The following is a 68,690-nucleotide window of genomic DNA, read 5'->3' on the forward strand; positions in this document are numbered from 1 at the left end:
GTGGGATTGGGTAACTTGGGTAATCCGGTGGTATCCGACTTGTCCGACGTAAGTATGAAAAAGGTAAGAGCTGCGGACGTTGTTTGAAAGTCAACTCTACGGACTAGGCGTGAAAGCTTCTGGAAGATAATGGAAAAGAACTATAAACAGAGATCTGCAAAACACGCTCGAAAGCAAAATAAATATAATAGCTCGTCTGTTTATGGTATGACTAAGCAACCCGGAAACAGAGAATACCTTCCAGAATTCCCTGTAATGTAGATGGAAGGGTCGTAAGCATATTGTTGTGTTTTCAAGCCATTGCGAAATTTAGAGTAAATGCAATGCAGATGAGCTCGCTCGAGAGAGGAGCACAGCCCTTGTCCTCGCCGCACCGATAAGACGAACCAATTCTGATGTACATATATCTTGAAGAGGTTTGGGAAAAGGTACCTGCAATGCAACTTTGGTTGCCTGAACGCTACTGGTTTTCCAATGCTAAATAGTGGCGATTTGATGAAGAGCTCAACCTTATTGGTCGCTTCTTGGATCTATCTGAAACCGGATGTAGATAGCCAGTAGTAAATATAGCGTTTTCAGAAAAAAGAAAACTTAACATACATCGACGAAGATTAATAAGTCATGTCAATACAAGCTTTAGCGATTAAATATATTGGGATGCGATTTTTTATCCTTTTTCGGAGTAGAATATAGTTTCTTTTCAAGGCAGTCCTGAAAGGCAACTTAGCATACATTTTCGGAAAAATTCTTCGTCTTGATTTTGCTCTGCAAAAAACTGATACTTATCCTTCAAGCAACATAGGAATATTTATTTCTACTAGTACTGACACTCTCCGTATACTCGGATATACGGATATCCGTCGCGATGTTCGTGTATACGCATAAAATTCGGATATCTAGTTAGTATCCGAATATCTGTTTATTATTCGTTCATTTTGCCATCCCGATAACCGGTTAATACCCATTCGTTTTGTTATCTTGGATACTTGAAAAAATCAGCACAAAACACTCAGCACTAATTTCTATCTTTTTGAACGTTCAATTCCATTTATCTGCACGCGAACATTCAAACCGATATAAACTCCCTCTAGGTGTGTCCAACTAGAAGACATCACAACAACAACTAAGTTTACTTTCCTTTATGTTTATCTACAAACGCACAACAAATAAAGTGCAAAAAGATTTGAAGATCATGCTCCCTTCATAAACATACCAAAGATATCGTTGTTTGTGTAAAATATACGTTACGAAATCTTTCTGCCTGCCCACATAAGGGAAACACGACAAGTGAGATTTGACTATTTGTAGATTTCGAATGTTATTTTTTTTCTATTTCTTTTCATGGCCGTAGGCGAGCATAGCAAATTGCAAGGATTTGTAATTTTAGTCGTTTCACATTTCGTCATGAAAAACATTATTTGTACGTTACTTTTTCCACCCCGCATGTATGTATTTGCTTTGCTTATCGTACAAGTGTTTGACGGCTAGCAGTGGTTGTCTGCTATTTTCTATGCACAAGTACACTTGTTTGCGGGCGATTTTTTCTTTATTTGTTGAGATTTTTTTTTTTTGCTTCAGTGTACTTTACTTGATCCTTTCCATAATGAAGTGCCATAAAAGGATATGCTTCTTGCCGAAAGTGGCCGTTACAAAGTAAATATGATAGATCCGTTTGTGGTAGTTGCGATTTTGTAACGTATTTTGTTGAAAGGAAAGTACATTGCTTAGAAATATGAGAGCTTAAGGGTGATTTGTCCTATGGAATTGAAGAGTTCTCGAATTTTCGAAAATTAAAAATTATTTTAGATAGTCATGTAAAAGAAAATTAAACTAGAAAAAGAAAAAAATTAAATCAAAAAGCAAATGGTACTCAAAAGTTAAATGAAATTAAAAAAATCAATTTTTATTTTTAAACTGAAATCTAAAAATTAAATGAGAATTGAATTAAATAAAGAAAGGGGTTATATCAAAAAAGAAAATGTGTGTTCTCAAAAATTTAATTAAATAAAAAAATATTCTTAATTTCAAAACGAAATCTAAGAATTAAAAGAAAATCCAATAAAAAAGAAAAAAATAATATCCTAAAAGGAAATAGTATGCACTTAAAAATTAAATTAAATATAACAAAACATATTTTTATTTTTAAGATGAAAAATATTAAATTAAAATATTAAGAAAAAAAATATCAAAAACTAATAAATAAAAGAAAATTTAATAAAAAAGAAAAAAAGGATAACAAAATTAAAATAGAGCAGTAATATCGCTAGCTTAGAGTGCAAAGTTGCTAAGTCCATTTTTTTCAATTGTACAGGAGATACAAAAAACGTTCCTAAGTAATTTTCTTTAGGTATTTTGCAAAACTTTGAATGCAATGTTTCGCGTTATTCATTTACCCTATTTAAAAAAAAAAAAAAAACAAGTAATAAAAAGTCTGCTTTTTTATAAATTTTGTAGATAATTTTGTGACTTAGCAAATTTTCCACTTTTTTCTTAAATTTTTTTTGTTGGACTTAGCAAATTTTCCAATAGTAATAACACAGTGATTTTTTTGCATCAAATGTTAAAGCCGTTTTTGATAGACTTTTTTATGCTGATTACTATAAGTGACCATCAATTCAAGGTACAGGGATGGTATTTTGAGGGATAGTAGTCGAGACTTCTAGTTTTAATTTAAGCCTAATATCACCTTTAGTTACTTTGCTATGGGTTCTAAAATATTGCAAAACACGCGATTTTTTGACACTTTGACCTCGTTTTTTCCAAATCTATAGCTGATGGAGACTTTATACTTACGGATTCGTAGCCAGCATAAAAAAGTCCAAAACAGCTTTAACATTTGATGCAACGAAATTGTTTCCCATTTTTGTCCCCTTGTGTAATAGATTGGCGCTTATTCATATGTTAGTGTTTGGCCGAGCTTCTCCTCCGATTTGTGGCGTGCGCCTTGATGTTGTCACACAAAGGGAAGGGAGTTACAGTTTCATGGCAGAAATACAGTTGCTTTTAAATACTGCAAATCTAATTGGAGAGACCTCAAAAGGATTTTCCAGGATATGTTAAAGACTATTGCATTTACCTACCTACAGTTACTTTTTCACGTAATGGAATTAACTAAAATATTTATGTAAACACTTGTGGCACGTCCCCTACTTTCATATAACGACAAATTTAGAAACCACGAAAATGGACTTAAAATGGGCGTTTCTCGCCCTAATTGTATTATGTTAATGTATGCAAATACTTATATTTATGTTTGCAACTACTATTAACTTATCAAACGATTTCTAATCTTTGACAATACATGTTTGACTTCATTCACCACGATCTTGAAAACTGACCAAATCGGCGTGACCAAGTCCAAGGTAATTTTAATGTTACATAAACATCCGCAAGCATTAAAACGTTTGAAATAAATCTCGTCTCACTTTTTTGTATTTTTCACTTGGTTGCTGAAGTAATGAAGAATTGAAAATTCATAAGGGAAAATTATAGTTTGCTTATTTTTTATTTTAATATCTTAAAAACGTGTAGACTTATTTAAAAATGATAAATTAACGTGAGGTACTAAATAGTTTGACATATCGTCCTGTTTATAACAATTAACGCATTCATAGATATTACAAGCCAAAGTTTCATTTTCCAAATTCATATACTTTGAATCAATTGCGCGGGCTAAAGATAAGTTTTAAATTAATCTTTCTTGGCCAATAAAAATTGGCTCAAACCTAAGACATCATAATATTACTATTACAATACGGCCATATGCCTTTTATTTTCCCCCATACAAAATCGGCCCAGCCTAATATACATACTTACATATGTACATAAATATTCAAAAATAATGTTGTTGCAAAACCCTCAATATAAATCAAATTCGATAGCGTAAAAAAAATATTCATATTTTTTTGGCCTTATCAAATTTTCTGTGACTACTTTGGACTTAGCAATTTTGCACATCACGGAATAAAATGGGTAGAAATAAAACAAGTAGTTAGATCCTTTCAGAAACGGTGCATTTTCAATTTTCCTTGCTTCCTGCATCAAAAACTAAACTTAATCTAAACGAAACTTAATCAAAAAATAAAATTGCATGTACTAAAAATTAAATGAAATTTAACAAGAAATATTTTACTTTTAAAACAATATTTAAAAATTAAAAGAAAAATAAATTAAAGTAAGCAAAAACATCAAAAAAGAAAATACTACTTTTAAATTTAATTAAATTAAAAAGATATATATTTTTATTCCTAAAACGAAATATAAGGTGTAAAATAAAATAAAATTGAAAGGACAAAACATAAAATAAAAAAATAACCAAAAAATTAAATTTAAAAAATCAATCTATTTTTTTTAACAATAAAATCTAAAACCAAAAAGAAAATTTAATTTGAAAAAACTAAAAACTATTTAATTAAAATAGAAATAAAATAAAATACATTTTTGAAAATTTATTGTAATTAACAAAATATCGTAAGAAACTCAAAATAAATAAATAAATAAAATAAGTTTCCTAAAACTTAATTAAATTTAAAAAATATTTATTTTTCTTTTTACGACAATGTAATCTAATAATTAAAAGAAAATTAAATTTAAAAAAGCTAGCCGCCCGATGTTTCGAACCGGGATCGCTCGAAAGATACGCCAATGCTTTGCAACAATCGGCCATTGCGACTGTTGGAGCGACGCGAGCTAAATGATATACAAATGCTTTCCCTCAAAATAACTCTTTACTGCGAGTGCTGAATGAGTTTTTTTGCTAAGACTTTTGTACTACTACTAACAAAAATGTTTGGAACTATCTTGCCATCTGTCTTTACTTATTTTTACTATCTTAGCCAGAATTGTCCTGTTAGTTGACACTCGAGTCAAAGAACATAGAAAACCGGCGACTGACGAGTACATAACCGTGTTTTTTGGAGTGTAATCTAGTACATTTCACCTTCTTAGTTTTCTATGTTATTTCCTCGAGTCTTGTGAGCCTTTTGAAGGCTGTTTGATCGAATATGGGATCCAAACTCAAACCTAAAGAATTTTTCAATAATTTCGTGTGCATCAAATAGGATATTAGGATCGAGATTAATGAAATCGCTGACGAGCTCGCAAAATAAGGAGGTTTCTTGGTTGTCCGGAAGCATTTTGTACTCTCAGTTCGTTTCCTTGCTAGCTCTATATCTTTTACAGAAATCTTCGAATTTTCTGGACATACGCCAAATTTCTAAAAACGAGAGAGAACGCTACGCTCTGGAGATGTGCAGATTTGTATATTTTTTCTCCTTCTTCTTCATTGGCACTGTAAGCGATTTTGGTCAAGTACAATAAACCACGTTCCATCTCAGATGAGGCCTTCCTCTTAATCTGCTACCATCAGCGGGGTTCCCAAGTTTAATACTTTCAGAATTGGATGACTTGCGTCTATTCGCATGAAATGTAAGACCGTATGGCTTATTATTCCAATAACTGTGGCTTGGATTTGTACACTCACTCTGTAACTATAATCACTATCTTTTAAATGCTCATAATTACTATAAAATATTAATCGGTAGCCAAAAAAAATACTATACACTTGAGCTTCGCACAATTTTATTTAAGTAGTCAAGTAGGCGATAGTTTCCAAGCCTACGCAATGCCTACTTGAATTGCAACTCATGCCACATAACGAATTCTTATGAAGAATTTCCTAAATCACTAAACTAATTTTTAATTACGGTTCTGAATGCTTAGAGCAAAATAGAAGCGGAATTTTCTTACAAGCAATCTCTTACATCTTTCCGCCTCCAATTTGAACATTTTTCTGCCTTTGGGCTAGTGGAAGATCATTTCTGCTTTAGAGTAATATCACAATGAGGTCAAGCGTAACAGCAACTAAACATTTTCGCTTTTACTGAAAGTAAAATTCTGATTACATTTGGTAACGCCCCGAATTTTGGAAAAACAAAAGCGAAATAAATTAGATCTACAGCAAATTCTGTGTATCGCGTTGATTTGCTTGCACTGATAGCTTACATACACAAAGAATGGTCAATGTAATTTAGCTACACGGAGAAAAGAGCCGAAAGTGAAATTTAACTGATCATAATATAATATAACTCTAAATAACTATACCAGCAGCAAAATCGCACCATCACAAAACTTAGTTGCAATATATGTATGTATGTATGTATGTACGTATAAACAAAAATAAAAATTTGTTACCCATTTTTTCCAGCGCACTTTCTTAAAATTCTCTCTGTGATGCTGGCCGTAGCGCGGCAACGCCTACACCGACAGTGCAACTCGTTAATCTTTGGTGGCATCAGAAATAGGTACAACTAAATGCATGCCGCACATACATACATACATACATATGTATGTACCTGTTTTGATACGAATCCTAGCTGACAGGACATTAATAAAAATTATATCCGCACAAGTAGCGAAAAAGGACGAATAATCTTAAAGAAAGAAATGTATGATTTTCAAAAGAAATTAATTGTTTATTTATCTGTGATGTAGAAAGAATTGTCTCAATTTACAAGGCCACACCTCCACTAAGATCATTGCCCTTATTGATAGCTTAGAACTAAGGCTAAGGCATGTAATGCTGAGTTATGTAGTAGAAAGTTATATTCATGTCGTTTATTTGTCATAGCATTATTTTGGAGTTTCCGGAACTGATTAAAATAGCTTGTGATAATTTTAAAATTTCTGTGACAAAAAAGGTTACGATTGTAAAAAGGGAAGAACATATTTTTTTATCGATATTAAAAAATGATTCGATACGCAAGCAGAAATGCTGGAAAAAAAAATACTGATGAGCTTAAACTCTGTTAGACATATTTATAGTCGAAATAAAGTCGTTTATAGAGTTGGTTGCAACGTAGCAGGGCGAGAACGGGCCCTTACAGTCTAGAGAAATTGTGAGCGTTTTGAATTTCATTATACTTGAATTATCAATGTAGAAAACCCTACACCATGTCTGCCCATCAATAAAAGCTACTAAAGGCAAATTTTTGCACAAATCAGGAGACCCTTTATCAAGCTTTTAGGGAGCTCGATCTGCTCTGACATTGAAAAATCTCTGACTTTGGGGAAACTGCGTTCAGCGAGCTTTCTTAATATCGCAGCCGCCTTGAACAATATTCTCCTCGAAGCCATTATTAAACCGTGACTTCAAATAGGAGTCTTCTAAAACTCTATCAGAAATCATTTGCCTTCTTGGGAAAGATCTGTAAATATGTTGCTGTTGTAGCACCACTACCAATCTGCTTAAGTCATTTAGTCCATTAATCGTCAGATCATTGGGAAAACGGTATTAGCTGAGCGTGTATATGGAAGCATGTGAAAATGTGATTGGTGTCGAATGGGGTGTCTTTACAATCCGGGAATATGTTGGCATATATTTGGTAGTTTAGCCGTATCTAGACCCGAATTGCCCCAGACTTACGCGGATTTCTCGGGGCAAGCGAAGTTTTTTGGCTGAAATTAGTAACTTTTGGACCGCGATTACGGCATTCACGAGACGAGAGAACTGTTAAAAGTGGTAGTTGTTTTTCACCGGATCATAGAGATGGCTTCTGTCATATCTAGCAGTGTTTGTTCAGATGCATGGTATAGCATCCGAAGAGGAATCACTTTCATTACATGTACTCGTAAATTATTATATTACCAACGGAGAGCTTTGTAGACGGGCGACTTCTGAAGGTACTCTTTTGCTATCTGTAATGCTTTGTTTCGAAAAACTCTGAAAATTCGTCCACTGTGTTCCACTAAGTAGTCACCGTTGACTAAACAGGTGCGGCGTAATTTAGAAGGATCCGGTCAGTTGTCAAAAACTTTATTTTTTCTCTGCCACAAGTGCTGCCTGCTTGAGATTTCAAGAGCCTTCTTGCAGCTCTATGCATACTTTATTGTCATTTGCGGTAGTGTGCACAGAAAGAGAACAAACTATCGAAGTTAACCCCTGAATCTCTTGTGTTCTAACCAGTCGGTATTGATTTGCCGCCGACATAAGCGCGTAATTGTAACTGGACCTCTTTCTTTCAGGTGGTGACAAGGCTAGCCGTTGATTTTGCAGAGAAGAGCGCAAGGCAAGAAGTTACGAAGATATAGCCATTTACTTTCAAAGGTAATTCATCAATTCCACTGCCAGACGTCAATATTGAGCAGTGGTCATCGTTTTTTATCAATGAAATACCTTCTGGTAGCTGAGATAATACGCCGTCATGTGGACAGGAGATATCATGTGGAAGAGAAAATACGATATTAGAGGATATTATTATCGTAGGGGGACCTAACTCCGCTATGGATGTTCTTACGCGGTGGGTAGTTGCTGTTAAATCCAAGACTTACTGGAGTGTTTATAGCTTAGGGCCGGTTGTTCAATGTCTGGTTATTACTGCTGGCCGGTTGCATATAACATGTGATCGATAAAGCAGTTGTTGTATTTAACCGGAGCTTCTACCTCCGATTTGTGCTAATCAGAGATTGAACAGCCGGCCCTTAGAGCGTTGTGGTGCTGCCTCAACTGTCTTGACTAGCAGGAAATTTCAGGTTAAGATCGCAGACCCAGAGGTCCGGGCCAATGAATTGCTCACCTTGTGTGTACACGGGTTCACAGATAGTTCAAGGAAGTAGAAAAGAATACGTTGCTGGGTTTACAAGGTACTAATAACTTTAAAATAATGTCACTGGTGAGTTTATAGCTCTCACTTTAGACATCAAAGCGGCCACCTGGGCTTTATCCAAAACAATGATGACTTCAAAACGTCAAAGTGTGTGTTTGACACTGTTCAACTCTTGGCCGCAAGAAACGAGGTGAGCTGTGCTAGGTACCAGGGCACTGTGGGATCGATAGTAAGAGAGTCGCTGACGAACTGTCGTGGGTAGGCTTAACGTTTTTCTTATAGCGCTGGAACCAATCGGTGTTATACGCTTAGTGAGGGGGTAAACTCATGCATAGTAAGCATTGGTGAGCAGTAAAAGGCCTTAGACAGGCAGGCTCTTTGGCTAGACTTTCGCCAGAAAGGACGTTCCTTTTCTTAGATAGACCTAATACCAGCTTGCTCACAGCGTACCTAAGCGATCAATACCATTTGGTTTCTCGCATAGTTTACTATACTTCGGCACTGGAAAATTCTTTCCCCCACACTCATCAACACAAGACTAAATATCCAGAAGTGTGGTCGACTTGAGTACTCTTTAAACACATTTCTCCAAAAGTCTTTTTTTTTATTTTATTCAATAATCCTCAAGAAATACAAATATATAACTCGAAAATCTAACACTTTTCAAATATGCCACCCTAAAACAGCCCTTTGAGGCAACAAATCGAATAATGCCACAATTTCGTGCAAATGAAAAAATCAAACAAATGTAGGACAAAAGCCGGCTTTGTTAATATTTCCGCTATTGATATTTTTTTTTACACTACTCAGCGCTTCCTTGAGAAAAGGAAAAAGTTAAATAAATACGCATAAGAATTGAATGTGTTTTGAGAAAATCTTTACTGAATAGCAGTTTTCCCCAATAAACAAACGAGACAATAGAAGTGTAGCATTTATGCCGATTCACCTACTTTTTGGTGAGAATCGAAAATAATAGCAGGAAAAACACAGAAGCCAAGCAGCAAGCAGCAAAGGAGTGCAAGTGGCATTGTGTGAAAAACGTTCGTAAAGGACATTTTCTTTGCAGTTATTGTTGCCAGAACAAAAGCAAGGAATTCGCTACACTCCACTCGGGTATAAATCTTATGAAAGAAAAATTTTGCAAGATTGTGCATGTTCGAATTTTCCAAACCCTCCGCACACATGCAAGTGTTCTAAGTGTTCCTTAATGTCTTTGCAGCTGATGGCAGCATTTTTTACGATGTGTCGCAAACGTGTTTCAACATGTTTTCACCGTTTGCGTGGCTAGCATACGGAATTGTTTGGTACATAATTTGTATGGGAATTGCAGAATGAACACTTGTGCATTTTCTTTTTCAATAATTACCAAATCAAAGCAGTCAATTGCGTTTTGTTTGTGCAACGTGCAGATCATACAAAATGCGGCATGCACGTGTTCCTTTGAATGAAATTCTGTTTGCACAACAGCGTTCTATTCTCGTTTGCTGGAAGAAAGGATACCACTTTTTTTAGTTCGAAAATTTTTAGTTACTGTTGTTGTCATTGCTTGGGTTGGTACGTGATGTTTGTGGCAAAGTAATGTATTAACTTATACATCGATGATAAAAGTTTCTTCATTTTTGACTTCAATGTACAGTCAGAGAGTCTATGCCCACACTTGGCTATCTATTCAGAAAATATCTTTTTTCAAATACTTAAAATCGAACGAAATGTAAATAATATTTAAAATGCCGCAGGATATGCCTGCCACGCATGCGCTGCCTGTGTGGCTTAAACAACGTGCCATGCCTGCCAATTAACGCTTAATTCAAAAATAGTCGCTGCATTGGCAATTAACTGCGTTGCCCGCTCATTTCGAAGTGTATTGATAGGCAAGTCGAGTTGTCTGCGAAGCGCCTACATGCGCCTACATGTCTAGCAAATTAAAATGTTTTCATTTAGAAAAAGACGTTGAACGAGCTATAAAACTATGCAGATAATTAAGTGTTAAGTTAATTAAGGCTTATCCAACTTAAAGACAAATATTTCGATTTGATAAACGAAAAATGTAATAATCGTAGATTTTGAACGAAAGACTTAAGCTGCGAACTTAGCTGTAGGGTTAGGTTAGGCTAGGATGGCTAGTCACTACGTGGCTTCGCAGACACTTTTGAGGTTAATAACGTTTCCTGTGAGCTAACTCAATATCTACTTGTTTTACATTTTCATCTGCGCCTATCAAGACCTCCCGTCCTCTGCGCTTTTCATTCTTTTATCAGGATTACTTCAGTCATGCTATTTTTGCGGCTCCGTGTTTATCTGGAGGATGGTATTCTGTTCATGTCATTAGGCTTCGATACGTGGATCACTCTACAGTGCTGTGTTGGTGTATTCAGGTTTTGGCTCTGCAGCAACAGCCTAGCGTCCCATGTCTTTACCACGCACAGGATTCATACCTTAACCGCTCCACTTCCGCCAATTCAGTCTCTAATTATCAATGCCATGCCCCCATCGTAAGAAAAGACAGTTTCCTCTCTACAGATTTCCATATCACACTAAATATCTAGATTTCATGTATCCATGAGCTGTAGAATAAGGTAAATTAGGCAGATATGAGAAGATGAGAGTAAGATCAAACTCAGATGCTTCTCTGCTGGCTATAGAAAAATGCTGCATGCCCACAATAAAGTTCCGCAACTAGCATACATCAATTCCCGAAACTCCATCAAAAATGAGGAAGAACTGAGCCCTAAAGTGTTTCACCCTTAAGCTGGCATAAGCTATACGGCGAAGGAGCTGATGTTGGAATAATTTCACCGCAGTATCCTCCATACAACAGCTACTGTGCAGGCTTGGAGTTATGTTAAGCCTAACTGCAGGAACTCTAATCCAATACTTTCTATCTTTCCAGTAGTAAACCAAATGTGTGCAATGAATCCGCTACAATCTCTTTGCTCATCAACAACTCCTCGAAGGTACCCTAACTTGGCAGTTCGTCGGCCTAGCAGTTACTTGCAGTATCACGAAGCATTATATTGTGGTGTAATACCGGCTTGTGCCCTACAATTTTCTATAGTCCAATTTTCTAGATCCAAGGACCATAATTTCCGCCTGGCTATCGGAAAATCACTCCGGCAAACTCCGCTTGAAGCAATTTGAGTGGTAGAGAATACAGCCGGACCCAGCAGCAGTATATAATTGTTGGTTAAGTGTGGAATTTTTGAAATTTCGGAGCGCCAGCTACTTAATAAATTATACAAGCTTCCGTTTGCATAGTTTTTGGAGAATGTGGCAGATTAAACTACTGGGTAAGGCTTCCTCAAGTGAGCACCGAATTTACCAATAATAATATTTTTCAATGATATTCAGGCAGCGCCGAGTTTTGTAGTCGAACAGTCATATATGTAATACTTCTATATTGGCAGTAAGCTAACTTCTCAATGTGTAAGCATTCCGAAATCAAAGCGAGACAGTCTAGTTCCGTTTTTGTCAATGTATTGTGTACTTGAGTGCCGTTTTTGTATATTGGCTGTGTACATGTTTATTTATAAACGTATGTGTTCCTTTTCTTTCGTACGTGTTTATTGATATATCTATACTGTAGTGTTTTCGGACGGTACTAGCTCTTACTGCCAATATAGGAGTATTACATATATGCGAACAGTACACTGTGCAATTTTTGTTGCAAAATTCCAAATAGTTTTTTTAATTAACAATTGAAAATTTTTCCAGTGTTTTGGAAATTTTTATTTTTCTTTGAAAGTAAAAAATGCTTTTTATTTGCTTTCCAATCATTTTTTTTTATGTAAATTTGATTTTAAGCAATTTCTGCGCCTCGTGGATGGAAATTTCTAACAACAACTTATGTAATAAACATTTCTGCGTTTATCTATGAAAAAAGTACGTGTATTTCGATATAGTTTGGTCGGAATGAATTTTTATTTGCCAACGTGCGCGCCCGACTCTCGCGGGCATGCGAAATTCGAGTATGAGAAATAAAAGTGGAACGACCACTCATTTCGAAACATTTAAGCTTGGTCCGATAAATAGATAACAATGGCCCCACTTTTTTAAAATTTTAGAATTTTTAACTTAATGAAAAACTAAAAAAATTTTGTTCATCATATCAACGGTAAGGTAAAAATACTACATTGTAGAGGAAGAAATTCTTTACAGTGGGAAGTAATACGCGCCGACTTATCACTCTCGCGTAATCAACTTATTATGAAGAAAACTAAAGCATCAACTATGTTTGACAAATAAAAAATCTCGAATATACATTTATTTAAACATACTTACGTATATAAAATTCATAGCCATTTCATCAAAAAAAAAGAAAAACAAAGTTCGTAGCTTAAGTCTTTTGTATGATGTTACATTTACTTAACGAAAAATGTCCTATAATCGCTTATATCAAATTTCTATGAATTTTCAAGTACCCAAAACCAGCTTCAATTGAATTTTAGTTCTTTCTATGCTGCAAACATCCACAAATTTTAACCAGTTCTTTTAGCTTTTCCCGGAAATATGCACACATCGCGTCGTCGCCGTCACAGTCTGACTCGTGCCATGCTCATTGCTCCAATTGTGCCAACCTTTGACACCCCACCGTTGCATGCATGCATGCATGTTTGCTGTAAATGCAACATTTATGCCACACATACTGCCACTTCTAAGAAAATTATCTGTTGCAACATTTTGACTAACCGTGCTGCCATTCGACTTTTTCCGGTTAAGTGTTAACAAGAAAACGAGTTTTTCGAACAACAGTGGCTAATACAAATACAAATTCAAATACAGCTTTGTTGACTTTTTTAAAAATTTTTTCATTTTTTTTCTTTTGCTCAATACTAAAATGAGCTATGTCACGTATGTATATTTGCTAACTAAAAAAAACATATAGATATACATATGAAAATAAATGAACAAACAAAGCAACAAACCTGAATGATAAATGTAAACTGTAGCAGCAGCATTAGCAGCAAGCTCAGCCGAAAAATAGATCATGAAAAATTCGTAAAGGCCCAAAAACTGGTTCACTCGCAAATGCCAGTACTGAGAAGACTGCGCGAATATGCGCGTTGACTGGCGTGCTGGGGCAGGGATAGGCTGTACGTGCCGCGCACAAGCGCTTTCAACCACACAATTTCATGCGCACAGCATCCGCAAAGCAGTTATCTCGTGCCACAATGCTGCGCATTACAACCGCCCGCTTGCCGACAGCTCAGACAGCCCGCAGTGACAGTCAATGCATGCCACGCCAAAGTTGGAGCCACCAGCCAGCAAGCAAAGTTGAAAGCAGCTTAAAGAAATAGTGTGCCTTACGATAATGTATATACATACATATGTACTTATGTATATATGTACGTATATCGCTATGTACTATGTATACAAGTGCTGGCTTTAAAAGCTAAGCCTTAAATGGTGTGCTGAGCTGGCTCTTTGTTGGCATGGTGCACTCGCGTGGTCGACGAAATGGCTGATTTGGCCGTTACTGTGGCTTTTCTTTCTTCGGTCGCTTGGTGGCTTCCCCAAATGGTTTTGCCTTTATTTGGCTTTGTGTTGTTTTCAAAGTTCTTTCGTTCAGATGCAGCAGCAACTTGCGGCTATGGTTTTTATATTTTCGCGCTGTCTGTATTTGAAGATTGCTTCTTTCTTCCTTTTAGTGCTTCAAAATGTATTCTCTTTGATGTTTCTTTGCCAAAGAAGGTAGTAGAGTTAAGAAATTTAAGCATATTGAATTGGAAGCGTGCCAGCCACCAGCATCCATTGAAGCAACGCAAAGTAGTTAACCCAGAGTGACTTAAAGCGGCATGAAATTATCAAATGCAAAGACGAAGACGAACATGCATACGAAAGTGATCACGAATATGAAAATCAATATGAATATGAATACGAAGACGGATACTAAGACGAACATGAAGACGAGGGCGAGAATGAATGAATACGAACATGGCCACGTTGGCGATTACGAATACGAAAGTGAAAACGAGCACAAAGACGAAGAAAAATACTAAAATGTCAGCAAAAACGAATATGAAAACGAGGACGATTACGAATATGCCCACGGTGATAACGAATAGGAAAATGACTACAAAATCGAATATGAATACAAAGAATATTACGAATGTGGCCACGAGGGCGATCAGCAATGCGAAAATTAATACAAGGACGAAGGAGAACACGGAAGCGATGGTGAATATTTATAAGAAGGCGGCAAAGAGGTGAGCAACATACATCTTCATCTTTAACTTCGTTTTCGTCGTCATCTTCATCTTTATGGTAGTCTTCATCGTCATCGTCATAGGCATCGCCATCTTCATTTTCCACTTCATCTTCTTCTTACAAAAGATATAGCCAAAGAAGACCTGTTTAAAGTATAATGAGTAGATAGACCATATAATCCACCAAGTGACCGCGTGTTGATCTGTTTTAAATATTCGTAATATTTCTCAAACTAACTTTTTTAAGTTTTTAAAAAATTCCGTCCAAGCTTTAACCAAACCTATGTGGATCAAACTTTATATAAAATTTAGGAAAATTCAACAAGATTTTTGACAATTTTTGTAGTGACGGATTTTCGCACTTTTTAGTTCGATACCGTTCGCAATAAAATTTCAAAAAATCAGCGCCAGTTTTTGCAAATTGCAGTTTTTATATTAAAAAAAAAAACGCAAATGCAGTCTCCAAAAAAATTCTTGAAAATCAACGCGATATTTTAGCCGATTGAAACTTGCACTCCATTAAACTAAAATTGTATGGGCTATAAAACTGCATACCCCCAAATAAAAAATCAGATTAAAAAGTTGAAATTTAAATGAAAATTTTTTGAATTTTCCAAAATCTAATATATAAAAATCTCGTGTCACGGTGTTAGTGGTCGAACTCCTCCGAAACGGCTGGACCGATTTTTATGAAATTTTTTGTTTATATTTGGTAGGTATGAGAATCGGATGTAAAGTATATTTCATACCGCTAGGTGCAGGGGGCGTGGCACCTCCCATACAAACCGAATATTTCATACTGCATATCTCTGGAAGTGTTCATGGTAGAGTACTCTAACTTGGTATGGAGATATATCAAACCAATCGCATACTCATGGAGAAAAATTGTGGTTATTGGCAAAGGGGGCGTGGCACCTCCCCTTCAAACCAATTTTTTCATACTGCATATCTCTGGAAGTGTTCATGGTAGAGTACTCTAACTTGGCATGGAGATATATCAAACCAATCGCATACTCATACAGAAAAATTGTGGTTATTGGAAGAGGGGGCGTGGCACCTCCCATACAAACCGATTTTTTATACTGCATATCTCTGGAAGTATTCAAGGTAGAGTACTCTAACTTGGTACAGAGATATATCAAACCAATCGCATACTCATGGAGAAAAATTGTGGTTATTGGAAAAGGGGGCGTGGCACCTCCCATACAAATCGAATTTTTCATACTGCATATCTCTGGAAGTGTTCATGGTAGAGTACTCTAACTTGGTATGGAGATATATCAAACCAATCGCATACTCATGGAGAACAATTGTGGTTATTGGAAAAGGGGCGTGGCACCTCCCATACAAACCGTATTTTTCATACCGCATATCTCTGGAAGTGTTCATGGTAGAGTACTCTAACTTGGTATGCAGATATATCAAACCAATGGCATACTCATGGAGAAAAATAGTGGTTATTGGAAAAGGGGGCGTGGCACCTCCCATAGAAACCGAATTTTTCATACGGCATATCTCTGGAAGTGTTCATGGTAGAGTACTCTAACTTGGTATGGTGATATATCAAACCAATCGCATACCCATGGAGAAAAATTGTAGTTATTGGAATAGGGGGCGTGGCACCTCCCATAGAAACCGAATTTTTCATACCGCATATCTCTGGAAGTGTTCATGGTAGAGTACTCTAACTTGGTATGCAGATATATCAAACCAATCGCATGCTCATGAAAAAAAATTGTGGTTATTGGAAAAGGAGGCGTGGCACTTTCCATAAAACCGAATTTTTCATGCTGCATATCTCTGAAAGTGTTCATGGTAGAGTACTCGAACATGGTATGGAGATATATGAAATCAATCGGATACTCATGGAGGAAAATTCGGACTATTTGAAATGGGGGCGTGGCACTTCCCATACAAACAGAATTTTTCATAATAAGTACCTCTAGAAATGTTCATGGTAGAGTACTGGAACTTTATATGGGCATGGCACCTCCCATACAAGTCGAATTTTTCTTATTGCATATCTCTATAATTGTTCTTGGTAGAGTACTGGAACTTGGTGTGGTGATATATGAAATTAATCGCATAGTCATGTAGAAAATATGGAGCTATTGGAAAAGGGGTCGTGGCACCTACCATACAAGCCGAATTTCATACTGCATATCTCTGGAAGTTTTCGTGGTACAGTACTGGAACACTTCGTGTGGAGATATATGAAATTAATCACATGCTCATTGAGAAAAAACGGCTCTTTAAAAAGGGGGCGTGGAAAATTAATCCGCCAGTTGGCGCTGGAGTTGAGTTAGTACTAAAAATTTTTTTATGATCCGATTTGGCGAACATTCAAAACATGTATTAGAAACGGTAAAGGCAGTCCAATTGCAAAAAAGAGCTGGTAGGTGGTGCTGAGGTCGAGTTACTACTAAAAATCTAAAAAGTGAAAAAAAGGTGCCGTGAATGTCAGACTAAATCGACCCGTTGCACTATTGAGTATATTGAACTCTCGTGTGTTACGATTGACCCAATGGATGTGATTTGCCAATAATATTATGCGTTAGAGCCTCATTCGAAGAAACCAGTGTTGAGTTGTGCAGTGGTAAATCTCAAATCACCACCTGTCTAAATACCTTAAAAGCCAGTTTCATGAAAGCAATTTAATGAAAATTTATTTATTTAGCTGAATTTAATATAGAACCTGACAGAAAAACATAATTCTTCACTTAAATTACTTTCGCGAAACTGGCTTTTAAGGTATTTCGTCTCAGTTTATGTATGTATATTATATTTCTGTTGAACAAGGATACGCATTGATATTGAAATTGCCACTAACTATAAGATAAAGTTCCTAGGGCACATTCACTATAGATCCGGCTCATTGTGCCCACCAGGGATCTTCTCATGGACATAACACTTTCGTTCGGTTATTTAAGGCGGCAAACGACCACCAAACGATAGTCTTAGCCGACGAATGTGCTGTACAAATCGTAAATGTGGATTGTTGGAGAAACTGTTGTACCAAAATGTTTAAATTAAAAATCTAATTTTGGGCGGGACGAAGTTCGCCGGGTCTGCTAGTTTTGTATAAAATTTGAAACCGTAAATACAATGGGCAATAAATACTGCCTAAAAGTTAGGAAAAAATTGTTTTTTTTTTTTGTTTTCCGGCCCCCCGCAATTCCATTCCATGCCATTGAAACTGTGATTTGTATGGTTTCGGTGAAAAAAATGTAGCTCGAAACATTACGAATATTTAAAAAATTAACACTTGGTCACTTTTTTGAGTCACTGTATATCTTGGGTGCTATAAGGTATAGTGGGTCTGCTTGGTTTACTGAGTTTTCAGTTATAAGTAGTTTCCCAAATATAGGCTTGACTTTCGACAAAGAAAAGAGAGTAGGCTTCAGTGGGACCACTCCGGCGTAAACGGCAAGCTGATGTCTGTTTTTTTTTTCATTTCTTCTAAAGCCTTCGCTGGGTTAAAATCACTTTAGCAGCGTCAACAGAATTTTTTCTTTCTGCTACCCAAATTGTTGCTGCCCTCCCCAATGTTGCAACGTGGCGTACGGATTTATTTACTCCTTTTATAGCATGCGCTCACCGATGTACATAAGCCTCAAAGCACTGCGGGACGTGCTGGCGTCTTTCGTCCAATCCAATATTTTACTGCAATGCAGTAAATAGTCGTTGGCGAGTGGCATTGGCGGGCGCTGACTGTAAATGCATGGCTTGCTGCACAAAAATAAAGTTTTTTCTTGTTTTTATAAAACGCTTGCATGTTTTTGTTTTTGGTATGCTTTGGTTCTTTTGTTGCTGTACATAAAAAAAAAAACAAAAAATACTTTGCCAGCATGGCTATGTGGAAAGCCTTTTAAAATACATAGTGATATTGTTCGTCGTCCCCCTTCTACCACATCCACACTAATTCTTGTTAGCTATTCAGCATCGTACAGCAACTCAGCGCTGCGGCAAAGCCTTTTTCAAGCCATTTTAAGCCGAATAACCAGTTTTTTCAGCTCAACCCAAGAAGTCGATTTGGGCATTGTGGACGTGTTTGATTAATTGTTGTTGCGTGTTTTTGTCTGTGCTGTTGTAAAGAACTTTACTTCAGAAAGTACGAAGCAAAGTCATGATGCTGTAAGATTGTTTTCGTGCAGAACAAGGTTTCAGTTTAGTTATGTTTTTATACTTTTTTCCATTATTACATTATGTACATTCCTTTTTTTTTGCTTTAATTATACCTTAGTTCCTTTTTTACGCTTAAACTGACGTTTTCCGGTTTTGTGCTTAAACTTCTGTACAGATTTTCTGGTAATATTTTTGTATTTTCTCGACTTTTCATAAGCCTTCAATTATTGTCTGAATTTGCGCTTTGGGTTAGCATTTTCAATTTATATATGTATGGATGTTCTCGTAAGTATTTATAATTAAAATATAATACATAATACTATTGAGTTAGGTTATGAAAAAGCAAAACGAACCGGAAGTTGAAAAAGATATTGAGTAGCAAGTGTGTAACTTAGTGTTTCGCCAAGCTACTCCCCAATTTTTGCTGTGTACCGTCATATTGAGCCTTATCGTGAGTTTTATTTTCGCCCGAAATCGTTGAATTTTCTCTTACTAAAAAAAATTCAATAAAATATTAAACCTTGCAAGCTGTATAAAAAATTTACCGCGTTTTTAAAAAAACTAAATCAATTTTCCAAAAATTTGTTGTTACCTCATGATAAAATTTGGAAAACTTCAACCAATTTTTTTAATTTTTTTTTTTTTATTTCAAAACATAGCCTCAGGTATAATCATTATACCCTAGAAGCTTAAGAGTGGGATCTGCATTAGTTAGGGAGATAAGTAAATTTGTGCACATACACCTCGCACTGGGGTATGATGTTAAGCGCTTCTTTATAGCGTCCGGTTCAGGTGAAGACGACATTTAATAAAATGAAAATGTAGGAAACTATATTCTATGAACTTGAAACTCGAAAAAAATACTTACCCGTTTTTTTAATTCAGAAATATCAGCTTCCGCTTACAGTGAACCGTAATATACTGAAATCCCTTTTCATGAAAAGCTGAATAACTCAGTCAGTTTCCAACTGATTGTTGAAAATGAACATTCACTTTTGCTCGCTGTTAAACATACTCTTTAAATCATTTCAGGGCTAGTATGATTGCTTCATAGAATAGTGCGTAAAAATATCACGAAAGTTGAAAAAAGGCAAAAAAAAGTTACGAAAAATTAATTTTGCTGGGCGAATGCACACAGATCTCTTAAGTTTTATAGATTAACTGAATACCATTCGAAAGGCCTACTTTTTTTTCTTTCTATAAGCGGTAAGAAACTGAACTGATCGGTAGCTAGTCAATTGGCGCACCATAACCATAACTTTTACCTTAACCGTAACCTTAACCATGACCATACCCATAACCATAAACATAACCAAAACCACTACCACTAACATAACCATAACCATTAACCATAGATACAACCATAAGCATTAACCATAGATACAACCATAACCATAATTATAACCATAACCATAAGAATTACCATAACCATAGCCTCAAACGTAACCATAACCATAATCTCAACCGTAACCATAAACATAACCTTAGCCTTAAACTTAACCTTGACCTTGACCATAACCATAGCTATAGCCAGGAATATAACCGAAAGAATAAAAATTTCCACAACCATAATCATAACCATGACCATGACCATAACCATTATCAAAGCCATAACTATAAATTTAAGCATAACTGTGACCTTTGTCATAGCCACAACGACTACCACAACCAAAACCATAACCGTGACAATGGCCATAACCATAACTATAACCATAACCCCAACCATAATCATAGTCATAACCATAGCCATAACCATAAGCGTAACCATAAAAAAGGTCATAACCATAACTATAACCATAATCGTAGCCATACAGAGGGCCATAACCATAATGATAACAATAACCATAACGACTACCACTACCATTACTATTACCATTACCATTACCATAACTATTACCGTTACCACCCACCATGATTACCATAACAATTGCTCTACCATTGCCATTTCCATTACCATTATCAATAACATTACCATTGCCATTACTATCAACATTACCATTACAATTACCATTACCCTTGCTATTACAGTTACCACTATAATAACCATAACAATTGCTCCACCATTGCCATTTCCATTACCATTTTCATTACCATTACCATTGCTATTACGATTACCCTAACAATTTCCACGACCATTGCCTTTAAATCATCACCATGACGATTGCCAGCGTTAACCACTTTCATGCTTTTTACCTTCTCCATTCCAAACTTCCTACTTTTTCAACATCTCTTCAATTTTGAAACGTTTAAAATTGTGTTCTGCTTACTGAGTACCAATAAAACATATTTACAAGCTTTATATTAATTAAACGTCATTTACGCGGAACACTTATACATACATACTACCATGCCAACTTGTCACTATGACACACATAATATTTATATCAACTCAACACGCAGTAAGCTGGTAACCCTTTGTTTACGAGTATTTACCAGTGACTAATTAATTAATCATTAAATACATATCAAATCAACATCAACATTATCTACCCTCCACTCAAATATCTAAAAGCGGTATCTATACATTTTAATAAACTACCCATGAAATTTGAATTACAATACATACATATATACATATGTACATCAACCGAAGAGAAGTGTTGTACTCGCCCTCGAAATTCCTTAAAGTCAATGGTTTGCGCACACTTTTAAAATGCTAAAACCATTAAATAAATGAAATTTTGATATCCACACCTCGGAAGTGTAAACAAATAAGGGAGGAAGTAAAATAAGGAACAGTGCATACACTGCAGCTAACCAGAAGCAACGAATTTTTGATATGTAGACACCAATCACCAGGGGAGGAAGAAGCATGGAAGTTCGCAAGTGCAGCAACCCCTCCAACGTGTGTTAAACACACTTCCGTTTAAAGGAGCACTTCGCGTTTCAATGCTGAATGGCGCTTTGTTGTCAAAGAGCGCAGGTCAACAAGCCACTAAGGGTAAGTTGCTGACTATCACAACTCAAGGGTGAGTAAGTATGTGGTGCGCACAAGTCGGAAGTGACTGCCAGTGGAGGGTGAAATGCTTTGTATTGCTTGGATGCCCAATTACGGAAGTATATAGTTAGGGAAGTCACTACATTCACCTGTTAACTGATGGCGCTAATATTGTTGACGGAAGGATGATGTATGTATGTATGTACCTTCTCTGTGGAATCGTGCAACAAGTGAAATTGCGGAAGGTCAATTTATGAAGGAATTCGATATGGGATTTCTCATCAAAATTATGAATTAATTAAATTGGATTCGTTTGGCTTTGTTATTAGGTCTATCACTTCTATTTGTTGGAAATAGGTTAATCAAATCAATGGAAATCAGGACTCCCACAGAGGCATCTTTGCCCATTGTGAATGCTCTCTATGAGTGCCAGGAGGAGGAGCATGACACTCCCCGGTGTTATATCAAAGTATCGGTCCGATAGTTTGACATCCGATATTCCTAGTGTTTGAGTCACCTTATATGGAGAGTTGGGGTGGATATAGGATATTGTAAATCGGTTCTTCTTCTTCTTCATCCCGACCATTTTTTACAGTGTGCTCGTCAATGTTCCACAGCCTCGCTGTCCTGTATTTGACGTGTTTCAGTGATCCTAGCTATGCCCGAATTTCCCGAATATTAATTGACTTCACTACTTTGCATGCTAAAGCTTAAGCTTTCAATAAGATTGCTCTATTTCAAAAATATTTTGTAAAACAAATTTAATTAACAAATTAAATTGTGGGTGTCAAACGGCACAAATTCTAAACCGATTTGTTTTGAAATTCTTTTGAAGAAGGTAGCTAACTGTTAAAAATATTTCAATCAATTTAATTGACCAGCTGAATGAGATATTTTATCTGAAGCGAGGTTTAAGAAAGCTTTTATTCGAAAATGATTTTTAATAGGGTTGCCACCTGTTTCGTAGCTCAAAATTAATTTAATCAACAAGTTAAATGAAATTTGTTATATGAGAATCAAATCGATGAGAGGTCTAAGATAGCTTAATTTCAAGGACATTTTTGAAGAAATTTACCACCTGCTTCCAAATTCAAGATAAATTTTGTGACAAGTTAATTGAGCTATTGTTAGATGGATGTCAAAGGAGAGAGGTTTAAGTAAGCTTTGTTTTTGGAATATATTTGAATGGGGTTACCACCTGTTTGGAAATTCAATTTTGAATGAAGTTTAATTAAAAAGTCTCAAAAAATATTTTAATATGCGTGTCAAGCGAGGGAGGCTTATGAAACCCTAATTTCGAAGATAGTTTTTACGAGCTATTCCGGCTATTTTGGAAGTCAAAATAACTATAATTAACAAGCTAAAATAGATACTGTGTATGGGGAAGAGGATTGCCACCTTTCAAAATTAGTTTGATTAATAAATTAAATTATGGGTGTCAAACTAAAGGGATTTTAAAAGGATTTATTACGAAATAATTTTGAAAAGGGTTGCCACCTCTTAAAAATATTTAAATCGATTTAATTAACCAGTTAAAAGAAATATTTTTATCTGGAGTGAGGTATAAGAAAGCTTTATTTCTAAAGAGATTTGTAATAGAGTTACCACCTGTTTGGAGTACAAAATCAATTCAATAAATAAACTTAATGGAATATTTTAAATGGAAAACAAATCAGTGAGAGGTCAAAGAAAGCCTAATTTCCAAAATATTTTTGAAGAAGGTTGCCACCTGTCTCATAGTTCAAGATCAATTTTATTAACACGTTAAATGAGTTCGTTATAAAAATACCCGATATAAATTTTCTTATGACACCCTTTGGCTGCAGCCACTCATCGATAACTATCAATTGCAAAAGTGAGCGCGAAAATTACTAAGTTTATAAAGCAAAACACAGAAACAAAAACATTTTATTGGGTTTTCTTTGCAAACGTGAAAAAGTTGAATAGGAAAAATCAATATGCATACACATACAGGAATCAATAAAGATTGCCAAAAACAAAGCATAAATGTAGAAAATTGCACAAAAAGTCGGCAAATCGATGGGTCGCCAACAACTCTAGCGAATACTCGTACGTGCAACAACTTGCAATAATGACATTTCGCCTTGAACTTGTAACATTGGCTGTTGTTGTTGATAATGTGGCTGCAATGCGGTGAATGTGGTTGCTGTGGCTTGGTTGATGAAACATGTCGATGCTGGCAGGCAACTTCGATACGCGAAAAGTGACTAGTGGCTGGTGACTGGTGACTGGTGTCTGCTAGTGGAGGTGCAGCCAAAGCCAAATCAGCAGCAGCAGCAGCAGGCCAGCCACCAATTCTGGGTTTGCCAAGCAACGCATTGCAATGCAGTGATTGTCGAGAGTTGAATGAGAGTAGTTAATGTGATTACTATTGCTGCTGTATTTGTTGTTGTGTGCTTATGCTTTTTTTCATTGCATAAGTCAAGTGGAAATGATCTGCAAATGCTACGAGAACTTGTGTACATATGTATGTATATTAGACTGCATCAGTCCCCATACAAAAAAAAACGGTACTCATTTTCCATTGTAATTATAAAATCTATTATATTTTAAGACGTCCATCAAAATATTTCGGAAAAATATTAAGATTTAAGCGAGCTGGACCGATTTGACAATACCTCCAAAAATGGAGTGTTTATGAGTCCCCTCAAACAAAACGGTTTAAGCTTAAAAAATTTACATAAGAATATTTAAAAAAAAACTAAAAAAATTTTAACGGAATCGTAATAACAAAATTTTTGATGCTGTTTTTTAACTTTTTTCAAAGATTGTTATAAGAACAACTTGAATAACTGAACCTAAACTCTTCTGATTTAGACTTGTGAGGTATCAATGAAAAGGTATTTGCTCACCCTTTTTTTTGCTAATTAGCTCTTTAAAAGAATGAAAGAGTTTTTTTTATGAATAAAAAACGAATATCATTCAAAGTTGAATTAAGACGTGTTGGTATTTGAAAAAAATATTGGGACACGCATGACTTTTTTTTGCATATAAATAAAAAAAATTGTCTGAAAATACCTTTCTACCGAGATCCCATAAGTCTAAATCAGAATAATTTTGGCCCAGGTATTAAAGGTTTTCGTAAATCAATCTTTGAAAAAGGTTAAAAAACATCATTATTACGATTCCGTTGAAAGGATTTTTAAACATTTTAATGTAGGTTTTTTAATCCTTATCTGTTTTGTCATCTGAGGGAACTTTTTTCAAAAAGTTCTTTAAGATACTATTTTTATTCATAAAAAGCTCCATTTTTTTGGTGAACGTCTTAAAATATAATTGATTTTGTAATCCCGGTGGAAAACCCGCTTTTTTTGATGATGCAGTCTAATGTACATACACGTATAAGTACTTCTGCCTGCATCGATGCACCCATTTTGGTCGAGTCGCGCAAGATGCCTTTGCGAATGCCTAACTAAAACTTGATTTTCTACCAACTACTCGTGTCGCTGGTAGTGCCATAGCAGCTGTTGCTTATAATATGCTACGTGTTGCTTTTGTTGTTATTGCAGATTTTGTTGTCATTCTTGCTATTAATGGCTCAGCAGCCTAGGTTTTGCGGTTACTGTGAAATGTTGTTGCTTAAGAAGATGCGCTGTGTTTGTAGACTGACTGGCTGTCTGATTGTTAATAGCAATATTTCACTGTTGTTGGTGGTTTTGTTGGAGACACAATTTTATTTTCTGCAACATGCAACAGGTGTACAATTTAAATGGTTTTCTTTAGACGAGTTCTCTGATCATGTTTTGATTTTTGCTCATCTTTGTTATTGTTGTTCAAAAATACTGATAGTAAGGGGAATAACTAATTGCCGCAAGCCAGAGTGCATACGCTCTATAAGGTCATTAATGACGATAATATTACTATGCAATAACTTACTAGTTGCAAGGTAATAGTAAAGAAGTTAAGCCTGAACATTTTAAAGACTAAAAATGTTGTAACCAGCGTTCGGTGATAATGGTAATATGAGTACTCATATGATTCTCAGCTGTCTTGTAGGGTAAGGTTTGCCGCATACAGAAGGAGGCTTCTCATTGTCTATGTGGAGCTGACTGTCGAAGAAGATGAAAACTGATTTGATTCCGTATGCCGTTGCGCAATATTTCCGCCCTGGATGACCAAAACTTCCGCTTGATATTCTCGCACTGCAGTGGTCGGGGAGTTGAAAAGTTGTTTGTAAATTATGGTGCATCACTCTCCGTAAAAACAAGAATTTTATACTGTTTGTTTCCAACGTAAATATAAAATGTATCAGATATTTTAAGACTTTCGTCAAAATATTTCGAATCCTATTTGAAATATCTTCAAAAGTCTAATTTTTTTTATAAATGAAATTAGTTTTTAAAAGTATATTTTCTAAAGAACACCTCAGATAAAAGAAGAGTTTAAGCTTAAAAGGATTACATAAAAATGTTAAAAAAGCGTTTCAACGTTATCAAAATAATAAGGTTTTTAGAGTTTTCAAATAAGTTCAGCTCAGGTAAATTTAAATATTTCTCCGAAATATTTTGGCGGATATAAGATATAATTAATTTTATAATTCCTGTGTAGGGTCCCCAAGAAATTTCTTTAAAGTTTTAAAATTTTCATAGTTGTCTTTATTTTTAACTAGGAACAAAATAAAAGGGTGCCCCATGCAAATTAAGATGTTGATATTTTTAAGGGCCACCCTAGTGGGAGTACTAAAACTCTTATGTGCTAGCCATGGTAAGTAGAAAAATTTGAAGAATCCCCTTATCTTTATCCCCGCTATTTCTTCCGGCAGAAATCATTATAAGGCACACTGAGCCTGACTCAAGGTCAAGGAATTTTTAGGGGGTTGTATCTTCCCCCTTTGGTAGTTAGCAGTCAACAAAATTCGTTTGAAGCCAAAGCTCCAAAAATAACCGATAGCGGACGATATCTTTTTTAATACATTTCCTACTGTTTAATATCAGAAATGTAAGAGTTTTTTAGTGGGTGAGTGTGTGAATATGCTATTTATTTCGAAGTGTTTCATTTTTCTTGAGATCCGCAGGCAGCCTTTACACACACACATTTCCTGCCACCTATAAAAATAATTTTCAAAATTTGTACACATGTAGTCTAAATGCTAGCTGCGTAAAGTAAATTATTTTTGTTTTTATACTGAAATCACTAATTTAATTGAAATTTTACACAATTTAATAAAATTTGTTATTTTCGTTTAAATAATTTATTTATTTTTGTTACATTTGAAATCATGGCATTGAACTGCGCACTTCATGCGTGCAAAGGTTAGTATAAGAGCCGTCTGAGATAATTGCATGCGCTGACCCATTTTGAAAGTTCGTTGCTTAAGTCTTTAGTATGAAATTTATTAATTAAATGAAACTTGATTGCAAACTATTTGCTAGACGAAAAATATGTACTACTTTAACTCATCGCACATGTTTTCCCAATATTACACACTAGTGCTCTTCATACCTACATAAAACATTGATTTTAAATATCCCTTTGCTGCACTATGTATGGAAATTCCTCTCTGTTGGCATTACACTTAGTTGCAAATCCCTGAGCGACAATGCGTTACCAGCAAACTCGCCACCAAACACTAAACGCAAACCTAAGTGCCACGCACAAAAATTTCACAAGTCACTAAAATCAAATGCGAAAATTCTAGCAACGCCCGTAGTAATTTTTACGATGACAAACGTGCTGCGTACTCTACCTACAGCGAAAAGTACCTGCCAGCGCAATCCGCCCGGAACACTTGTGCAAATGCAAGAATTTCAAACTAATTGAGTAACCATGCTGTGTATGTGGCAAGTGGGAAATCCGAAACCTACATACATATGTAAATCAGTATTCTAATATTTCCATGAAAAATCCAAGCGCATTGTTTAGCTCAAACAACCCCTGTGTTGATTGCCTAGACAGTACAAAAACACTAGCAACAGCTCAGCTCAACTGAACCTGAATTACCGTTGCGCATAGTTTCCTATTAGCCTAGAACTTGCCGAAATTATAAAGTTTTACATTTCATAAATACCTGCAATTGCACAAGGGTACACATTCACACACACACATATACTATGCCAAACGTACCATTGTTACCTTGCGCTGCGTGTTCCTCTCTTCACTTCGAATTCCCTTGCATGCCATATACTTGCAAGTGCAACATTTAAGCCTGCATGTGTAGCGAATTGCAATTTTTCACGGGCATGTTTGAACTTGTTCAATTCAGTTGAATTTCATGTACATCTTTTTTGCAAGAGAATACTATTTAACTTTTTTGGAATTTTCGTTCGTTGGCTTAATATTGTGGCGGCAGGTAGTCGCATTTCGCCCAATATATGTAGGAACTCGAGTGAGTGCTCAGTGCAGAATTGGCAGAAAACGTGTATGTATTGCATTTACGAGTATGTAGTTGTTGCTTGTTTATTGTACCTTGCAGTAAATCCTGTTCTGGGAATTGGAAGATTGGCCGCAAAGAGATATGTATGTTGAGATTTAGGTATTTATGTACGTATTTTTGGTAAGAGTTGTGTGTTGTTGTGGCTCGTGAAGATTTAATGAAGCAGTGATAAATTGGGATTGAGCAGTGTTGCTACTTCAACAAGAAAAAAGGGATTTTTTTTGTAGTTGCAAGGGAGATTATAAGGCCTGGCTATTGGAAGTTTATTTGCCTCAATTCATACAAAAAAATCAATATACTATATGTATTTGCGAAACCAGGAGTCAAAAACAGTAATACTACGCTTTTAGTTTTTCTCTCTGACGTTACGATTTTTCTTTAAAGGATTTTGAAATTTCGAAGATATGATGAATTCAAAAAATCATTTTAAAAACTCAGTAAAATGGTGAAATGGTGAAATTATAAATTAAGGGTATTATGTAAGAGAAAATATTTTGTTGAATTAAAATTTTAAAATTTTTAACGACGACCAGTTACTGAAAACCCTCTTTTAGAATTTTGTTCTTGAATATCCTTGAAAATCTTCAATATGTATTTTTGAAAATAATATTTATATCAAAGACTAATATACACACGACCACATCCTCGAATTTCGCCTACTTTATTTTAACCTACAAAATTTAAAATTACTTAAAAGGGCATTTTCAACCCGTATTCATCCTTATGAACCAAAAGACTTAAATTTTTTAAATTCTACAGAATTTTTTTTTCCATTTGATACCCTTATTATTTTCCACATTGCACTGAATTTTATAAATTAATTTTTTAAATGTATCAAAAATTTTAGAGTCCTTTTACAAAAGTCCTGACGTCAGAGAGAAAAACTAAAAAAGCAGTTTCACTATATCTGGCCCATAGTTTTGTGAGAATATTTATTGTTTCGTGTGTGTTTTAAATTGTGAGGCTTCTCCTCGAGCAAGGGTTTGTTGGGGTGCTCACCTCTGTGGCATCCCACCATAAACTGCGTGCTTTGGTGAGCCCACAAAAAGGATCCGGACCATGAAATACTGTGGTAACCCCTTGTTTCACTAGGCAGTGAGCCTCCTCTTTGCCGTCATGTTCCTCATGAAGCAGTCATGTATTAGCTGAGTATTTGTTTTGTGGGACTTCAGTGCCCGCTGATCTGCCTGACCGTCAAAATGCAAGCAAAATGTAGATATCCTCTTCACAATTGCTTTTTTTTCGTATTGAGCTTAAATTTCCACTCTATTTTTGTCAAACAATTAATTTATATACATGCAATTTTAATTTGAAAAAAAAAACAGCTTCCAATATAATTCTCGTGAGCCTAGAGTAAAATTTTGCAACAATTTTTTCTTACCTTTTTTAACCTTTTGACTCTTACCATATGGGTAATTTTAAGCCAGTCTTGATAAAATGGCAATTAGAGGGTTAAAATGATCTATAGGCATTGCAAGCATTCGATTTTACTAAGAGTCACCATATAAAAAATCTTCAGCTAACCAAATTTTCGGGCATAATTTGAATGTACTGTGAGCATATTTCTCTTACTGACCATTATTAGTAAATTATCAGGGAAGCATTTAAAATGCACACCTGCGTTTGAACAAAGGAGCGTATACTACCATTGGAAGCTGTTTTTTAAGCCTTTAACTACGATATTTTCTCGACCAGATTACAAGGATTCTGGACATGATCAACGTATCTTTTATCTAAAATTAACCATTGTAATTCCTCAAACAAACTGGGTTTGCTCAAAACTTCAGCATTTAACTAAATCAAAGCAATATTTGGCCTTTGTTTACTATGGAACCTCATCTCAATCATGTTTGTGCATGTTGCTCTTGAAACTCCTTAAAAAGGACACTTAAAATCCTAGCCTGCAAAAAAAGGAACAGTCCAGCGCCTTCGTCTTGGTCTGCAGGCTGTATCGGAGATACAGCCGCTATATTTAAACGTAGAATACGTGGTATGGTTAAGAGCATATCCAAGTCAAAAACGAAATCACACACTAAGAAAAAAAGGGTTTTTCCAAAATTTTACAAATTTACATACTTCTAAATGAAAAGAACTCAATGAGAATATAAGCGAAAGCCCTATTTTTATTTTTATTTTATACCATTGTTTTTTGTGTTTATTTTTACCTTGGCCTTTATCCTTTTCTTTATCTATGTACGTCCTCACCTTTACTTTTATTCTTGGATTGGACTTTTTCTAAATGTTGTTTCACTTCGAAAAGTCTTCGCGTATTATGCATACATGTGTTCATATATGTATGTACATATATAATATGTATGTACATATGTATGTATAGACATACATAGATTACTAAAAATAGAAACAGATCCACATTAACTGCAATCAACATATGTACGTATGTATGTATTTACATATGTACACACGCTGCGATTAGGTTATAAATAGCGCGCCTCTGTTTATCAAAAGCCGCATTACATACGCATACATACTTTTTGTCTCCTTCCCACACTTCCAACATATGCACGTGTTTGCAAAATGATGACGAGGTGATTTTGTATGGAAAATCATTTATGCCCATATATTTGAAACATATATAGAAGATATCAACCAATACTTCCCATATACCAAACGAAAGGAAAACTCTTGAATTTTTGATTAAAGAAAACAAAAACAAAATCATTCGAGCGGTTTTCGAGCATTTTGGTAATGAAAAAAATTTGCAAATTTTTTCAACAATTTTTTGCCTTAAAATGCTCAATATTTGTTAAATTTATATAAAATTTGTACCCGATAATATTTCTACTGCTCCAAGGAACCTATATCCCGAAAATGAAAGTTATATATGCCAACAATAAGTTGCTAGAGCACTTTAAAGGCTCAAAATTTACCCCAAAATAAGGCAATGTTTACCGTTGTTTTTTCGACAGAAACCGAACTGGTTATTTACAAAAATGAATTTGTCGACAGGTTTGGAATTTTATCTTTGAAACGCCATACTTTTCTTTGAAATCGCTTTATTAGTTCTCGTGCAATAAGCGTTTTTGTGAAGCTCTAAAAATTACAACTACAACATTTGAACATAGCCCCCATACCTTAAGGTAAGACGTATTCTACGTCAAAAATATTTCCCTTTTCCCTCTACTCGCACACCATCAGCCGCCAGAGGCAACATTTTGCTGCACTGCCACTGCGAAATTTATCTCAAAAGTCATTAAATAGAACACCGCAGGTAGGGAGAAACTAAAATCACTACCAAATCCTGTACAGCTACAGCATTGCAAAGACAACAACACCATACCGCACTGTACTACTGCAAAAGAGGAGACAGTGTTTGTGTTACCACTAGTTCTGTTGAGTCGGTGCCACATTGATGGTGGTGGTTGTAGTATTGGTATTGGTGTTGTTGCTGGTGAGTCGAATTGGTAGCAAAAGAAAAACCAAACCACCTGCCGGCTATGATCACACTGATTGGTTGCAGAGGAAGAGTAGAGAGCATAGGCGGAGGAGAGCGCAACAGTTTTCTCGCTTTCAGCTCACTACGCTGGACGCTGAGCAATGCGCGTATAAATAACTCACACTGCTGATGCCAACAGCATTAACGAGCAAGCCAACGAGTCGAATAGACATCAAACAGAAACACGGAGTTCGAAAAACTAGTAAATCTGTTTAAGTCTAATTTTAACATTTTTGTCAATCGGAAAAATCCAACACACACACACACACAAACAAAGTGAAAATGTCATTTCTAGCGCGTGAATATCACTTCTACGAATCGGAGTTAGCCGCCGCTAAAGATCAGCGCACAATGGCTATGCGCAGCGTCAAGAAGCTACTGCGTCCGCTAATGCGCATGATCAAGAAGAAGCAGTTGTTGCAGAAAACGCTCGCCGAAGTGAAGCAGCAGAATGATTACAATTCATCACTGGAGGATATGCGCAAAGATCCAGCAGCACTCCATGCCTACGATGACAATTTGGCCAATGAAGCTTTGGAGCAGCGCCTCCACGAACAACTGCAGCATTGCGCGCCTGAAGCGGCGATCATTGTACGTCAAGGAGATAGTCAACAAATTGTGCCCGTGAAGCAGCAACACTACATTCCTGTACATTTTGCGCGCACCGCCAATGGTACCTTCTTTTGGACATCCACCGATATGCAGCGCCAGCAGGAATTGCAATTGCGTCAACAGCTCGATCGTTGGGGTCAGGCGTAAGTTGGTTTCAGGGGTAGATGTGGTGCCGTAGTTCCAGCGTGTCAGTGGAGCTGCGTGGAAAATCACACTTGCTATGAAGCCACCATGGTAGCAGCTTTAAGCGCAACGGCCACTTTGCAGCCAAAGCGAAGCGGCACCTTTGCGCATGCACCACCGCGTCATGCACGCCGCCTGCCACGCGTGCGCGGTTTTACCTTCCTATTTTTTGTGTACATATATTATTTTCAAATTTTGTAATTTTTTTTTTGTGAGAGAATATTATTTTGCGGTGATATTAGCTTTTAGTCGCATGACTACAGATTTTTATTTTATTTTTGAAAAAAGTAATTGATATTCAATTGTGAAAATTGTATTATTTTATTTTTTTTTTTGTAAATGCAGTGACAAATTTTTAATTTTGTCTCATTGTGATTTTAGTGAATTTAGGTGTATGTTATGTATGTATGTAGTTTTGAAATTGAATTTTTGAAACATTCTAGGTTTAAAGCTTTAAAAATCATTTGTCTTCCTAATTTAGTAAATTTAAGTGGTTTGCATTAGTCTAGGTAAATAGCGCTTATTTTTTCCATTGTCTTCCATGTAAAACTTCGTAGGGAAAACTTTAGTTTTTAAGTGAAAAAATTGTAAAGGAAAATTTAATAAAATAAAACACTAAAAAACGTAAAAATATGTTTACTCATTTATATTCAGCTTTCAGCGATAAATGATAAGGCTAACATATTCGATGAAAGGAGCGTTTAACATTTTTGTTTTTTTTTTAGAAAATCCGTAAAATTTCGCTGACTTCGGGGTTGAAAACTGATTCAAATGGTTTCAACTGACTATTTCTGAAGGTAATTCAGGGAGTTCTACACATATAAGTATATCAAATAAATGGAACATGGTCTGAGTTAAATTGTAGATACATCAACACCTTCCAACCAAGCGCTCTTAATTTTTGTCGTGTGTGGTTCGGCGTTGTCATAATTCTGGTCGTTTTCAAATCAATCTAAATAATTTTTCGCAATACAGGGTGTAATCAGTTTTGGTCAGCGAGTAGCATTTCATAAAAAGTGTGCATTTTTGGTTACATACGGCACATTATAGCCCAATTCCTAAATATTTATGTCGGAAAAAACTGTTTCGATGTTCAAAATTTATTTTTTTATTTTTATTTAAATTTTATTTTACACATAAAAAACAAAGTATTTTTTAGCCATCCCTTTCTTGAAGTAGAATTTTAAAATATGAAGATTTTTCGTTTAAAATCGGCCTTGTTCACAACGATTGGACCGAGGTAGCTCTAGCACACATTTACTTTCTTGCAAAATCCATAAACTACAATAGGGCATGCCTTTTCAGCAGCGTAACTCAAGAGCAGACATTTATTTGGGTTTTAAATTTCTATTCCATTTGGACGGGTTTACAACGGCACCTTGGAGTTGAAAGTGATTTTTTCAAACGTGCAAAAAGTATACCAATGTAAAGTACTTATAATCAAAGACCGAAAATAACGATAATTATAAAATTTTTAATGAAAAAAATCAAAAGTTTCCAAACATAGTAGAACCGTTTTTGGTATATACATATATGTGCATGTTTTTTCGTGCTCTGTATGAATTTGTTATGGTTGAGATATTTTTGAGCGATATCAAAAAAATTATAATTAATAATTATTTTTCGATTTTTAATTAATCACTCAGAAAAAATCGTATATCGAGTTATATTTTTTGGGCAAGAGTTGAACTCATTTTTAGAGTGATCTGATATAATGATTATTCTGTGAGTTGTTATTTTTTAATCAATAATATTTACTCTATGGGCCAGTTTTTCACTTCACGGTCGTGGTTTAAACTTAGTTTAAACGCCCGATCTGGCTGGTTTAAACTAAAATTAACCAATCAAATATCAGCCATCTGTTCAATTTAAACTCAGTTTTCTTAAACTGAGTTTAAACTGGCACTGAAAAGCGGGTCCTATGAGTTTTATTTTATTTGGTCAGAAGTAATCATTATTTTTTGAGTTTTACTTTTTAGTCAGAAATAATGGTTATTCTTTGAGTTTTATTTTTGTGATCGGAAATAAAACTAATTTCTTGAGCGTTATTTTTTCTCTCCGAAATAAAAATTTATTTTGGGTTTTATTTTTTTTTGCAGATCGAAAAACTGAGAACGAAACACTCCAACTAAGCTCACTACAAATCACCTCAACTCACCTCACCTCAACTGATTTACCTCACCTTAATTAAGTTAAGGTTGAAGGAGTTGAGTTTAGGTGAATGAAGTGGTGCGTTTTGAGCTGTTCGATCTGCCCAAACAAAATAAAATTCAAAACCCGATTTTTATTTCTGGGAGAAAAAATAGCGCTAATAAATTTTTTATCTATTTTTTTATTTTCGATCAACAAATTTAACTCAAAGAATAATCACTATTTTTGATTAAAAAAAAAAAACTCATAAAACATAAATAATGATTTTTGGTTGAAAAAATAATAATTGTTTCAGATCAAAAAATAATACTCGAAAAATTTGTTTTTTTTTATAATAAAATTATAGTTAATAATCGATTAGAAATTTAAAATCTCAAAATAATTATTAAATATCAGTTCATCACCTAAGTGTGAAAAGGCGCCAAATTCGTTTTTTTAAACTGTTCAAAAACTAAATTTTGAAAAAAATGGACTTGTCACCTTTTCACCTTGAGGTAGCGAGTTTTTTTTTTTGATAAAACTCATAATTATTAAGCCCTCTATAAAATATATAAATGCACATTGGGCTTTTTTTGCCTTTGCATGGCCGCATTAATTGAACACCGTTTCATACCATACAAGAGATAAACAAACAAGTTTACAATATTAGCGTTTTTGAGTAATGAATATAACATTAAAATTCACCGCTTAAATCTCCAAAAGAATATTGTTTCTTTCAATTTATTCAAATTTTTCGATGCACTTCTCTTTAGTACTAAGAATTCACGAGGAAGCAAGTATAAAAATGCATACAGCAAATGCTGTGTTCATAATGCCACTTGACATGTCGTCCCCTTTTACCAATTTGCATATCTTTGTAATAATCAAAAACTTCAAAGAAATGATGTGTAAACAAAGCAGAAAAATTTAAATGAAAAACTCTTGAACATAATGAGAAGTGTTTGCATGCTATGAGAGAGTAAATAACTCTAAAATCACAAACCTCTCCAAGGCGCCGAATCCGAGTCCATGAAAAATCCAAAAACAAAAACAAAAAATAAAGAAATTATAGTTTTCCAACATTCCAATTAAACACTCCATTGGCTCCAAAAGGTAATTTAAATTTTTTATTATTTTACCAATCTTGCCTTTAATTTATGCATATAATACACTTGGACGGACTAAAACTAAGTAATTTCCCAGCTCCACGCAGCACAGTGCACAATTTGGGAATGTCTACGTACAAAATCGTAAATCTCTTGACAGGAATAAGATAAAACAAGTAAGAAAGCCTAAGTTCGGGCAGAGCCGAACATTAAATACCCGGCGCACGTATTAAATATATGTTTTTCGCCTTACCGAAAGCTACGGCTATATGGTAAGCCGGGGCGTATCAATTTTGAGTAAATTAGAGTCCTTAGATTTCGAAATTTTGAAGTTTCAAGCAGTTCTGAAATTTACCGTTATATGAGAAGCGGCCGTTATTTTAGTCCGATTTCAATAATTTTCAACGGTTTGCTTATATGTGGCAAGCCCAATAACCACACCGAGTTTGGTACAAATTGGTAGAACGGTAACTGAGATACATATATGTAATCATAAGTGGGCGGTGCCACGCCCATTTTCCAAAAATTTATCACAAACGTATTTCTTGGTAAAGAATTGTTCCAAGCATCAATTTTGAATAAATTAGCTTCAATATTTACTGATTTATCGAAGATTTTGTATTTCTCTAAATTACCGTTATATGGGATGTGGGCGTGGTTATCGTCCGATTTTAAAAATTTTAGGCGATTTTGTATGCTGTACGAAGGCCGACAACTGTGCCAAGTTTGGTAGAAATTGGTACAGCGGTTACCAAGATATACACATGTAACCATAAGTGGGCGTGGCTACGCCCATTTTCCAAAAATGTATAATATTATTATTTTTTGTCAAAAAATTAATGTAAATACCAATTTTGAGTGATTTATCTTCAGTAGTTACTAAAATATCGCAGTTTTCGTATTTCTGGAAATTACCGTTATATGGGAAGTGGGCGTGGTTACAGTCCGATTTCGCCCATTTTCAATAGCAACCTACCTTGGATTAAGGGAAACCTACATACCAAATTTCGTTGAGATATCTCAATTTTTGCTCGAGTTATCGTGTACACGGACAGACGGACAGACGGACAGACGGACGGACAGACAGACATGGCTTAATCGATTTCTTTTTTTATCCTGATCATTTATGTATACATTTGTCTATATCTATCTCGATTCGTTTTGGCTGTTACAAACAACCGTTATGTGAACAAAATTAATATACCCTTGTGCACAAGTGCGCTCGGGTATAAATATGGAAAAATATGGGTTCGAATGTTGCCATAATGGCTTACAAGGCAAAAATACTGCCATTACATAATCATTATATTTAACATCCAAAAATTTTCGTTGAAAAATTTACTTTCGAAAAAATTGAACACTTTGGTCTTCAGTTTTATGGACTTTCCTTATAGATTTTCAACCCGGGAATTCAAATTTGTTGTCAAAAGTTGACTGAAAAATCTTTTAGATGCTAGTTTTTTAAATTGAAAAATTGCATCTAAGTTTTCTACTTTTTAATCAGATTTTCCAGAATTTTTTGGAGTATGCAGTTTTGTAGTTAAATTAATATAATAAAGTTTAAGTTTTAAGTTGCTCAAAAATCGGTTTTATTTTTGATAATTTTTTTTACTGTATTACGCATTTTTCGACACAAAAAAATGCCAAAAATCAACGCAATTTCTTGGCAACTTAAGACCTGCACTTTATTATACTCCAATTTAACTACAAAACTGCGTAATCAAAAAAATTTCTTGAAAGTCTGATTAAAAAGTTGAAAATTTAGATGCAATTTTATAATTTAAAAAATGAGCATCTAAAAGATTTCTTAGTGAGCTTTTGACAATAAATTTGAATTCCTCGGTCGAAAATCTACAAGAAAAGTCCATAAAACCAAACCAAAAAACAAAGTTTTTTTTAAAGCTAGTAAGCAAAGTATCCATTTTTTCGAAAGTTCATTTTTCAGCGAAAATTTCTGGGGGTTTAATATAATGGCACTATTTTTCAATTATATTATGTCAGCGCTATTTGTTTTTTTTTTTTGTCAATTATATTATATCAGCTTTCGAACCCATATTTTTATCTTATTTTTATCGAAAAATTTACCATTTTGTCTATCGGCACTCCCAAATCGTACACTGTGCGCCGCTAAATGAGCTAAAACCATTCCATGGCAAGTGACCGACACTCGCCAGACAATTATGTTTAAGTTTATGCAGATACATTAATTTATGTACATACATACTATATGCATATACATTATGTATGCATGTGTACATTAGTGTGGTCCAAAAATGCACGTGGGGAAAAAGAAAATTCTGAATTTTAATGCTCTCATCCCCGATTGTTTATTTTACCATTTTTTAATACCAACGATTTTTTATGGGTCCGTCATTGCGTTTTTTTAGGTTTTTGGAAGACATATAAAAAATAGTTAACCTCAAAAAATGGCTGAATAAACAATTAGATATTATTATAGGAAATCTCCTGAAGAGAAACAGTAAAATACATGGAAAACTATGAGCGCTTTGAGAGACCTCTAAATATTTTTTGATCTCAAAATAAAAGAACGGGGGTATATTTTTTCGATATAGTACAATCCTATGGGGTGAGCCCATTAAAATTCTGACCTAACTTTTTTTTGAGCCGCCCTACCCTGCACATACCTATTCATATGTGTTTTTATCAATCTATGCATGTGATCATAATGACCGCACAACCTGTATATGCACTTAGTTCATTTTGTTTGTAAGGAGATATTCCTGTTTATACTGGTTACTTGCATACATACATATGTACATATTTATGTGTACGCGTATTTAAATGCATTTGCTTCTCTACTTTATATGCATGTTTAATTAAGTTTTTATGTTTGACAAATCAAAATTTTCTTAACTTTGGGCTTTTTTGATAGCTGTTTGAAAGACATAAAAGAGAAATTTAAATCTACACTCAGAAAAATCATTCCTTGATGCAAGGGAAAAAGTATGTATATTATTCTAAGGAAATATTACATTGAAATGGCTCCAAAGATATGGCTGCCTTAATATAAACGGTTTGACTCAGTTTAAGGAAAATATAATCCCTAACAAAAATTAACTTGCCGTGAAAGGAATAAGTATGTCTTCTTTTTGGTTGTTTGTGTTTCCGACGTGTGTTTGTTTGTTCGTTTATAGTTCTCCCTTGAAATATTTTCTGCTTGTATATCTCCATGTTTTCCAATATGTTTAAACGCCGTCATTTATGCTATACGTGCAGGAGTTTAGCTGCCTTATTAATTTTTATTGGTATATATTTATTTGCGAACATATGATTTACGAAGTTTGATTCTGGTGTGAAGCTTGGCTTTTGGGTCCTCTTATTGTAGTCTCTTATATATTCGCGGAATCTTGTTTTAATCTTACAGCCAGTTTGCCCTATGTAGCTACACTTGCATTCACACGTTAATTTGTATACATCCTGCTTATCTAGAGAACCCTCTTCGTTTGTGCTGCTGTTCAGTATTCTTCCGACGTGTTCCTGGTTCTGGACGATGTGCGAATGTTGAATTTTTGAATCTTGGCCAGTTTGTATGTCATTTTACCCGTGTAAGTTAACACTACCCAAGCTGTATCGTTGTTTTCTTTCTTGTTCCTACTTCTTCTTTTCGAGTCCTTTCTAATTTTGTCCACCAATTCTTTTTTGTATCCATTGTTTTGGGCGATAGCATATATTGTGTCTAGCTCTCTCCTGTGTGTTAATAATTGTCTAAATGCTGCGTTTTTGTGTTGTTGTGGGTGGTTAGAAGTTTCATGTATTACCGTGTCGGTCGCTGTGGGCTTTCTGTATACTTAGTATTCCAGTCTGTTGGTGGTCTTGTTTATTTTAATCGTTGGATCCAAATAGTTGAGTTGTCCTTTCTCTTCCTTATCCATCGTGTTCATTGAGGTAGTCCAATATCTGCTCCTCTTTGTGCCCCGTTATTATACATATCGTTGTTTAAAGTGCAAAACCGCGTATCAACAAAATGCAAAACCACGTATGTGAAGTTGTAGAAATTATTTTCTAGAGCGCAAAAGCACTCATATTTCAAAATGGTTCTCTTTTTTATAAAGCAATCGGATTTCTGGCTAGTATATTTCAGGACAAATGGATAAAGATTGAGCCGAGAGCTTGTGGGAGCAAGTCCAATTTTTGGCAGCCAATGTCAGTTACGCGGTTTTGCAGAATGACGATACGCGGTTTTGTACTTTAAACGACGATATTATGTCTTCCATATATCTAGTGTAGAAGCTAACCCCTAACTTGGTTGTGAGATGCTCCATATATTTCTCCCTAGGCCTTGCATGAATACCTCCATGAGTATAGCCGATGTTGGGTTACCTATACCTAATCCATTTTTTCGTCGATATATTTTGTTGTTAAATCGGAAATAATTTTAGTTTATCGTACTCTTATTAAAATTCTATTCTATTAATATTCTAAATAAAATATCCATTGTCTCTGTTGTTGCAATTAACGGGTAAAGATCCTGTATGTCAAATGATACCAACTTATTATTATTAGTGATATGTAGGGGTGTCGTCTTTTCTATAAGCTCTGCTATGTTTGCGACTGTATATTTATTGGGTAGCTCTAGGTTGTTCTTTAGTGCCGTCTTCAGGATTTCGAGAGTTTGTATGCCGGAGCCGGTCTGTAGTTAATAATCGGTATCATCGGGTTACCTGGTTTATGTATTTTAGGTAATGGAATCATTGGGGGGCCGAAGGGTTCATTATTGTTAGTCTTCCTGCCTCTTTCTCCTCTATTATCGTTGTTGCCCAGAACAGAATTTTTATTTTAATTTTTTTATTTTCAGTTTTTAAATTGTATTTAAAAAAATTATCTTATTAATTTGCTATGGTTAATTAATTTTACAATTTGTAACTTATATTTGAATTTAAGTAATTGACTTACCTTACTCTAACTACCTCCAACCGGACTCAGATCTGCGATCTCAGAACCAGAACCAGTAGTATTCATGCGACGCCACAGGCGACATTTGCCAGGAAATCAGTTAACTTCGTCTTAACAGTACTAACAACAATATTACATATATTGAGTAAATTTACTTCCTCAAATTAATGACGCACTATTTTTATTTAGCATGAGCCTGAATTAAGGGAAAACTTCTCAAATTGAGTAAATTATTCATAATATTAAGGAAAAAACAGTAAAGCTAAAATAAGGAAACTGGTTTCTTGTTTTAATGAAATGTTTTTTCTGAGTGTAAGAATTTTCTTATAAAAGCTCTCTGACTTTCAAAAGTGTGATGAGAAGTATCGTGTAATTCTCGATCCGTATGAAGAATTTACATGACGGCTCCAATTATTTTGAGTTCGGAGTTAGCCATAGTAGCCTTAAACATAGGTTGCAGGTTGTGCCTCTAAGACTCTAGGGAACTCGGACGAGTGTACATAACTTCTAAAACCAATTCCTAGCAAACTCTTTAACGGACTTTTGGTAGTTTGACAGCTTGGTTGGTGATGGAGTTTTATGCGGCACATCGAGAACTCTTGTGGTATCATTTAGTTGCGCTCATTTCTATGTCCACCATCTCGTTTCTACGGAGATGCCATGTCACCATTGGATATTTGAAGGACAAGCAAAATTTATGCAACATTAAGGTATTTCGAAAATTGTGGGCCGAAGAAATTTACTAATCTTGCAAAAAAAAATGATTAAAGGTCGGATTGGTGAAATAATCAATTGTGTAGTCTGTTCGGACACCGATCGAGCTGTGTTACAGTCGTCTGTTTAACCTAAACTAGATAACTACGTTTTTACGTTTTAACAGTGTAGAAGAAGTACTGAATGCGTTTATTGAAGTGATCCGTAGTTGGTAAAAGAAAACAACATATTTGGTATTTGGTGTTCTCTACTGGGTTTTTTATATGCCTGCCCCACCTATCATTCAAATCGCGGTTAATTAGTTTTGCTGCTTCAGCGATTCTAAGCAGCAGCAAATGGAACTGATAGCGCAAACGTAAAATCTTGTCAGCAAGCAGCAAAGCGCAAACGATTTGACGAAGATTTAAAAATGCTTTTGTCATTAATAGTGTTGTTGTTATTGCTCTTACGACTTCTATCGCTGCTAATGCATGCTATTACTTGTGCTGCACATGTCCGTTCATTCCTACCTCTTTTTTTTTGTATTGTCAAAATGTCATTAAGGGCAAGCTCCACGCTTAAGCTGCCTTCTCTTTTAATTTTTTTCTTATAAGCTGTGCGACGTTAAACAGGTTTCACATTTTCATTGCTGCAGTAAAAGTCATTTTGTCACTTTTTCATACATATTTAACCCATAAAATCGCTTACAGCCAAGACAAAAAGTCTATTTAACCTTACAGCGAAGGTTCAACGAAGCAACTTAAATCGATTGGCAAAGGCAAAGAAAAGCGAGATCTTGTGAGTAAAAGGGCCAAGCCACCGACTGAAGTGTTTACTGTGGTAATAGGAGGGTTTTTTGTTTTCATACTTCTACTTTATTCTGGTTTAATACTAAAGCTTGGCTTGTTCTGATTTTTTGTTTGTTTTATGTTATGCTTCAAATCAAAACGTGTTTTTGTTCCTCTTATCCTTACCTATACTTAATTTTCCGCGATTTCTTTATGGGTAATCAGTTGTTTTCTCAAATTCAAAAGCATTCTTCACAACAGTATATCACTCGGGATTTTTAATTAAACTAAAGCTAGTAGATACGAAATTAGGTACACGTTGCCCAACGTGGCGTAATATCAAAGGAAAGAAGTATAAAGGGTAATTTTATAGGTTCGATAACGATTAAGCGGTCACAAATTCGTTAGATCTGGCAACGCTATTATCAGGGCATTTTCAATACCCATTCATCCCTGTGAACCAATTTTTTTTTTTATTGAAGTTATTTGAAAATATTGTTTTTGTTTTTTTTTTTTGATAGACTAGTAACTAACACGGGTATATCTAGTATATCTAAAGACTAGCCTAGGTTAGCTCCAAACGCCTTGATGGATATGACAGCCTAGGCGAGCAGGGGCTGTTTTTTAGCCTCCGTAATGAATAGCCAGAAAGAAGGTTTGCAGCATAGGCAATCATAATGTTTAATGCAAAATAAAAATTAACAAAAATTTACAAACTCGCTATGCCTACGGTGACCATATTAACCAACGTATTTTATAATTGTACAAAAAAATAAAATCAAGTTCTTATCAATGACTTCGCGATCCTTTGCTGCCAAGATGCGTTTATCATAATTCATACTACACGACGAAATCAGCGGAGGTTTATTGTTCTTTTTCAGTGGAGCTGGAGACTCAGCGTGAAACACGAATCCTGGGCACAACTTTCCCTGTGCTTTCGAGAACAATGAATTTTATTCAAAGTACATATATAAATTTCTCTACGAAAAAGTCTAAATATTAGTTAGTTTTTAAACCGACTTCCAAACAGGAGGAGGTTATCAGTTCGTCGGAATATTATTTTATTAAATTTTTTTTATGTTTAATACCGCATAATTTTGGTCCACGTCAACCGATTTCGATAATTCTTTTTGCACCGGAAAGGTAATGTATCAGAGGTGGTCTCATACTACTCTGGTGATCTCTATCCGATCATTTGATCATGAAAAAATTAACAGTACTCCTAAATTTTGATATAAGATTTGAAGTCGATTTTGTTTTTTGCTTAAAAGTTACTTCTTCATATTACTTATCTGCTTAAAAATCGACCTCTGAGAGCTCAAAGCTCATTTAAAGGACAGCCTAAGAAATAAAGGACAAAAGGCGTCCTTTATATTGAAAAAAATTATGGATGGTCACCGTAACTCTGACCACACAGGAAATTGGTTTCTGTGATAGAGTAGAGTCCATCTTGCAGACATATGTACATTTGTACTGCAATGTCTTTCAGATATCAGCCTTGGGCCATACACAAGCGGGTGGAGGGCATGCCTGGCAAATGTGCATTAGGGTTGTCCAAAAAAAAAAGTAAAGTCGGAATTTTAATGCTCTCACCCACTAGGATTGTTCTATACCGAAAAAATTGTACCCCCGTTTTTCAATATTTTTCGACTTTGTTTCTCATCAGGAGACTTTCGGTAATAATACCCAATCGTTTATTTAACCATTTTTTATTGGTAACAATTTTTTTAGAACCCCTAAAACCATAAAAAATTGCAATAGGGGGACCTATAAAAAATCGCTAGTATTAAAAAACAATTGCGTATTATTACTGACAGTCTCCTGAAGAGAAGCAAGGTTTTCCATCCGAAAAAATATTAATTTTCAAGAATTCCATACCATTTCAACGAAACATAATAAAGTAGGGGTTTTTCTTCTTAAAGCGTGAGAGCATTAAACTTCCGTCTTTACTTTTTCACATGCATTTTTCTTTTTGGACCACCCTAATATACGTACGTTAGAACAGAAAATACATATGTGGTGATATCGTTCGATTTAAGGCAATAAATAAAAAGACATGTTCAGCATGTGTACAAGAATATATTAAAGATTTAACGTATGTACTTACATACATACATATGTAGACAGCAGTGGGTGTCTAAAAATAGCGCCTCATACAAACACCACAGGCTGTCAGCAGGACTTCAAATCCATATATGTATGTGTGTACGTGCTATCAGTCAAGCCTTGTTATGTTTTAGTTATTGCAAGGATATCTACATACATACATGTGTACATATGTAAGCATAGTATGTTTAAAACATGTACCCCACATATGCGTACCGATTGCTGTTTAAGACACATATTGTTCGCACATTTACGTAAATACTAGCTACCACAATTTAATTTCCCTCGAATTACAACAAACGTGGCGGGTAATATTTAAATATGTATGTAACTTACGTACATATATTCCAAAAATTTCATGTACTACATATTTTTTGAAATAGTCTCACCATCATCTGAATATACGAGGGCACCCATCGTAATTAAGCTCGAGAGATTTAGTCCAGCGGTTTTGCATTTTTTTCTTCCTATTCCAAATAATGAACTTTTTCCAGATTCTGAAAATATGCATTTATTTCAATGATGGAAGCTTCATTCGATTAAAATCGATTACCATCGAACCAATTCTTCAAATGTGGAAACAAAGAACAGTTCAGGGGACTAATCATAACAAGTTAAATAAAAGCTTGTAACAAACAGTAACTCAAAATTATTTTCATTACTTCCGCTGGCATTTGAGTTTAGGTAACATGTTGGGGCCTTCAAAAATGTCCAAGAGCTGTGTCCTAGTTTTTTAAGTGTACGCAATTAAAATAGTAGCCCAAGATTGGGGTTATCTCTGTCAGCAATTAATATAATTTAATGTTTGCCGATTATTTCCTCCGATGCTCGGTTCTAATCATAGGGTGTGACATAAGTAATGTAATAAGTTGCCGACATAAATTTTTATTTTTTTTTTTTATTTACATACTTGACTAAACAGATATTTAACTGATAAATCAGAAATATGTTTACATATTAGCTGATAAGAGTAAAGCAAGGCTATCAGTTTTTCTGCCTAATCATCATTTTTCATATCAAAATATAAGAGCTTATGCATATATATATACATACAAATGTATGTATGTACTAAACAACAAACCAATCAATATAGTTATGTACATATGTACGAGTATAGATATATATAACTACTACATACATACATATATACATACATTTATGTCATGTGATGTCGTTATCAGTTTCGTCGTTGAGGAATTTTTTTATTATTTGTTGATCATTGGAAGTAGTAATATATGGTGGTATATTTATACATACATATCTATGTATATGTACCACCAGCACAATAAGAATAAATCATTGCCAAAATCACTGCTAAATAAAAATCATTACCACCTTGCATAAATGTGTATGACGCCATAATTCGCACTTCTAACTGCTGAGAAAATTACGTTTGTACCAAAATACTCTTAATAACCTTTGATTTGAAATGTGTGGGAAGATATGGGCCACCACAATATTTTGTTAGAAGAAGAATAACATTTGTCACCATATTGTTCTTTTCTTGGTTCATTTAGGCTCCATTGTGTCAGGTGAGAATGAAAATGAAATTACTTTCCCAGGCTTCTCAGCCTCAAACACCAAAGACGTGTGGCTGGCTGGCGATGAAAGTGTGTTGAAAGAAATCCATTTGAGCCACTTGTATTTTCTTCTTATCCTGTGAAATTGACGCATTGAAGTCAGTATACTCACCCCTAATCACTTAAATTGACTATATACAAGAATATGCATTTACAAGTACTACATATGTACATAAGTATGTATGTACATATATAGGTGAATTAATGCTTTCACACACATACATAGTACATACAAGAAGTATCTAACCCTATTTTTCATTCTTCTCATGAACCTTTAATCACTGCATCATAACAGTTTATATATTTACTTTAAGCCTTTAGGTGGTGAAGTGTGCGGCTTGTATGATGAAACTGATTTTGTATAAAGGACGAATGATTTAAAATTAAAGTTTTTTTTGACGTTTGGAATTTTCCTTTTTGGGTGTTGAAGACTTCTTCTTCGCCTAAGCGATTTTGGCCCAGTTCAAAACAGCACGCCCGTTGTTTCTCTTCTGTGCCAACTGACGCCAATTAGAAATGCCAAGTGAAGCCAAGTCCTTCTCCACCTGGCCTTTCCAACGCAGTGCTGGCCTTCCTCTTCCTCTGTTACCAGATTCGCGACCCGGGTTGAATACTTTCAGAGCTTCGAACGACATGACCTAGCCAGTGAAACCGCTTAATTTTAATTCGCTGCACTATGTCTATATCGGTGTAAAGCTCATACAGCTCATCGTTAAATCGTCTGCGGTATTCGCCATCGCCAATGCGCAAAAGTCAGTAAATCTTGCGCAGAAGTATTGTGCCTGAGCGGTTCAGTTCTGCGGCTCTGGGTATCTTCTCCAACATCAGATTAAATAAATCACACCAAAGGGAGTAACCTTATCTGAAACCTCGCTTGGTATCAAACGGCACGGAGAGTTCCTTCTCAATTCTGTCGTAGCTGGTGGTATTGGTCAACGTCATTTTACACAGCCGTATTAATTTCGCGGGCTGTCGAAAGCGGCTTTGAAATCGACATATAGATGGTTTGTGTCGATCCTATTCTCGCGGATCTTTTCTTAGATTTAGCGTATTGTGCATACCTGGTCTATGGTGGATTTTCCGGGCCTAAAGCCACACTGGTATGGTTCAATCAGTTCGTTGACGGTGGGCTTCAGTCTTTCACACAATACACTCGACAAGACCTTGTAACCTATGCTTAGAAGGCTGATCCCGGTAGCTTACGCCAATGGCGAGGTCGCCTTTCTTTCATCTGACCATATTCTGCATAAGAGTTACTGCATACACCTTATCAGCTCCTTGCCGCCATATTTGAATAGCTCAGCTGGCAGGGCGTCAGGTCCAGCAGCTTTGTTGTTTTTCAGCCTCGTAATTGCAAATCGTACCTTGTCATAGTCAGGCTGTGGAACATCGCCTCCATCGTCATCGACTGGAGGGCTCGAGTTCGTCTTCTCCACTACTTGCAATGCTGCTGCCATTCAGTAGGGTAGTAATTCAAATATAGGAGTATGACTATTCATTCTCAGAAGTTGAAAGTAAAGGACTCCGTAGGTGTGATACAATAGCGTGTTCAAAATTACTATCAAAGGATTTTGTTTATGGCGAACTGCATTAGGGCAAGTTGTGACAATACAGCCTCACAGCGGTCCCGAAATCGTTTCATTTATAAAACTTTTAAGTTAAGATAGCGTTGTCTGAGTTCCGTCAATATCGGACAGTGGCAAAGAAAGTGTTATACCCTTCCGACTTCCTCTTCGTCTCGGCAGCTGCAACAGAAGTCGTTTGTTGGAAAGGCCACTAGGAAAGTCTACTAGGCTATGACCACTGATGATTCCAATTACCAGGAGGAAATAATATTTATCGAGTCTAGGCCAGATTTGACGAGCGTGTTGGTTTTGTATTGCTTCTTATGTTTGATAGTCCGACAAAATCGCTTTGAAATCATAGTGGAACCCAAACCACACTTATGCTATACTTAGATGCCATCTCGTTGTCCACATTAAATAGCTATTTTATAAGAAGTCCAGCAGAATTCTGGTGATTTAATTATGACTTGTTTGAACGAGTAAATGGAAATCGCTTTCTTCGAACCGGTTACCAATTTTGAAAATTCCGAATTCTTAGTGCCGGTTATCAATTTTAAACAAAGCGGAGTGGTCCTGCCCTGTTTTAATATGTAAAGAATAAAGCGAATTTAACAATTTATTAAACAAGTATTCTTCTTGCTTTGTTCATTAAATATCGAATAATTAACAATTAGTTATTCACAAAGAACACTCAGCAATAGTGTAAGCGTCAAAAATTATTATTATTATTATTTTGAAATAGGTAACCGGTACAAATAACTACAAGTACACCTACAAATAGAGCGACATTGACTGTACTATGTATATATTCCGGGAAAAAGCTTCTCATATAAAAAAAATTTCCGTTCCGAGGCGGCCTAAAACTGTAGATTCCTCAACTTTCGTGACAACAGCAAAAAATCTGCCACAAATTGGGGGCACAAATACATATGTATTAACAAATAATATAGAGCTGGTAGCCTAATTAGCGCCTCCAGGCTTAATATCATATGAGTTACCCCTACAAACTAGCATTTGAAGCTTATGAGCCGACCTCATTTTCTCTAAACCAAACTTTTTCCTAAATTTCAAAGTAGTATTTAAATATAAACTCTGAGTACGGAATTTTTGAATTATATTCTATATAAAAACATTCGCCTTCAATGCGCTCTCCCATCCTCAATAATAAATTCATAGCAGTGCCACGCAGCGACCACCGCGCCGATCGTCAGCCTGCATTTGCTACGTGCACATGTATCAAAGATCAGCTATAAAAGCATGTACAAAAAAATCTAAATCATAAAAATAAGAAAGTGCAACATATGTTTAACGAGGGTATAACACTTGTCCTGCCTACAATTTTGAGTTTTCAATTGCTGAAAACTGCAACCCTTACTCCCAACACCACGATCAATTCAGAGATCACTGCGCATACGCTTTGATGATCGAGCATAAAAAATGCATTGCCGATTAACTTGAAAATGCGCACCACAAATTGTAACGGTCAAAATGAGCAGAACGTACAATAGCAGCATCGCTCAATATCTACGCCAATGATGGGCAAAACGCTACTCGCGAGTAGCGTCTGCGTCGCAGCGCTTATACGTATACAGAAACGACGCAGCGAATTTCAATTCAGTCTGCTTTCAGATTTCGTGAGAATGACACTATGCTTCGCCGTTGAATATTTTTATTCGTAATTTTAGCGCGTGGTTGCCACCTATATATGTAACAATGCCCAAAATGTCTGAGTATGAGTGCCAATTACAGTTTTTGGTTTTAAAAAAAGCTAATAACGCCCAATGCTTGTTATGTGGTAATACGACTACTTGGAATCGTACTTTTAATATAAGGCGACATTATTTGTCATTCCATCCGGAATATGAAAAATATGAAGGTGATGACCGCGAGCAACTTTGTGAATTTTGTTGTTGAATAAACTATGATTTTTGAAAACATTAGTTTAATGAAATTAAATTAAAAAACTTTTCATGCACGTACATATGTACTTATAAAAATTAATTTCATAATTCATTATTTGTATTTATTTATTCATTATTTTTTTTATTATATTTTATTATTTTCGTTTCATGTTCATAAGACAAATTAAATATAAATTTGTAAGAGCGTTTTCTAACACGCGCAAAAAAAGACGCACTTTTGTACAATATAGAAAAGTGGCAACTGTTACTAAGCGCGATTCACGAATACCATGACAAAATGAGACTGTATTGGTGTGCCCATCTATGATCTACGCACACTGATCATCGGCAGCGCAGCAGTGTACAGCATTTTAATTTTCATAAATGCGTGCCTTGAATGAAAATTACCGAAACGCAACTCAAATTACCTTAAAATGAAATACGAATCTGGAAAAGAGAAAAAAATCAACAAAAGATTTATGAAAATTCCAAACTCGAAAAATTTATTTTACTTTCCCACGATCAGCATAGAAAATAGCTGATATGCATAGAAAAGAAAGGATATGCTCTATGCGTTTTCAGCATTACCATTTAATCTGAATTATTTGTTCTTTTGCATTGCAGGTAGAAAGAAAGGAAAACACACAAAAACACCAGCGGAGTGTGTGTAGGCATGCAGGAAAAATCCCTTTGCACACGTGCAAGGGATCGCTCCTTTCCAAAAAAAAAAATAAAAATAAAAAAAAAATCAACAAAGGCCTTAACTATAACAACGCAGCGGGGATAAATGCATTGGATCAGGGACAGTCTCAGCGTCGCGACACCTTAACAAATACACTAATTGTGTGCGTTAAGGTTGGGAGAATACGTCAGAGCAGGTCAGGCGCAGGTAATGGAAAGAGCACCAGCCACGGAGAAAGAAAATCAAATTACACCTGCCCGGCTATGCGTGCGCTGATTGGCCAGGAGGGTATTTACAGTGCGCTGCTCACTGCTTATTCGAGCCACTTAGGGGTAGTTTCGCGCATGCGCAAACGTATAAAAAGTCGAGTTGATGAGCGATAGGACATCATTCGTAGCGTTGCATTCAAGCAAGTAACTGCAAAGTAAATTTGGAAATACTGAAGCTAAATTCAAGTAAATTCGTAAAATTTAAAAAAAAGTAAACAATGTCTTTGTCTTACGCTACGCTCGTGAATACTTGCGATGCCAACAAATTGGCTAAGCAAACCATCAACAGCAAGCCGCAATATACACCAAGGAAGGCACTCAACAAGGCTTTCAAGTTGTTGCGCCGTGTTTTCAAGCCATCCGCATCGATTAAGGTAATCAACAAAGGAGAGCAGCAAATCACAGCGCAGAAGTCGTTGAAAGTAGCTGAGAAGCAGAAGCGTCGCAAAGCTGACGCCGCTGTTCTAAGCGAAGTAAATGCACTCTGCTCTTGCTCAGCAATCAGCGCTGAAGAGTATGAGAATTTCCTCAACGAGTTGGCTGAGTTGCAGGCTGCAGCAAGCAATGCGATCGCTGCGGAGTAATGGTGCCGGATTTTGCTGTTTATCGCTTTACTGATTATTCCCTAATGCTACGCGCATTCTACTGGCAAGCCGCTAGTGCCTTCAAGGACCTGGTTCGTCCTTAAACCGCACCGCTTACATTGTAACGAGAAACGCTTTATATTGTCGCAGCTTTACTAGTTTATATGTATACAGCTTAGCGTATGTGCGCGTGTGATGCAGTCGAACTGCCAACAATCCCTTCGGCGATCCATTTTAGAGCCCTTAATCGATCTGCGCGTGTGCTTCTAGACTTTTGGAAACACTGCGTGGACTGGCCTACCAGAAGCATCGTCGATATATGAAAGCTTTAATTTTAAGAAATCAATTGTCTTCCATTTAGTTTTTAAGTAACAGAAATTGTGTAAATTTTTAGTTTTAATATACTCGAAATATATTAAAACATATTTTTTGTACAAAAATTAATTTCTATTCTTCTTTATTGGATCCTTAAGCATTTAGCATATTCGGCCTTATCACGAATTCCATGTGAACAAATATTTCCAAAAATTATAAAGCAAAACAAAAACCATTTTTCCCAATTTGTTTTTGTTTCGATTGTTAAACTATGGGAACGATTTATTCACACGGAGTTGGCGATAAGGATAATTATCTATTTTGGATATTGGTTGAATTGGTTTATTTTCAAAATTGAAGAGTAATGAGACTAGAGGTTTTCAGATATTTCTGTCAATTGTTTGATAGCGGGAAGTTATCGCAAAATTTGCTGAAATACAGTTTTGATCGCTTTATCCAAACAAGGCACACTCCTACGCACCCTGAAGCATCTTGGCTGCTTCTTTCATTTATGTTAGCAAAAGTTGTGGTTGCTTATCTTTTTACTTACTAAATCACTCATCCTAGAATGAGTGCATTTTACACTGTGTTCATCTTTAGTGATAGAACTTCTAGCATTTTAAAGTTGGTTTTCTAAAGTCAGTTCGCTCATTGCAAGTTCATTAGCCGCCACTACTTATTTTCTGCATATCGCTACCTTTTTAACAAAATGCCCTGACTAAGCTTGATGTGAACTTACAGGGCAACTCTGCCTAAGATAGTAAAAAGTCTTTCGTATGACAAATGAAAGACAGATAGAAAGATGGTTTGAGAGACTTTTGTTTTTCTAGCACATTCGAGAGATACAGATTCGAGTCCTCGGCGAGCGTTTTTTTTTCTATTTATTTTCTTTTTTTTTAACTTAAATTTCTTTTAATTATTTAATTTCATTTACTAAAAAAGAAAAATACTTATCACATATTTTTTTAAATTTCATTTGATCTTTATTTAACATATTTTTTTAATTTTTTTATATTTGACTAATTTAAACAGAAAAAAATATTTGCTTTTAATTAAATATAAGGTTATTTCGTATACTTTTTTTAAATTTTAAGATTTTATTGTTTCAAAAAGTAAAATGTCTTTTTTATTAAATATTTACAAACATATTTTTAACCGGAATATTTTAATTTTTTTATGTATGTTACCACACTTTGGAACACGTCAACCGATGCCGATAATACTTTTTCTATCGGAAAGGTGGTGCCTCAGGGGTGGCCCCATACTAATTTGCGAATTTATATGCGAATCGAAGTCAATTTTGTTTTTTGCTAAAAATTACTTGCTTCTTTTATTTTAATAGACATTTTTTCTTTTCTATTTTAAATTTCTTTCTATTTTCAGATTTTATAAATTTTAAAAGAAATATACTTTCATTAATTTTATAGAACTTTAAGGAACTTACTTTATTTTTTTTTTACTATAATTTTTTAATTCACTCTTCTTGTTATGTTTTGATTTTTTATTAATGTAAAGTAATGTAATTCTTGGGAACTTATTTTCATTTATATTTCATTTTCTTCTTTTATAATTACATTGTCATTTAGTTTTCTGATTTTATTGCTTTAAAAAGAATTTTTTTATTTACTACTAGCAGACCCGGCGAACTTCGTCCCGCCCAAAATTAATTTTTTGTATTGAAACATTTTGGTACAACATTTTCACCAACAGCTCACGTCCATGATTTTCAGTGACGCGTTTATCTTCTAATATTACGGTTTGGTGGTTGTCGGAAGGCATATTTCCATTACCATCTTAAATAACCTAGCAAAATTGTATATGCATACAAAGATACGTAATAGCTTCAGTACCGTTTGAAAGGTGCCACACCCCCCTTATAAAATAGCCGCAATTTTTTCTAAGAATATGGGAGTGATTTCTCTTATTTCCATACCATGTTCAAGTACTCTACCATGAACACTTCCAGAGAAATGCAGTGTGAAATATTCGGTTTGCATGGGAGGTGCCACGTCCCTTTTTCCAATAGGCCAAATTTTTCTTCATGACTATGTGATTGATTTTATATGTCTTGTACATACCAAGTTCCAGTACTCTACAATGAACACTTGCAGAGATATAAAGTGTGAAAAATTTGGTTTGTATGGGAGGTGCCACGCCCCCTTCACTTAGCGGTAGGAAACATACTTTACACCGTATTGTCATACCTACAAAATATACACAAAAAATTTCATTCAAATCGGTTAAGCCGTTTCGGAGGAGTTCGACCACAAACTCTGTGACACGATATTTTTATATATTAGATTTTTCAAACAAAAATACCAAAAGATCTAAAAGAAAAAAATAGAGAAAATTTTTTTAGGATAGGGACACCCTAATCGCCAAATTCCAGTACTCTATCGTGAACACTGCCAGAGGTATGCAGTATGAAAAAATCGGTTTGTATGGGAGGTGCCACGCCTCCTTTTCCAATAACCACAATTTTTCTCCATGAGTATGCGATTGTTTTCATATATCTCCAAACCAGGTTCGAGTACTCTACCATGAACACTTCCAAAGTTAAGCAAAATGAAAAATTAGATTTGTATGGGAGGTGCCCCGCCCCCTTTTACGATAACCATAATTTGTCTCCGTGCGTATGCGATTGCTTTCATATATCTCCATACCATGTTCGAATCCTCTTCCACGAACATTTTCCGGGATATGCAGTAAGGAAAATTCGGTTTGTATGGGAGGTGCCCCCTTTTCCAATAACCGCAATTTTTCTCCATGAGTATGCGATTGTTTTCGTATATCTCCATACCATTTTCGAGTACTCTACCATGAACACTTCCAGAGATTTGCAGTATGAAAAATTCGGTTTGTATGGGATGTGCCACGCCTCCTGCACCTTACGGAATGAAATATACTTTACATCCGATTCTCATACCAACCATATATGCACAAAAAATTTCATAATGATCGGTCAAGCCGTTTAGGAGGAGTTCGACCACTAACACCGTGACACGAGATTTTTATATATTAGATTTTTTTGTATAGGGATACCCTAATCACCAAGTTGCAGTGCTCTGTCGTGAACTCTGCCAGAGGTATGCAGTTTGAAAACTTAGGTTTGTATGAGAGATGGCAAGGGGCTTTTTTCCAATCGCCCCAATTTTTCGTCATGACTGTGTGATTGATTTCATATACATACCTCCATACCATGTTCGAGTACTCTACCATGAACACTTTCAGAGATATGCAGTATAAAAAATTCGGTTTGTATGGGAAGTGCCACGCCTCCTTTTCCAATAACCACAATTTTTCTCCATGAGTATGCGATTGATTTCATATATCTCCATACCATGTTCGAGTACTCTACCAAGAACACTTTCAGAGATATGCAGTATGAAAAATTCGGTTGTATGGGAAGTGCCACTCCCCTTTTTCCAATAACCACAATTTTTCTCCATGAGTATGCCATTGGTTTGATATATCTGCATACCAAGTTAGAGTATTCTACCATGAACACTTCTAGAGATATGCGGTATGAAAAATTCGGTTTGTATGGGAGGTGCCACGCCCCTGAACCTAGCGGTATGAAATATACTTTACATCCGATTCTCATACCTACCAAATATACACAAAAAATTTCATAAAGATCGGTCCAGCCGTTTCGGAGGAGTTCGACCACTAACACCGTGACACGAGATTATTATATATTAGATTATTTTTTAGATTTTAATGTTTTAAAAAGAAACATTTATTTTTAATTTCTTAAAATTTTTAAATCTTTTAATCTTTTTATGCTTTTTAATATGGTTTTTTTGTTTCTCTTTAATACATTTTTTTTTTAATTTTTAGTTTTTGTTATTGAAAAAAAGAAATATGCATATATATAATTTTTTTTATTACAATTATTGCTAAAACACAAACAGAATAACACTAAGACCACCTCGTTAAGCAGGTCTTTCAATTAGTCTCTCGAAAGACAGTAGAGGGCTTTGAAGATAGTTGCCAGAGTTGAAAGACTTTTGTCTTTCGAAACACTTTGGTGAGTTGACAGACAGTTGCCACAATTGCCCTGTTAGTTAGTCTTAGATGAGGTTAGAATGGTGGCGGAAAAACTAGTACGCCCAAGTAGCAGCTTAGTGCCATTTTGACACCATATACCTCGAATGAATATTTTATAACCCACCGGCGTGGTTGATGAAGTTGATTATGTAGTGCAGACGTATACCAGATAGCTCTCGTAATGATGTGAATTCATATGCTTCTATCATGGTATTTCTGCTCCCAATTACAGCTGGAAATTTTCAAAGACGGTGTTCTACTGTTTCCTGCTCGTTCTCGTCTCTGCAGCTTCTACAGAAGCCGTTGTAGGCGATTCCCAGCCTTCTTGCGTGGGTACCAACCGGCCAATGCCCAGTAAGAGTCGCTACAACACTTGCAACGACAGATCTGGGTTTACTCAGTAGGTTGTGTGTTCTCTTAGGGTTGTGCATGGGCCACATGAGTTTGGATATACAGCATCCTGCCGCTGTGCGTCACCTTTGATCCGATTTCTGAAGATTGTGGAGAAATATGTCTCTATATAAGGCTCCAATTGTGGGTGAGATCCGGTCCTCGATCGACACCAATGTAGAACCCCCTCTGACTAACTCGTCTGCAGTCTCATTTCCGGAAATGGAATACTAGTTAGTCTTATTTCTGGAATGCTTCGTGGCGTCTGAACGTTCAATATGATCTATAGAGGGTACTTTAACTCACTCAAAAAGAGATCAGCTGCGGACTTGCTAATAACACTGCTAACTATATGAAACTATAATCAAGCCATTTATGTAATTGTCTGGTAGAATTCATTAGAAAAATATATTTAAGCCGTTAAAGCACGTTCAAATGGCTCCCCAAACAACACTTAGTCTATCGCGGGATTCTTTTCTTAACGTGCTAGTTGCGGGTAAGGATAAGTCAGTAGGCTCCGTCGGGGTCATATCTGAAAAAACGAATGGTTACGCACCAAGACTGGCTCCGCTTAGATCCTTCTCTTAACTCCTCCACCTAAGGGGTGAAGAAGAGAGTTGAAGTCTCTGGAACTAGTACAGTTGACATTTTCACGGATCGGCAGAAGTTGATTGGACATTTTTGGTGGATGTATGTTCCTTCAAGAACTCCCCTTAGATCTCATGCAAAGCTGAACTTCATGGCACAGAGACATTGCTGAAAACTGCATGGCCATTTAATTTGCTTACATAAAGGGTATAGGAGTTCCTATGGCAACATGTGGACTGCTCCTGGACAGTCTAGTGTCAACTAACTGACCCCTTGCCAATAATATTCGGTGGCACTCCGAAGTTTTCCAGCATAATTCAGGCCAGAATTTCATTTCCTTTACATACATTTAATACCATCGCGAAGTGTGCTGTCCTCAAGTGCAACAAACAGCTAAATAATAAAAAAAAACTAACATTTTTTACTCAGTAAAATTCTCAAATTACATTAGCAAAGAGAAAAATGCATCGAAAACTGCATACGGGCATTGGGCGGCACATGTTGAGCTCACTTCGATCTCTCCCATAGGGGATGTTTTGCGCATGCGCAAACACATAAATAAATATCCAGCGTAGCCAGTAACAGAACATCATTCGTAGCATTGCATTTATGCAAGTAACTACAAATCATACAAAAAATCCTCATTAATTTTTTTGAAAAAATCATTTAGTTATACGAAACGCCAAAAAAATGTTCTATGCTGCGCCCCTGAACACTTGCAGCGCCAATACTTTGGCAGAGCAAACTATCGCCAAGCCAAATTACACGCCAGGCAAGGCACCGTAGAAGGCCTACAAAGTATTACGCCGGGTTTACAAGTCATCAACAATAGGCAAAGTAGTACTCACCGACGAGCCGCATATCTCAGCGCAGAGTTGGCTTAAAATGGCAATAAAGCAGCAGTGCCGCAAAGCTGAAGCGTAATCTGATATCAACGAAAGTGCACTCACCACATGCTCAGCAGAGTTGGCTGAGTCGAAGGCTGTCGCGGACAAGGCAATCAGTGCTGAGTAATTGGTCGGATTTTGCTTTTCATCAATTTACTGATATTCTACTGGCAAGCCGCTAGTGCCTTCAAGGACCTGGTTCGTCCATAAACCGCACCGCTTACATTGTAACGAGATACGCTTTATAAGCGTCGCAGCTTTAATAGTTTATAAATAAGAGCGTATGTACGCCTGTGATGTAGTTGAATTGCCAAAAATTCGTTCGTCGATGCAGTTTAGAGCCATTTTAAGCAAATAACATCAAATACTTGTAAATATGGCCGGCCGCTGTGGTGTAGTGGTAAGCAGTGCGCGCTTTCACACATCAGCACCTGGGTTCAAGCCCTGGTCAAAGCAACATCCCAAAAAATATAGAAAAAGGTTTTTTCTTAACAGCGGTCGTCCCTCGGCAGGCAATGGCTAACCTCCGAGTGTATTTCTGCCATGAAAAACAGCTTCTCATAAAAATACAATCGCCGTTCGGAGTCGGCGTAAAACTGTAGGTCCCTCCGCTTTGTGTGACAACATCAAGGCGCACGCCACAAGTCGGAGGAGAAGCTCGGCCAAACACTAACATATGTGTAAGCGCCAATCTATTATTATTATTATTATACTTGTAAATATGTTTTGAATAAAAAATTTTGGTTTCTTCAAAAGAATTCGATTGCCTATTATTTGTTATTCATTTTATAATTTTTGCACCTTTATTGGAGGGCTTGTTTTGAATTTAAATAAAGACTTTAGAGTCGACCTGAAAATAACCATTTGTTCTCTGACCTCACCCTTAATAAACAATAGTCTGTGAGGCCTGTTAGGCTGATACAAATGTGATGAAATGTGTTGGAAGTCTGCGAAGAGAACTAGCTTTTGCCTGGTTGGAAACTTGTGTGTCTGCTAACAGCAGTAAGTGGCAACATTATATTTACAAAATAGTACTAAAAGTCAAATGCCACAGTATAGTACGCCACCATTACCTTTATGGAGCAGACTATATAATGTTGAGTTTCCTGAAGCTGAATGCTGGATAAATTCCCAAACTGAACCCGGGCTCTAACATTGTCGAATCTTTACTGATGCCAACTCTGGGTCAGGATCTGCGGTATTTATCGAAGATAATTGGGAGAAGCTCGGCCATACACTAACATATGTGTAAGCGCCAGTCTATTATTATTATTATTATTATTCCTCTTTCACCCCAAAAAATTTTTTAAAAATTAAGTAAAGTTCCGAAAAAATTCCCAAATTTCATAAAAAAAACACTGCAAACTACAACACGAAGCATCCCGAACAAATCTAAAAAAATCCGAAGGAAATTTTAAAATTTCAAAAAATGTCGAAATTGACGAATAGTTGCAATATTTTGTCAATTTCTTAAATTAGCAAGTAATTTTTAAGAAAACAAGTAATTTTTAAGCGAAAACGGAAAAACCGACTTCAATCCCATATAAAAATTTAAGTTTATCGTTAGTTTCTTCACGATCCAATTATCGGATCTAAAAGAATTATCAAAATCGGTTAATTTGCTCCAAAGTTATGCGGTAACATACATAAAAATAAAAAATAAAATAAAAAAATATATCGACGAACTGATAACCTTCGCCTGTTTGTGAAGTCGGTTAAAAACACATCCAAATTCAATTCTCATATACAAATTTTGGAGTACCGTTAATTTCTTCATGATGAAATGATCTGACCTAAACGAAATTAGTATGGAGACACTACCTCTCCGCTAGAAATTATCGAAATCGGTTGACGTGGTCCAAAGTTATGCAGTAACTTACCAAAAAAAAATAATAATTCCGACGAAATTATAAACTTTTCCTTTTTTGCGGTCGGTTAAAAAAAAAATAAGTTACCAATTTTAGTTTCTTTTCCTGAATAATTCGTTGAAGTCGTGTAATGTAATAAATTCCTATTGGATGTCCAATCTGGGCCTGGAATTGTCAAAAAAAAAACAGACCAATTTAAGATGAAAAGTGGAAAGTTTTTCTAATTTCACGCATAAAACTTTATTCAAAAGAGCTCAAGGAAATATATATGTATGCATATAAAATATGATTTTTATCAACTTAAAAGCTAAATGGAAGACAGTGATTTATAAACAAAATTAAAGCTTTCTTAAAATCATCGATGCTTTGTCGCAGGCCAGTCCACAAACGTAGATCAATTAAGGGCTTTAAATCGCATCGACGATCGATGGTTGGCAGTTCGACTGCATCACACGCGTACGCACGCACGTCTGTACAAACTATTAAAGCTGTGACAATGTAAAGCGTAACTCGTAGCAGTGTAAGTGGTACGGTTTAAGGACGAACCAGGTCCTTCAAGGCACTAGCGGCTTGCCAGTAGGATGCGCGTAGCATCCATTAAGACCACGAAGATGATGAAGTGCATATTCCGATGCCACTACTCAGCCGAAATCGCCTCGCTTTCTGCCGACTCCAGCTCAGCCAACTCATTTAGGCCATTCTCATACTCTTCAGCGCTGAGTGTTGAGCATGTGGTCAATACGCTATCGTTGAGATCGGTTGATGCTTCAGCTTTGTGACTGTGCTGCTTCTCCGCAGCTTCCAAATGCCCCTGCGCTGTGATTCGCTTCTCTGCAGTAATGATTAGCTTGCCCGTTGTGGATGGTTTGAAAACACGGCGCAATAGCTTGTAAGCTTTCTTCAGCGCCTTGCCTGGCGTGTAGTTTGGCTTGCTCACAGGTTGCTCGGCCAAACCGCTGGCATTGCAAGTGTTCAGCAGTGCAGTGTAGGACATGTTTTTTTATATTTTAAGATGTAAACGATGTTAAACAAAAAACAAGAGTTTAGACTTTTAGCTCGATTTGTAGTTACTCGCTCAAATGCAATGCTACGAATGATGTACTGGCACTCGACACGCTGGCTATTTATACGTTTGCGCATGCGTAAAACAACCCTTGTTGTAGAAATTGTAGTGAGCACAAGAGAGTTACATGCAAACTGCACAGTTCGTGTTTTTTTTTGCATTCCCTTGTTAGTGTAATTTGAGAATTTTATGGAACAGTCATAGCCGTTTTTTTTTATTTTATAATTGGCAATTTTATGCACATGAAAACATGTTGAGAGATATTTCGTACAAATATATGTACATATGTATGTACATGTAAAGATTTGAATTTTTTTATATTCAATACAAATATTTGTTAAAATTAGATGCCTTCTATTGGCTGCTTTTATTTTCCTTGATTTCATTTCATTATAAGATTTCATAAATTTCGCTCCATCTTATCGGCACCATATTGAATACACTTAAGAATCTCATTTTTCATAAAAAAATGAAGTCGCAAAATTAAAAAAAAAAAAAATTAATAATAATTCAGTTTTTGATAAAATTTGATACAGTTTCGAATGAATAACTTAGATTTTGGTATGCAATTTTCATTTTGAAGTTATTCAAATTTTGATAAAGAAAATGCATTAAAAATTTATCGAAAATTTACATTCTAATTCAATTTTCTGAACATTTTTGCCCAGTTTTTGAAAACCATGAAGCAGATCTCTCAAACGTGAAAACAACTCGACGCGAGAATTTCTTTTCAAGCAAAACTGAAATATGAGAAATACTTTCAACAGTGTCCAGGTCACGAATATCCGGCCTAAAGCTTTTTGAAGAAAGAGAAGTTTGAATGAAAGACTGTTTGCAGATACCTTGGAAGGAAAATCTGAGTTTTTCAAGTTTAGATGACAAGTGCATTAAGAAGTTATCAAAAATTTTATTAAAAATATCAGCTATTAAATTTGTTTTAAATAGATCTATATGTAGAGTTTCGCCTGTAACAAGAGCACCTAAAAAGTTTTATTAGGAAAAACGTTCTTCCCGCACATGTAAAATTCGAAATTTTGTACGATTATAAATAAATATGTTTACATTTAAAAAAAGGAAATACATTTTTTCTTAAAAAAAAAATTACAAAAATTCAAAAGGTAAAAAACTTAAAGATTTTTTTTTTCTTTTTAAAAGGGCATCTTCTACATGATTTGAATTTAATATTTCTTGAAAAAATCGTTCATCTCATGGTCGCGGAGTGGCTCTTCAGCTTTCAAAAGTTCCATTAAGTTAACTCGAGGTTCAGTGTCAGTTTTGTAAACTTTATCAAAATTACACTTGTTGTAGCACTTCGCAAGAATATTTAAGCTTTCGTTGTTTAGAAGCTAGACTATCTGTACTATTATTCGACCGTTTTCCCCCTATAGAGCACTCTCGAATAAGGCGTAGATATGGCTGGGTCATAGTCTTGGAGCATCTCCAACATCTCCACGGTCTTCGCTGGGTCCGATGACACCAAATTTCTCTCCCTAGGTTATTGTAGGATTGTTTTTTCTCAACATCCTGCACTCGAGGTCGTGGTAGACTTTTACTGCTTACTATGGTAATAGGCAGAATGATTGGTGCGCCAGCTGAAATACCTTGATGTTATAATAGATGACAGAATCAGCTCTGGACCGCATTTGGAATATGTAACACAAAAAGTAGCAAAGATTTATGGGGCAATTTCATAAATGCTGCCAAGCATTGATGGACCCCGAACCGGAAACCGTATGCTCCTGGAAATTGTAGTAACTTTTCTATTGCAGGGTAAAATCACACCATCGTCTTTATGAGGCTCTGTGCGCTAAGAGTCATATGCACTTACAAACCTACGTCAGACGGAGCTGCATTAGTTATCGCAAGGATGACACCTATCGAGAGTTCATCGATATGACCCTTCACACGAAATTGAGCAAACTTCCACATATCGCAGTTTCTCATACGCCATGGCCGTAAATTTTTACAATGCGAAGCTGGTGGACGACTTTTCAGTATGTGCAAGGTGTCAAGAGGTGGAAGACGTGGAATACGTCATGTTTGTCTTTCCATGTTTTGAAGAAAATTGAGTTGGTTATTAATGTGGGTTTTATACCTTATTTAAAGGCAATACAGAGGACTGTTCCAAGTTGATGCAACTTTTTAATGGACTGCATCAAGATTGCGACGAGTCCTCTCGACGAAATACTTCCCGGCAATACCGAGGGGAATTGGTACTTAGACGGTAGAAGGTCTAGTTCGGGTTAAAGGCCCACACTGCCGAACTGTGGCTTTGATGCTTCCTTCTCGTACAAAAAAAAAATATGTGCAATTCCTGTAGCAGATAACACCAAAGTCCTAAACTTTATTCACTCCTTTGTTAAGTTATTTCAAGTGCAGACAAATTCTTTTTTTTTTGCCCCTTGATTTTGTTGCCTACCCATGGTTGCCAAAACGAAGGATATTTTAACTGGAACCACGCGAACTGGCCATAGATTTTGCAGAGAATTCGCTCTCTCAAAAACCTTCTGATCCTTCTCATCTCTGTTCGACATCGTCCATATTTCTGCGCCATATTAAAGGACGAGCCGTATGAGATATTTGAGGAGCGCAATTTTTGTTCGTTACAAAAGAGCTATACTTTTCAATTGCCGTTTGAGCCCATAGTAGCACCTGTTGGCAAGAGTTTTTCCTCATATGATCCCCAGACTAGCATCATAGTTGATGTTAATGCCGGATCCTGCTTCCAGCATCCACACACACAAGTAGACACAAGAGAGTGAGCCTATGTTCAAGTAGTCTCAAACGGTTCGGGGAGGTCATTCCCCAATTCGGACAGAGCTATAAGTTGTGCACAAAGGCAATCTACATGTGCGTGTAATTTTTACAGAGATTTTAAAATTAGATATGGCGAAAACTCGTTGGTGTAGCTTCGAAAGTTTCTTTTTAATTGTTGATGCTTCCGATGAAGAAGGCAGAAGGCCGAAACCGTTTTGTCTCCAAACCAAAATTGTTAACGGTTGACGGAAATTCGTTCCAAAATACATCATAGTACTTCCAAAGTCCCACTTTTTTTCAAAAATAAAAACGAGTAGCGATTTTCATTAAAGGGAATGCGACAAAGCGAAACAAAACTACAACATTTAATTGGGTAATAAAGTTGTGCAAATAAATACGATAAAATGTCAGCCGGCATCGCTAAAATAAAGCAACACCAAAGGCCATGTATGGTTGAGCATGATTAAGCGCCCAGTAGTACATATGTATGCAGCTTAGGTTTTTTTTCTCCAAAATTCGGGCAAAAGTCATTAAGTATGACAACACCAGAATGTGTTAAAATCTTCAAAGCAACAAAGTGAAAAAATAAACCCTTTTAACGATGTTAAAGAAGTACAAATTCATATGTATAAACTACACACATATGTATGTATGTGCATTAGAGTGCCTCACCAAAAAAAAAGTTGCTGTTTTACCATCGGAATTATAAAATTTAAAGACTTCCGCCAAATATTTGGGATAAATATTAAAATTTACGTGAGCTGGACAGATTTTAAAATACCTATAAATTTTTTTTTTTTTTACAAATGAAAATGGTTTTTAATTTTGCAAATTTTTTTACCAAAAATCGCCTAAAAATTTTTAAAAACTTTATCAACAGAATCAAAATAATGAGAGTATTTTCAGATCGGTCCAGTTCACGTAAATCTAAATACGTTCCGAAATATTTTGGCGGAAGTCTTAGAATATAACACATTTAATAATTTCGGTGGAAAACCCGCAACCTTTTGTGGTGAGGCACCCTAATGTACGTATAAGTATAATAAAATATGTACGCTATGATATTTACGCTTCCAACTAAAATGCTGCAGCAACCCCTAATTTGTAGGCAACAACCAGAAAAAAGCAATGAAAACAATTTAAAAATAAACTTAAAAGTAAAATCCAGCCAACATCACAGGCAGCACAGCTCCAAAAAAAAAAGTATCCCGTGTCTGTATAGAGATAAATTACCGCTCCTTTAACCGCTCCCTTACCATATTATTTTAAATTTTGTTTGTTTCTTGTATTTTTTTCATACGTGCTCAATAAATACGTAACCTGTTATTTTGATTTCTCGCTTCTGATGCTCTTTCGCATTTTTATATTTTTTGTTTTTTGTAGTTCACTTGTTTTTATTTTACTTTTTCCCATTTTTATGTCATTTACGTGCCTTTCGACGATTTCTTCCCTGCTATGCCGCTGCAAGGCTTCCTTGCGGCGAATCCTTTTCTTCTTGCCTGGCACGTTAATAAATTTCGCAAAATTTCAAAACAGGTCTGATATTCTTGAAACGCAAAATAGGGTAAAAAGTGAATTTCAATTTAAAAAAAGACGAATGTTTTCGACATTTGTGTGTGTTGGTACTCTTATAAGAAATTGCACTGATGTTAATGGGGTAGCCAGATTTGCGGTCAAGTTAATATGATGCGCTGCGTACACTGGGAAAAATTTTTCAGAAGTGTTTAATGAGAGTTATCGTCTTTTTTTAGTAGTTGCAACCAGCCTGGCTATAAAATTTTAAAATCACATCAACTATGGATTATATCTATTCATCTAACCCCCAGTCGAGTGCAGAAATATTTTTTATTGATCTCGCAGCCAAATATAAAACTAAAACTACCAGGTTAGAGACACATACCAGTTGACTTCGTAGCAGATGATTGGCAAGAGTTTTCACATCACTTACGGCCTTAAAATATCTTCTAGGGTGCTAGCGATATCTGGTAAATTAAAGCTTAGTGCATATTGCATTGAACTGGCAAAAAGAAAAGATTAGTAGACGATCCACTCCTACCAAGACCGAGATGGCGCTCTCCACGAGGAAACATAAAATTCCTCTCTTCCAACCACCCTCATTAAACGGGGTATAAATTCTCTATCAACCAATGTAAAGTACCTGGCGTTTATTCTAGACAGGAAACTCGACTGTTACCAAAGCATTGAAGATCGCTCCGGAAAATCTATTACCGCACGGTACGCCTGTAAGATGGCTACGGGTAAAGAGGGGGAAAAAATACTACATATATGTACACAACTGTGACAAGACTCATTCTCACCTACGTGGGCATCGTGTGGTGGCCGGCGTTTAATAATTCGCTATCCATAGCCAAGCTGGAACGGACACAGTTAGGGGATTCACAAGACGTGTTAACGTCGTAAAATTTTAAGCCTATTTTTTTTTATATATAAAATTACCGTTAAAATGCTTTTAGAGGATTTATAACTACACCGAAATGTTTTTAATTCGATAAAAATATCTAATTAGCCCCCCTAAAACCATTTTAACTGTTATTTTACATAAAAAAAATGTTAAGCTTAAGATTTTACGACGGTTAACACGTCTTGTGAATCCCCTAAGTGTATATGCTCCACATGTTGCTAGGCTAAATGCGATCGCGAGGTGAAGACTATATTATACAACTGCTCTACTCTGTTTAGACAACTAATTACCCATAAGAAGCCCAGAAAGGAACGGATGGTAAAGTGCCACAGACCTAGGTTCAAAGTCGATGGCTATCTGCATATATACAGAGATGGTTCCAAGCTAAATGAAATAGTAGACAGTGGGATTCACTGCAATGAACTCGCAGTAAACCTCCGTCTTCGCTTACCGGCCGCCAATATGGAGGCCACTCGGTGTGTAACAGCTCTCGCACTTCAAGAACGGTCTATCACTGTATATTCTGACAGCCAGGCTGCCTTAAATCTCTAACAACGTTAAAAGTAGGCATCTTAATGTTCCTGGGGCGAAGAGACTTTTCCGGTAACTGCATAGCCGATGATTTGGCATAGAAAGAAACGGAAATGTTCGTGATCAATTCGAGTCGGGACGTGCACACACCCTAAACACCAGGTGGACCATTGATCCCTCCCCTCCTACCAGACTATCAGGCAAAATTAGCCAAAATTAATAAAAAGCGATCTGAAGCTCTCACTCGGCTTGAGCGCTCTTCTCTCAGATTGGTAGTCGTAGTACTAACCGGGCACTACCACATGGGCACGCATGGAAAGAGGTTGGAATATTCAATTATTTACTTATGTCGCAGCTGCACTGACGAGGAAGAAGTGCTGACAATCGAACACTATCGCTACCACGGCGCAACCAATCTATCAAAAAGTACTTTATAGATTGCTTAGCCGACTTGAATTCAGCGGTGATTTAATTTCAGAAGCAAGTAAATAAATGGGTGCCACCAGTGGTATCACAATGGGCTTTTCCAGCCTACTTGTGCCTCTATGTACTTGCATGGAAGCAGCGACTATAGCCTAACCAACTTGTAGAATGTCTGAAAACATCTGGCTCAGAGAGTGTTCAAGAGTACTCATAGCACTTCTTGCGATTGATTGTATCAAACGCCTTTAACGAATCAAATGCTACAAAGAAAGTTTCTTTCACACGTTCTATGGCGCTAAGTTCTGTGGTGCTACCTTACATTTTACGAGTCTTGTTGGTGCGTTGATGGGGTCAGTAGGTGTGTTAAGGTCGGGTGGAACAAGATCTCAGGAGTTTTCACTGCTGTGGTAAGAAGAGATATCAATCGATAAAACTGCCCTGTGTTGGGCATAGGCATGATTTGAGTGACCAGTGACAAATTGATGAGTTCGTCAGAGCTCTTAGAGTAAACCAGAGCTTGGTAACACGAGCAGCGAAAATGCAGACATTTAGTTGTTCCTCCCAATCCCCCAGCATACCAAATTGGGATTCATAAACCAGGTATCGATTTGTTGCAAGTAATCGGTAGCTAAAGCAGCTATTTTAGCTGGGAAGTTGAAGAGGGGCTTAGCGTAAAACTGTTTAGACGCTCGCTTGAAGCTTCAGAATTTCACACAATGATTTTCATAAAAGCTGTAGGAGTAGAAGAAACACTGAAACACTTTAATTGCGAACGTCTGGCGCTTTGGAATACCTTTGGGGGAAGGCATGGTAACTCATAGGTTTCGAAAATGTAGAAAATCAAAGGGTTTCGGCTACTCAAGCTACTCAATGTGCCATCACAAAGAAGCTCACCAAAGAAGTTGGTCTAAGATAAACCGATGGTCGGTGAACTAACGGAACAAGTGCCTTATTTTAGATTGATTTCATTTGTTGCGACAAGGTCAATTTTATTGAAAGTGATTGGGCGTTTTGCACCTCAGAAAGAAAGAGAGAAACTCTTTCATGCAGGGAAGACTCGCATGAAAGAGCTTCTAGAATTTAAAAATACATAAATATAAAGACAAATTCTATACTTTTTAAGACCAACGCAGCAACAAAGATCAATTTTCGAACTTACCTAGTCAATAAATGTTAATTTCGTTCAGTGTGCGCCTATCAGTCAGTGCAACGTTTAAAATTCATGCAAGAGCCAAATTAACCCAAAACTAAAGATGAAAATAAAAATAAAGTAAACAAAAAAAAAACATGAAGAAGCACTTGTGAGAGAAGCCAGCTAAACGGCAACATATGGCAGCGATATTAATTTACAAAACAACAACAATACCAATAACGAGAAGTAGTCTCAACGACATCAGCATCAATAAAAATAAATGAATAACAACAGCGAAGGAGCGAACCAAAGCACCGAAGAGAGCAGCAAGGATCTTGCGTAGCTGTACCGCAGCAGCAGCAGCATAGGATCAAATTAAGAAGGACCGCAACAAAAGGCAACAGCAATTTGATTTAATAGCAGCGAAATAACGTTCCCACGCTACGAACGAGCCAGCGAGCATGAGCTGTCTTGGCAGATATCAGCAGAGGAGTTGACTCATCGCCATCAACAGCACAGCAGCATCTTCCCATCAGCAGGATAATAATAGCGCCGAGTCACGTAAAATACGTTTGTTGGCAAGTAGGACACGTCTTCAACGGCCAGGAGTGCGTAAAGAAAAAGCATACAAAAAAAAATGGCAAACTAAGAGAAACTTTACCTTTTTTCTTTTATTTATACACAATATTTTTTTCTTAACAAAACAAGCAAAGAGTTTCTCACGCTCCTCCGTACGCATGTACATACATACGTGTTATTTTGCAAAGGACCTGCTTGCAGGTAACTTTCAAAACACTAAAGATCCCTAATTTTTATTATTTGCTGATCCTTGTGAGAGCGCAATCATGCACGTGCAACGCACCGACGCTCAGTTGCACAGAACGGAAAGTATCCCATTGCAGCAGCAGCACAGTGTTGTGTGATGCTTGGGAATTTTTCTTGGCGCGCACCTGCCGCTCAAACAGCGATGCTGATTGGCTGAGATGCTGTTTACGCACCGACGCTCTCATTTCTTACACCTCAACGCAGGCGAAGAAACTATAAGAAGCTGTGTAGGAGCGGTGAGAGATAACATTCTCGTTTGAGCAACGCAAGTGGCAACAACTTTCAAGAAGAAAGGAAAGGAATTGAAGTCATCGCGCAATTGGAAGATCAATAAAATTGGTTCAATAACTCATCAATCAATCAACAACCAAACATGTCTACCGCCATTGCCAACAAGTTAATGCAACAACAGGACTGCAACAATAATTGCAACAAGAATTCAAGCTACTATACCAATCAACACACTTCACTCCTTCAGCAACACTGGTCCAATGTGCAGCAGAAATCCAAAGTTTCACCCTCGCGCCGCCTGAAGAATCTGCTGAAACCTCTACTGGGTGGTGTCTTCAAATCACGCACGAAACGCCAACAAAACCGCAATTCATATAT

The 68,690-nt window shown here is 36.0% G+C and overlaps 4 protein-coding genes and 1 long non-coding RNA gene across 7 annotated transcripts; 3 read left to right on the top strand and 2 right to left on the bottom strand.

The window, feature by feature from the left end:
• Window positions 1-20,553: 20,553 nt before the first annotated feature.
• On the bottom strand, window positions 20,554-21,133 carry LOC118740082 (keratin-associated protein 21-1-like). The gene is made up of 2 exons (XM_036471576.1): window positions 21,011-21,133; window positions 20,554-20,946 (listed from the first exon to the last, which is right to left on the bottom strand). Exons 1-2 carry the CDS (start codon window positions 21,131-21,133, stop codon window positions 20,554-20,556), a joined length of 516 nt encoding a protein of 171 aa, XP_036327469.1.
• A 10,730-nt stretch (window positions 21,134-31,863) lies between these two features.
• On the top strand, window positions 31,864-32,863 carry LOC118739874 (enhancer of split malpha protein-like). Its single transcript, XM_036471370.1, has one exon. It carries the CDS (start codon window positions 32,000-32,002, stop codon window positions 32,474-32,476), a length of 477 nt encoding a protein of 158 aa, XP_036327263.1. The 5' UTR covers window positions 31,864-31,999; the 3' UTR covers window positions 32,477-32,863.
• A 17,471-nt stretch (window positions 32,864-50,334) lies between these two features.
• Window positions 50,335-51,270, top strand: LOC118739875. The gene has a single exon (XM_036471371.1). The coding sequence runs from the start codon at window positions 50,465-50,467 to the stop codon at window positions 50,828-50,830; it is 366 nt and encodes a 121-aa protein (XP_036327264.1). The 5' UTR covers window positions 50,335-50,464; the 3' UTR covers window positions 50,831-51,270.
• Window positions 51,271-59,122: 7,852 nt separating this feature from the next.
• LOC118738876 lies at window positions 59,123-60,072 on the bottom strand. 3 transcript variants are annotated; one of them, XM_036469896.1, is made up of 2 exons: window positions 59,638-60,069; window positions 59,123-59,607 (listed from the first exon to the last, which is right to left on the bottom strand). In XM_036469896.1, exons 1-2 carry the CDS (start codon window positions 59,920-59,922, stop codon window positions 59,566-59,568), a joined length of 327 nt encoding a protein of 108 aa, XP_036325789.1. In that variant the 5' UTR covers window positions 59,923-60,069; the 3' UTR covers window positions 59,123-59,565. The 3 variants fall into 3 exon arrangements, with proteins under 3 accessions (XP_036325789.1, XP_036325790.1, XP_036325788.1); XM_036469897.1 differs by having other exon boundaries at window positions 59,123-59,604; window positions 59,635-60,068; XM_036469895.1 differs by having other exon boundaries at window positions 59,123-60,072.
• Window positions 60,073-67,563: 7,491 nt separating this feature from the next.
• On the top strand, window positions 67,564-68,501 carry LOC118738879. The gene is made up of 2 exons (XR_004992956.1): window positions 67,564-67,864; window positions 67,965-68,501. It is a non-coding gene; the product is annotated as an uncharacterized LOC118738879 (long non-coding RNA).
• The last annotated feature ends 189 nt before the right edge of the window (window positions 68,502-68,690 follow it).

This window comes from Rhagoletis pomonella, unplaced genomic scaffold (assembly GCF_013731165.1).
Source record: "Rhagoletis pomonella isolate Grant_MI unplaced genomic scaffold, Rhpom_1.0 Rhpom_scaffold_00005, whole genome shotgun sequence".
Taxonomy (NCBI): Eukaryota; Metazoa; Arthropoda; class Insecta; order Diptera; family Tephritidae; genus Rhagoletis; species Rhagoletis pomonella.

Excerpts from the sequence above, each read along its gene's own strand:
- LOC118740082 (XM_036471576.1), bottom strand. The coding sequence starts at position 21,133 with ATGGAGAAGGTAAAAAGCATGAAAGTGGTTAACGCTGGCAATCGTCAT. Across the intron at positions 20,947-21,010 it reads TGGTAATGGTAATGAAAATG|GGTAATGGTAATTGTAATGG; the intron begins GTAATGGAAATG and ends TGTAATAGCAAG.
- LOC118739874 (XM_036471370.1), top strand. The coding sequence starts at position 32,000 with ATGTCATTTCTAGCGCGTGAATATCACTTCTACGAATCGGAGTTAGCC.
- LOC118739875 (XM_036471371.1), top strand. The coding sequence starts at position 50,465 with ATGTCTTTGTCTTACGCTACGCTCGTGAATACTTGCGATGCCAACAAA.
- LOC118738876 (XM_036469895.1), bottom strand. The coding sequence starts at position 59,922 with ATGTCCTACACTGCACTGCTGAACACTTGCAATGCCAGCGGTTTGGCC.